General features: G+C 40.8%; 1 protein-coding gene across 1 annotated transcript; it reads right to left on the bottom strand.

Moving 5' to 3' along the window:
* Positions 1–16172: 16172 nt before the first annotated feature.
* On the bottom strand, positions 16173–29393 carry LOC103710569 (probable LRR receptor-like serine/threonine-protein kinase At5g48740). Its single transcript, XM_026806002.2, is given in 15 exon segments — positions 16173–16452; positions 16550–16676; positions 19184–19383; positions 19473–19711; positions 19790–19858; positions 19962–20033; positions 27182–27250; positions 27359–27427; positions 27518–27586; positions 27675–27792; positions 27883–28284; positions 28287–28333; positions 28426–28625; positions 28627–28970; positions 29154–29393. Coding segments are annotated over 15 exon segments (2304 nt in total). The 5' UTR covers positions 29242–29393; the 3' UTR covers positions 16173–16261.
* Between the last annotated feature and the right edge of the window lie 42696 nt (positions 29394–72089).

Genomic DNA, 72089 nt, shown 5'->3' with positions numbered 1-72089 from the left:
CTAGTTTAATACTTAGAGACTGCTATTATGTACCTGTTGCTAGCAGAAATTTGATTTCTGTTTCATGTCTAGCACAGGAAGGTCATGTTTTTACATTTGACAAAGACTGCTGTTCTATTCATTTGAGAAATAAAATAGTCGCACGTGGTTTCATGATTGACAGTCTCTATCATTTACATATGGATGTATCTGTGAATGTTACCGAGCAAGATGTGAGTGCCAAAGGATCCAAAAGATCCAGAGATGAGATAAACCAAAGATATTTGTGGCACCTCAGGCTTGGCCATATTGGAGAGGACAGAATGAACAAAATGGATAAAGATGGGCTTTTAGGCTCATTGACTTCCGAGTCATACCCAGTTTGCGAGTCCTGTCTTCAAGGAAAAATGGCTAGACTGCCCTTTGTAGGACATGGGGAGAGGACCACTGAAATACTTACCCTAGTACATACAGATGTATGTGGCCCATTCGATGTGCTAGCCAGGGGACGTTATTCTTACTTCATTACCTTTACCGATGATTATTCACGGTATGGGTATGTGTATCTTATGAGACACAAGTCTGAATCTTGAAAAGTTCAAAGAGTTCAAGAATGAAGTAGAAAAACAAACTGGAAAACCTCTTAAGGCTCTTCGATCAGATCGAGAAGGAGAATACCTTAGTGGGGAATTCCGGGACTATCTCAAAGAAAACGGCATAGTCTCACAATGGACACCTCCGGGTACACCTCAACTCAACGGGGTGTCAGAGAGGAGGAATCGGACCCTGTTGGACATGGTCAGGTCCATGATGAGCTTCACTGATTTACCTATGTTCCTTTGGGGAGATGCCTTACTCACAGCGATTTATTTATTGAATAGAGTTCCCTCTAAATCCGTTCCTACCACACCGTATGAGATATGGCATGGTAAGAAACCAAGTCTGGGTCATCTCAAGATTTGGGGATGTCCGGCCCACGTCAAGAGACTACAGGCGGACAAGTTAGAGGCTAGGACCATAAGTGCTCGTTTTATAGGATATCCTAAAGAGTCATTAGGATACAATTTTTACGTCTCAGAGGATCACAATGTGTTTGTGAGCCGTCATGCCATCTTCTTGGAAAATCAGTTTATCCTTGATAGAGGCAGTGGGAGGAAAATTGAGCTTGAAGAGAAAGTCTCTGAAAAGCAACGAGTCATGGATCCTATTGAACCCATTCATACAGAGCCAGTACACGATGTCCCTCGACCACCTCGTAGATCTAGTAGGGTCTCCCATCCTCCCGATAGATACTTAGGTATACTAGAAGAGGATACCAAGGAAATGTTCCTAGTGGGAGATAGGGATCACATACAGGATCCCAAAACCTACAACGAGGCGATATCTGATATCGATTCCGAGAAATGGCTGGAAGCAATGAAGTCAGAGTTAGACTCCATGCGTTCCAACCAAGTCTGGACCTTAGTAGACCCACCAGAAGGTATTGTACCTATTGGATGCAAATGGATCTACAAAAGGAAGATAGGTTCGGATGGAGAGGTAGAGACCTATAAGGCAAGGCTTGTGGCGAAAGGGTATAGTCAGCGCGAAGGCATTGACTATCAGGAGACCTTTCACCTGTAGCCATGCTAAAATCCATCCGAACATTGCTTGCCATTGCAGCATTTCATGATTATGAAATTTGGCAGATGGATGTGAAAACTGCTTTCCTGAATGGATATCTTGATGAAGATATCTATATGGAACAGCCTTTGGGTTTCACTTCCAGTGATGGAGATCACAAGGTCTGCAAGCTGCAAAGGTCCATCTATGGACTAAAGCAAGCATCTCGGAGTTGGAACACTCGTTTCGATGACGCAATCAAAACGTTTGATTTCATCAAAAACGAAGAGGAACCGTGTGTTTACAAAAAGGTTAGTGGGAGTGCTGTCGTTTTCCTCGTACTGTACGTAGATGACATTCTCCTGATAGGGAATGATATTCCCATGCTAACCTCGGTTAAGGTCTGGTTGTCAAAAGAATTCTCCATGAAAGACCTTGGGGAAGCATCCTATATTTTGGGAATAAAGGTCTATAGAGATAGATCCAAAAGGATGCTTGGCCTGTCACAGAAAATGTACATAGAGGAGGTGCTGAAGAGGTTCAGCATGGAAAACTCCAAGAGGGGTCTCTTACCCGTTAGGCATGGAATTCATCTCTCCAAGAAGATGTGCCCCAACACATCTGAAGAGATTCAACGCATGAGCAAGATTCCCTATGCATCGGCAATAGGAAGCCTCATGTATGCCATGCTGTGTACACGACCTGATATAGCTCTTGCTGTGAGTGTCACAAGCAGATATCAGTCGAATCCAGGTGAAGAACACTAGACAGCTGTGAAAGAACAGTCTTAAGTACTTGAGAAGAACTAAGGACATGTTCTTGGTCTTTGGGAGAAGATCAGAGTTGAAGGTAGAAGGATGCACACATATTGATGATAGAAAGTCTACATCAGAATATGTGCAATTGTGGTTCAGTAAATTGGAAGAGTTCCAAACAACCGATTATTATAGATTCTACCTTAGAAGCTGAATGTTAAGCCGTATCTAAGGGTGCAGTGGAAACCTTCTGACTAAAAGTTAATTGCAGAGTTAGGTGTAATGTCATTAGATGCCATAACACTTTACTGCGATAACATTGGCACCATAGCACAAGCTATGGAGCCATGGTCTCATCAAAAATCCAAGCACATAGAGCGGCGCTTCCATTTCATACGCGACTATGATGTAGAGGTGCAGAGAGTAGACTCCGTGGATAACGTGGCAGACCCGTTCACTAAGCAGCTGAGTCAGCAAAAGACTGAAGCCCACCTTGAGAAGATGGGCCTAAGATATATGACCAATTGGCTTTAGTGCAAGTGGGAGATTGTTAGATGTATGCCCTAGAAGCCAATTTGGCTGACACATTGTTGATTCTAGGGACATAATTTTGTACTTGACTATTTATTATTGAATAAATAAAAGGCATCTTTTTCATTCATATTGTTTATGTGTCTATGAATCGTCCAAGAAATTAATAAGATGATGATACATATTCTCAAGAGTTGAGAATTTGAGCCATGTATCATTAGTGATTAATTTCTAAATGCTCCTGATCAATGGATCATCACGAGGACGGTGATCGATCCGATCAGTGCACAGATCACTTTCCTTCTGGATGGACGAGACTTGAGTCCACAGTGTAGGGACACTGAAGTGATAGTGCAGGTGCTTGTTAGAGAACAAGGGTACTGAGCGTGACCAAGACAAGAAGTCACTTGGATGTCTATCCACTCGTCAGTGACTTGCTTGATGTTGCAGTAGTGTGACTGGTCCTTTGACCTGCGGTGCTTCGGCTACTCACAGTGAGGTTACTGTAGTTTGACTGCACACATACATGGTCTCTAGCCATATGGGTCCATACAGTGTAGATTGGCTGCAGTAGGTTCACTGTAGGAGTAGGGTATGCACCTACAAGGAATCTATCGACCTTGATAGAAGAGGAGTGATCCTATGTGATTTGTTAGACTGAGTTATAAGACCTTGGCCAGGGCAGTAATATAAAGTGGAGAAAGAGTTTTCCACTATCGAACTCGAGTCGAATAAATCTTGACATATGACAGACGATGGGGTTTGACGAGTTGTCCATGACCTCCGTCCTGTAGGGATCCACGATAGTAGGACTGTATCACATGTTAACTGCACCTAGAGGTTCATCATTCCATTCTGCTGGGTAGCCACTACATGCTGCTAGGTGTCACTGGTGGATGGTGGGACTCATAGGGATTATCTTGATGATCGATAAACCCTAATGAGTTGAGTTGGAATCGTTCCAACCCATTGAAAGGAGTTTTCAATGATATTGAGATAGAGATCACAATATATCTCACTACCAGTCAGAATAGAACCTATGGGGTTACACACACTAGAAGTATTGACCGATCCGATGGTTGAAATCGTGATTAAGAATCACAAGTAATCAATTTGATTGATAAGAAGTTGAAGAAGGAACCAAGGGAATTAATTAATTGGACTTGAAACAAGAGTCCTACTTCGGGTAGGATTCCTAGAGTCCTAATTGGATTAGGACTGGAAATCCTAGTTGGAGTAGGACTGGAATTCCTACTTGGAATAGGATTCCTACAATCCTAATGAGATTAGGAATTTTGAATTAAAATTGGATTCCTACTTGGAGTAGGATTCCTAGAAATCCTAATTGGATTAGGACTTCGGATTCAAATAGAGTCCTAATTGGATTAGGACTAAAATTAAACAAATCCTAATTGGATTAGGATTCCTTAAGTCTAAATTAATTATTAATCTAATGAGTCGACATGACTCCTAATTGGATTAGGATTGAAGAGTTCAATTGAGTCATGGTTCATTCAAGTCCTAATTGGATTAGGACTAGCATAGATTGAACCCAAAATTGGCTAATCCTAATCTAATTAGGATTAAACCATGAGAGAGGCACCTAATCCTCTTTGGAAGAGGATTAGGCTAACCAAGTAAGAGGGGCATCAGCCCCTCTCCAATTGGTTAGGGCGACAAGAAGAGAGAAGGGGCCGGCGCTCCAAAGAAAGAAGGTTGTCAAGGGCTCCTAACTTGTAGGAGCCCTTGATGCTTATAAAAAAGGGACCAAGGGCCGGCGCCCTAGGTGTGCTCTCTTCCCCCTCTTGCTGCCGCCACCAGCCCCTCTCCTCTCTTAGTTCAGCCGCAAGCAAGGGAAAAGGATCTCCAAGTGTTGGCGGCCTCCTCCCCTTCCCTTCCTTCATCCAACGCAAGGAACAAAAGAAGGCTGCGTGGGGTTCTTTCTTCTTCCTCATCTTCATCCTTCTTCTTCCTCCTCTCAAGCACAATCAAGGGTTGATTGAAAGAGAGGAGATCAGCCATCAAAAGAAGTCTTTGTAAGGGAGCTAGCACCCCGGGAAGACAAGAAAGATTTGATCGGTCCTCTACTTCGTGTGGATACCCGTAGAGGCCGGACGTTTGAACGGCTTCAAGCGAACCCTCTTCCAAAAACCACGAATTCAGATTTGCGGTGATCATCTACCCGCGCAAGGTGAAGATTTGATCTTCCTAATAGTTTTAAAAGTTTTAATTCTTACCTAATTACGAAAGGTCTCGAAACAACGTTCATGCGATGAACGTTGATCCCGCACATGCCCCCCTTTCCGCTGCCATCTGATTTTTGTTTGAAATATCAGCGGCATGGGCGGGTTCCCAACAGATATCAGTCGAATCCAGGCGAAGAGCACTGGACAGCTGTGAAGAACATTCTTAAGTACTTAAAAAGAACTAAAGATTTGTTCTTGGTCTTTGGGGGAGCATCAGAGTTAAAGGTAGAAGGATACACAAATTCAGACTTTATGACTGATATTGATGATAGAAAGTCTACATCTGAATATGTGTTCTTGTGCAATAGTGGTACGGTAAATTGGAAGAGTTCCAAACAACCGATCATTGCTGATTCTACCATGGAAGCTGAGTATATCGCCGCCTCTGAAGCTGTAAAGAGTTGAGAATTTGAGCCATGTATCATTAGTGATTAATTTCTAAACGCTCCTGATCGATGGATCATCACGAGGACGATGATCGATCCGATGAGATCAGTGCACACATTACTTTTCCTATGGATGGACGAGACTCGAGTCCACGGTGTGGAGACACTGAAGTAATAGTGCAGGTGCTTGTTAGAGAACAAGGGTACTGAGCGTGACCAAGACAAGAAGTCATTTGGATGTCTATCCACTCGTCAGTGACTTGCTTGATGTTGCAGTAGTGTGATTGGTCCTTTGACCTGCGGTGCTTCGGCTATTCACAGTGAGGCTATTGTAGTTTGACTGCTGATAAGTGCTAAATAATGCATAAATTAATATCTTATTCATAACACTTATCATTATTTTAATTCACATATTTTGTAAATTCAACTAAAAAATGTGTTACCTTCATCATTGCATTTTAATAAATTATTAAAGATAATTCGAGTTTTACTTATTTATTTACTAATTAAGCTTAATGTATGCAGGTCGAGTCACGCTTAATTAGGTAAAGCCTAAACTACACTGCATCATTTCACAATTTCACATCCTCCAGAGTCGACTCCAAGAACTCTTCTCCAAAACCCAGTGCTTCCCATTAATTCCTGACTCTTCACATGTTCACCTAAATTTCTTTCCACTCGTTCCAACTCTTTTTCCACATGATCCAATTTTAATCTCAAAAACAATAAAATCCCTTCAATTATTTGTTTCTCGGATCTCAAAGCATACTATCTTAGTTGCACGGATCCCAAAGCCTCATCCCATCTCAGCCATTCATCTTGCATCACCCAACTCCTCTCAAACCCATTGTTTTTTCCATGAGTTGGAACAAAGAACACCATCTTCCTCCACGTCATTCCTTCCCTCCCATTTCCAAAGACTAGAACCGCTTCCACCTGTGATGAATCCCAGCCTTCATCCCGTTAATCCATATCCCAAAACCGGATCCCATGTGATCTCCACGTCCAAATACAACCCGGATAAACTCCAATCCCCTGCATCCGCCACGGAAGAATAGAGATCCCAACTATCCAACCATTCCCTTTCTTCACAGACAGCTCCCATGCGCTCCCAGCCGTATCCCATTCCGAATCACGCTCATCCCGAGTTCCTTCCTCCCAACTTCCGGATCGACTCCATCTCTTCTCATCCTTATCCCTTCCCACATCCATGGATAAAGATCAAAGCCCCAGCTCATCTCCTCTGTTCACGCTCCCAGCCGATTATAGATTCAGCCTCATCTTCTTCGCCGAATCTCCCATCTGCAACTAGCCCGTTCCCAACTGAATGCTTCCACCCAGCAGGCCGAGATCCTCTCACGTCTCCATCTCTAGCGTTTCCATCTCCACGGATAAGCTCTCAACAACGTTCAAGCTTATTCCCTGTTCCGTGTTCATCTCCCAAGCCCCATCTCAACCAAATCCAGACCCCATCCGGATTTCCTCCCAGCCGCATCCAACCATCGGCAGCATCCCAAAGATCGGATCTCAGCCTTCCTTCAATCTTAACTTGCATCCTTATCCCACATTCTTAGCTTCTGCATCCCCTGTTTTAGCTTCAAAAACAAAGCCATTGATCCCAAATTTCGTCTACATCATCCAAAAATCTCCTCCCAGCCGGATGAGCATCCCATCTTCCGCTAGTTCCCAAGCTTATCCCGACTTCTTCTCAGCTCACGAATCCAGCCTCGCATCAAATCCCCTATTTCGGAACAAAGCCAAGTTCCTTATCTTCCCGATTCTTCTGGCATCACCTCTCAGCCGTAGCCACAACCACTTCCATTCCCACAGATAAGTGCCAAGCTCCTCCCAAGCACCTAGTTCCAGCAGACAGGGCTCTGTTAAGAAACAGAACCAAATCCTCCGCATGATCTTCCGAGATCTTCCCTCAGCGAAATAAATCCAGGAGTTCATCTTCATCACCCACCGAACTCATCCTCATCCTCCCGAACTCACGGACTAGAAGCTCCCATCCGCGATTCATGGAAATCTCCCAGCGGCATCATCCACTTCTCCCAGCCGCATTCAAGGAACCTCCCACATGTTGAAGAAGCTCGGCTCCTTCATTCCTTGGATTCACATCAACAGGATTTACTCCAACAACCAGATCAGATGCGGCAACATCTCCCATCATTCACGGAAGAGATAAGGTCTCCACGAGCTTATCCTCCATTCGGATCAGCCATAGAAGAAAGAAGGAGAGAGGAGGAGGAGAGGGGGCTGGTGAAAGCTATAAAAGGAAGAGTTCTTCTCTTCCTTGGAACCATCTCTCTTTTGGGAGGGAGTTCCCACAGAAGTGAAAGGAAAGAGAGTTTTTTTGGATATAGTGGGAAGAACTTCCCACGGGAAGGAAAATAAAAAAATAAAATGCTAGAGAAGGAAGGAGAGATTCAGGGAAGGGAGGAAGAGAAGGAAGAAATGGGAGCCCGCTGCTGTGCCACTGCTGCTGTCGCCCATGACTCCATGGAAGGCTGATCTCTAGGGCCAGATGCAACCCTAACAAAGGGACATGGGTTTTATATTTTATTTTATATTCTTGGGGTTGTATGAACTTATTGTTTTCAATGGATATCTTATTTCATCTCATATTTAATTTCTGTGATTTTAAATATGACGTTTATACAACTGTTCTTCATGATCACTAAGTAAATATAAGATAGTCCTTGCTTAGGGAAGATGCAGTGTCCTGCCACATTAGTTTAGGATAGACATTTCATACTAACTGAAGATGGATTATTCCCAAATTACTTTTGTGAATTTCTATTTAAATGCTTATTAGGCTTGTAGCCAATTTGCATATTAATCCAAGAATAAGTTAAAATACAAATAACCCTTGTTCCGATGTTAGTGGTGAATTTCTTGCCCTAGGTTCCCTCAAACTAATATCATTTTAATTGCATTTTTTTATTAAATTCCTTAGTTTAATTTTCTTCACAAACTCTTCCTTTTAAATATTTTTATTTTTAAGAAAACAACTATACCCCAATCCCTGTGGATCGATACCCGTAATCACTATCCTACTAGATACGTGCTATTGCATGGTCTTTAAAGTTGACTATCAATTGCACATATACATGGTCTCTAGTCATATGGATCCTTGTTGTGTAGATTGGCTGTAGTAGGTTCACTGTAGGAGTAGGGTATGCACTTACATGGAATCTATCGACCTTGATAGAAGAGGAGTGATCCAATGTGATTTATTAGATTGAGTTCTAAGACCTTGGCCAGGGCAGTAATATAAAGTAGAGAAAGAGTTTTCCACTCTCGAACTCAAGTCGAATAAATCTAGACATATGACAGACGACGGGGTTTGACGGATTATCCATGACCTCCGGTCTATAGGGATCCACGATAGAAGGACTGTATCATACGATAACTGCACGTAGAGGTTCATCATTCTATTCTGCTGGGTGGCCACTACATACTGCTAGGTGTCACTGGTGGATGGTGAGACTCACAGGGATCATCTTGATGGTCGATAATCCCTGATGAGTTGAGTTGAAATTGTTTCAACCCATTGAAAGAAGTTTTCAATGATATTGTGATAGAGACCGCAATATATCTTACTACCAATCAGAATAGAACCTATGGGGTCACACACATTAGAGGTATTAACCGATCCGATGGTTGAATGTGATTAGGAATCACAAATAATCAATTAGATTGATAAATGGATAACCCGCTAAGAGTTAGTGGTTGGAAGAAGGAACAATTGCAATCGGATTGCAATTTAATTTAATTAATTGAATTTAATTAATTGAACTTGATTATAAATCCTACTTGGAGTGGGATTCATGAAGTCCTAATTGGATTAGGATTTCAAATTAAATTAGAGTCCTACTTGGAATAGGATTTCTAAAGTCCTAATTGTCTTAGGGCTGAAATTTGAACAAGTCCTGATTAAATTAAGATTTTCTCAAGTCCTAATTAATTTTAATTTTAATCTAATTAATTAAATGACTCCTAATTGGATTAGGATCGAAGAGTTCAATAGAGTCATGGTTTAATTAAATCCTAATTGGATTAGAATTTGGAGGAATTGAATTGGGTTCATCTAATCCTTTTTAGAAAAGGATTGAGTCCCTATGAATGTGGCTAAACCCACCCCACTTAATATGATTAAGTGGGGTGTGAGAATAGAAGGGAGAAGAGGAAGGGGCCCACGCCCCTCCCTTGCTTGCATGAGATGAAAAGGAGGGGCTACGCCCCTCCTCTCTTGGAAAATAAAATGATAATGATGAGCTCCTAAAAAGTAGGAGCTCATCCTTATCTATTATGGCATTAAAAGGAGAGGGGTTTTGGCCCTTCTATTCATGCCATTTTCTGGTGCTTCACGGCAGCAAGACTCCCCTCCTATTCCTCCTTTCATCCACAAGAGAGAAGGGAAGAAAAAGATTGTGGCGTGGCCCTCATTCATCTCTTTCCTTGGTTCCTACGCGGAGAAAAAGAAAAGGCTGCGAAGAGCCTTGTTTTCTTCTTCCTAGATCCCTCTTTCTTCTACCTCCTCTCAAGCCAATCAAAGGTTGATTCAAAGGAGAGGACTTCAGCCATCAATAGCCTTCTCTGCAAGGGAGCTAGCACCCCGGGGAGATCCAAAGGCTTCGATCGACTCATTACTTCGTGTGGATACCCGTAGAGGCCGGACATGTGTGCGGCTTCCACTGAACCTTGATCAAATACCACGTAAATCAGATTTGCGGAGACCATCTACCCGCATAAGGTGAAGATTTGATCTTCTTAATGATTTTAAAATGGTTTAAAATAATTTAATTCTAATCTATCTATAAACGAAAGGTTTTAAAACACGTTCATGCGATGAACGGATCCCGCATATGTTTTTCCGCTGCAATCTGAAAATTATTTCGAAATTTTCATGGCATATGAGGGATGCTAACAAGAGAGGTGAGGAGAGAAAGGAGGGTTTGGGAGAAAGGTGGAATGGAAGAAACATCAGAAGATTAGATCGGGAGAGAAGGGAGGGTGGATCAAGGGTTATGTTCGTTGAACTAGGTAGAATTGGTGAAAAATACCCTGAACATAGCGAAACCAGGAGGTTCTGCTCAATTTTGACTAGTTTTGTATCCAACCTAAAATGAAACCAGGAACCGTCTCTGTTCAACTCTAGTTTAGTTTGGCACTACCCAAAATAGATGGTTTGGGATGGTTTGGTGAAGCTTGTTACACACATTTGGTTGTTGCCCCTAAAATTAGAAAATTTGGTAGAAACTTTGCAACAATCTAACAAATACTCATCAAAATCTATGCATTGGAGCAACCGTACACCCTCATATATAACTTTGAATAGCAATCTTCATGGTCCAGCCGTTAGCTGATCTTTTGCCATTGTCGACTATGATAGTTGCATCTTCCCCTAAGAAGGAATACTCCAATGGTCGCTAACACGAGCCTATCACCTACACTGTTCATACTTCATTGGATTGCCATTAATGCTCCCACACGTCTTGAAGTTGTTGAGATCTGGGTTCATTTACCTTCTTATACAAGAGTCTTTTCCATTGGTTCAGCTGATTGTCATCATGTTATGAACAAATTTCACTCACTGGAAGGCTACAAAAGTGCACAACTTTGCTTCTGATCTTGCTTCTTTCCCAACCATCTAATACTATCAAAATAGGTTGACATACAGATTCGCTAGATCCTAACTTTCACTCTGTTCCCATGGTTGAACACTCAACAGATGGTAAGAGTTAGGAGCTTTCTACCATGATGAAAATAGCAATGGAGTTACGAAATTGAAGATTTTGAACATTAATATCATTATGACCATTGCTATTTGATTGTGCTGGCCTATCTCTTTTTTTTATCAACGAGGGCTAATTTCCATTTTTGCTGGTCTATAGAAGTCATAATTTATATTTCCACCAAAGTTTGCCATACTGGTCGATACTGATGCATATTGACTGTACCATACCATGCCAGTACGCTGAACTGGGCATACCAACACTGTAATAGGTTGGTACAGGTATGGGGTCTAGTACCGAGATGGCAAACCTTGATTCCCACTATTAGGCATTAATTGACCTCAATGTGTTAGAGGTTCTCTCTCTCTCCCACACACACACATAGAGCTTGATTGAACCTATTAATATCTTCCTAAGCTCATAAGTGTTCTTCACTGACTTTATGGGGCTTTTAATTCATTGTATGGTTGGTTTACAGCCTTGTTGAATCTTCAACTTTTCTCTGTGCTCCAATCTTCTTAGTTCTTGCTGTTATTTTGGACTCATTTATTTACTTCCCATGGTCCACATTTTGAACTTCATTTCCCCTTGTCCTTTTCTTAATAAATTTGTGTGTGCAGGGGGTGATGTGGAGTTTTAGATCATTATTTAATCGTAGAAATCTTTTCTTTAATCTTTAGTAGGCCCACTTAGATATGCAGTCAAATCTAGCGAGCATCTTCTTGCTAATTTTGTGGCCAATTAGTCTTATGGTCACCTACATAGCATGTGTAAATATATATCCCATAGATGAATGTCCTCTATATCATCCTGTTAATGGGTTAATATGGTTTGTCATCTTACATCCTTGTTTTATAAGAAGTATTCTAGCTATCTAGATGACTTCTGTTATATTGACGTTCGGAAACCTCCAAGTCTATCAATGCCTCTTCTTTGCTTTAAGTAGCACCAAGCTAAGCAAAGAATTCTCCTGTCAACTTCTATGGAGCACCTCTCATCCCTATATTGCTGGCTCCTGGACAAGCAATATATATAGGAAGACCTGTCTAGCCTCTAGGCATCATAAAGCAGACATATAAGAATACTTATGATGCAACTATTAGTCTGTTTGCTAAGGTTGTTAGTCCATCTAAGATTCTCTAATGACTGGAAAACTTTGCATCAATTAATTACATGCTCAATTCTACTAGTCTTCCCTAAATTATTTACAGATCTTGAGGTATTCTGTAAACTTCTAATTACCCTCGTGAGGTTAGGCCTCTGATGCAATAATTGTCTTATCATCATTCCTTTACTTCACTTGGAACCAGTTACCATCAGGCCAATTGTTAAGGAGTCTCACCTTCATCCTTTACCAGTCCAACAAACACCTTGCACGAATGGTTCCATACTAGGAGTGGCACTGACTCTCACCCTTGTGGTTCTCAGGCTTCATTGTAATTTGGCATTTAGTGGCCTATTTATGAAAACCTCGAAGCGAATTTGAGAGAGTATACCAACAAAGAAGGCTTCCACTAATTTTCTTGTTTCTAAAGTAACCTCATTCCCTCCCACAGATAATATTCCAGAGCCCTTTAATTCTTAGTATTGTACTGAGAAAATTAGTTTTCTGTATTTTTATCATATTTTAGATTCTTGTGATATACATCAGAGAGATGTAAGTTCTCAAATTAGTTGTTCAATGGCCCTTCCAACAAGTTCCAGGTTATGTCATGTTAGAAAAGTTAATAACGGTCAAAGTCTTGATTTAATTTGAAGTCCTTTCTAGAGTCGAATTGTTATGGAAGTGATTTTGGGCCATTATTGGTAAGCAAGATCCTTCGAGCACTTCAGTAGTTGCCCTAGTAATTTTAGTCTCTTTAAATATGGACTCATATTGAGAAACAAATTTTAAGAATTTTATTCAGATATTCCCTTCTGGTGGACTTCACATATCACTTCTCTTGCTCTAATGCAAAATATTTTGCGAATTATTTAATGATTTACATTAGTTTGGTACTAGCATGAGTTAGATGTCCAAGCTTTATAACGAATTTATTCCAAAAGTTTATTGAATTGCAAAGTGGATTTAATTTGCTATTTCTCGCATCGAGAAATCAGTTGAAACTGTCAAAGAAAAGGTTGTCAAGAGTGAAATAACAAGGGTACATTACATGGAAGTATAGTTTTATTCACTAATTTTTCTATGTTAAAAGGTCAAATATGCACTGTCCGTCTCTTGTGAATTCTTCATAATCAACCCCTTCAAACTAAGTGAAGGTAATGATGGTGCAAAGCAATGTTGCATAAACATGTATTTTAAGCATTTCAAGATAGTGCTAATAGAATAACAAAGGAAAACTAGTCTGAGAGCATATGACTATTATAGATTTTCAACTATGTAGTGAAACGACCAACTGAAATGGCTTAGAAGTTCTCATTTAAGAGTAAACTATATGTAAGATTACCAAAAGACCCTACAAGAGTAAACACCCTAAGATTTTGCTCTTAGAACTCAAAATTCTTGATCCAAGTCAGCACCTATGATCCTCAAGGGTGATTGGAGTGTCATCTGAAATCCACAGCAGGTTCTTCACTTGCAACTATAAAGTTGGCAATATAAGATATAGCATGGAGTTGGCATCATATAAATGCATTCACCCTTGATGTCACTAAATTCAATGCATAAAAGGAAGTACAAGAGTATAATTACAAGGTTTGAAGTCTAGGTAACTAGTTCCCACACTAATACCTTACCATCACATCCAAATTGGTGCAGTACAAACTAGACAATATCATACCATAACAATGCACAATATGGTTGTTGGTGCTAGCATTGCAAAAGCTAGATGTATTACCATGTGTAACTACAATACAACACCAAGAAACGTATCCATATCATTTATTCCCTATACAACTAGTACACACTAGCATGGTACAGTACTTCAAACCAAAGTCAGCAGTACCATCCCAAACCGCTTGGTTCGGGGCGTACCAAGGTATATTGGGGGTGGACTGGCATAGTTCTGCCCCTAAGTTTGAGAAACTAGTGAGGGAGGGGGAGAGAGAGAGAGAGAAGAGAAGAAAAAAGAGAGAAGAGAGAGGAAGAGGGAGGAAAGGAGGGAGAGAGAGGGCGGTGGGGAGAGAGAGAGAGGTGGAGGGAGAGAGAGAGGGTTTTTTAAAGCCCTCTTTGCTTTGCAGTGCCGGAACAAGGAAGGAGCCTCTACTTTGAAACAAAATAGGGGATTCGGACTCTTTTTTTGAATTTTTTTTAGTGAAATCAGCAACTTCCGGCATCGCAGAGGAGAGGGCTTCGAAAGCCCTCTCTCTCTTCCTCCGGTCACCTCTATCTCTCTCCACCACCCTTTCCTCTCTCTCCCTCCCTCCCTCCCTCTCCCTCTCCATTTCCCCTCTCTTTTCCTCTCTCTCCTCCCTCTCCCCCTCCCTCACCGATTTGGTTTTTATTAGTATGTGTTGGAATGGCACAACATGGTACTGTCCCATACAGCCGGCCTACCGGCATATGTATTGATTCTGATGCTATCGATCTTGCTTCAAACCATGCTACACTTGTAACAACCTAGGACCTCACCTAAAAGGGCTAGCTAGAAGGTATTATTTAGGTTCTTTGGCTCTATATAAATGCCTAGGATCTACCAATTGCTTAGCCGATGTGGGACCGCCTACATAGGTCCTCACATATTCCATCCATTTAAGCTCTGACATCCTCACCAACCTAAGAATCCAAATCCATTCAAATCCAATCCCAGGTACCATAAATCTAATCCAAACACTACGATTAACCCATGGTCAATTCAAATGGACCTTGCTGCAGTGTCTCTTGGTTCATATGGCCATGAGCTAGGTCCACTCTAATATCATTCATAATAACCCAGGATCTGATCAAAGAAAGATTAGCCGGAAGGTATTATTTAGGTTCCTTGGCTCTAACTAACGCCTTTGAATTGATCAAGACTAGCAATTGGTGCTACTAAACTAGATGTATGATCATTCGATATTGCAATAGAGGAAATTAGTAATTTGACACTACTATAGTCGACATTTGACATTCAAGATCACTATTCGCAAATCAAAAAATCCATTACGAATGGTCAAAGCATCACAAGCTAATTCTACCCAAGGTCCATCATTTTGGGCATTTCTTGGATTTTTGGACCTTCTTTAAAATCAATTTCCTCGGCTATATAGATGCATGGAAAAAGGGGAAAACATTCATGAAATTCCTCTTACTTGAATGGTTTAACTCCTAACAAATTTCTCGAGACCTTGATAAATCATTCCGTTAAACTTGTAGACCTCAACTTCTTCTTTAATATCAATTTGATCCTTTAAAGATCCTTGAGAATTTATGCAGTTGTATCTACCAAGATAATCTTATTGATACTTATTTTGGAGTTTGTCATCCAGAGATTAGCCTTCAAGATGATCACTTTCGACATGTAGCTTGTCCTCTTTCATTGGCCTTCAAAATAGTTGAGTATTTTCATTGGATAATTACAATATATTGCTCTCTTCCTTCACATTTGAAGCTGTCAATGATCTTCAAAAGTTCTTTTTTCAGAAAATTTTTCTTTTCAACAGCCAATTTCTGGTGGTACAAGGTTAAATCATTATGCACCATTTTCTTCATTACAATATTCTGTAATATCACTTTGTAGGCATATAGTATGCAAATGATGATGTTCATTGTACATCATTTTGCTCTTCTATGTAGGATTAACAAGGCAAGCAAAGTTTTAGTTAGCATATCACATGGTTAGAATTCTTTCCAATACATATAAAATGGGAATATATATTTGTGTTGGAGATCATATCTATTAGCTTTAAATTAAATTGTATCAGTATGGTTTCTTGGCCTTGACAAGAATATTTGGTTCACAAATCTAACCCAAGATAGCTGGAACAAGGTCCGATTGTTTGCAATACAGTATATACTATATAGTCTGATTTATGTACTTAATCTTTCAAAAAGCATAGACCAAAAGCAATATGATGTTATTGTGTAAAATATCATCAGCCACTCATTTTAAACATGACAAGCTAAAGGATGCTGTGTGAGGAAAAGTTACAATATCATGAATTTGAAGGAAGTTAATTAATCTCTTTGTAATATTTGAATAGACTGATAGAGGAGGATGTGAACCTTTCGCAGCATCAACAGCAATCTTCAGCCTACGAGCCCAATTTAGTGTTGCCCTTTTACTGTTCGAACCTAAAATTAATACTTTATCTAAATCAAATGAAGTTACAAAGGAATACATCACTGATATAATATGTGGAACTTGAAAAAATTGACCATTACTGCATACCATATAAATTATCAGCCAAGGATCCACCAGGTAGGTATTCATATACTAGGATTTGCTGCTTTGATTCCTGGCAAAATCCCTCCAAAGAGACAAGATTCTGATGCCGAACTTGGGACAAAAGATGCACCTGCAGAACCAGATCATGACTGATCACTAATAGCAACCCTAAGTTAATTTAGTGAGATGCATAAAAAATATTATATGAAAGACTAGTATTCCATGTTGTTCATTCCAAGCATAAAAGAAATTATGAGTTTAGAACTGATTACAGAAAGCACATAAGAAGATGCTTGTCCAGAAGTTTTAGGACAGGAACAGAACAAGGTTTCCTACAAAATGTACCGGAACATGCAAATACACAAAAAAAATCTGGGTTAGAGACATCTTAAATTCAACATGCATTTTTGTTTCTCAGGAAATAACTGAGCAAGTGTTGACATGACAAAGCAGGACTTGTAAATACAGTGTCAAACAATTCGAAAGGGAAAAAAAAGGCAGGGAGAGCACTGTGTTGGGAGAGGGGGGGGGGGGGGGGGGGGGGTGGAGGAGTATGACAATTTGATGGCATTTGAAAATAGAATGTATATTTGACCACCTTGAGAGAATTTGGAGATCCTTGACAGGAAAGTTCCACGAGTAGAAAGGAAGACTATGAAGCCGCGGTTGCTGTTTTCTCAAACAAGTGATCAGGGCTCAGCTCAAAGGCATCAAGGAGGGGCTCAGTTTCAAGGGATGGCTTGCTGAGACATTCAGAAAAAGATCTCATGGGCAAGATAGAATATACATTTGGAGGTCTCCACATAGGATTTTTTTTTTCTTAACGAAATACATGGTATTAGAGGTTGTCATTGATGTCTTTTTGTCCAATTCCTACTTTATGCAACTTTTAGGTTGGTTCCTTTGAGGATTTTGTTGGAGTGAAATTCGGAGTCATGATACCTGGCCATGTACCGGTTCCATGCTATCACTGTGTCGGTACAGTATGGTACGAGGCCCGTTCGGCGTACCAAGTGTTGGTACATCCCCGTACCGTATACCGGTACCGAACCAGTACGGTACGCCCCATACCGCCCGGTTCGGTATGGTACGGCAGACCATGATTTGGAAACTTATTTTTAAGTAGACTAATTACCCATAATTTCTTAAGAAAGTCTTAGTGTCATGACAATTGTTATTTAATGTAGTTTTTGTGTATATACATATATGTGGTCACATAGAAACCCAAATTGAGTAATTTTAAGAAATAATATTATCTTTCATTATGGAAGAATATTAACGTTTCCAAAAGGATAGGAATAGGACAAAATCTGTAAATGAATATTTGGATTTGATTCTTGCCAAATATTGACAGAATTTTAATAAAACTATTGGATTTCTCACTCATCAAAAAACAAGAACATAACAATGAGATATCTAACATTGATAGGATACGTAAGATCCCTTATCATTTGCAAAATGACAACCTACAATGATAGTTGTATTTATTACTTGATGGATGCCCATGAAACACTGCACTTTGGTTAAGTAGTTCTTGTTAAGTCTGATATATATTTTCTCCATTTTATTATTAGTTTAAGCTTTTGGAGTTGGTTAGTTAACATGGAATCAGAGCATAGGTTTGTTGGTGGTCATGCTTAGAGTTTGCTTAGATACTACTTACAGCATTAAGTGAGGTTTTAAGTTCCATGAATGGTTTATGGTGTTGGTACTGGCACTTATGCCACTTATTAATTTTTTCCTAGATGTTTTTGTTTATTAGAGTTTCAACTTTAGGAAAGCTCCTGTCTATCTTTCATCATTCCTCTTTCCTCCTCTCCCCACAAAAATGCCACCACCACAAAAAAGGCCCTTTAGATCGCATCAGGCCTGGTATTGGGTGTTGTGTCCTTCTTCCAAGAAGAAGGAGGGTCCTATATGCATCCAAGGACTCAGACACGTCCAACTGGGGATAGAAGGTACAGCCAAGACCAATCAAAACCTCAGTCCTTGATGCAAACAATAACCTAATTTTTGCAATCTCATTTCAATCTACCAAATTGATAATCAGTTTCTAAATTAAAGTCTTGATTCAAATCAATCAGATAAAGAGCACTGACTAATTTCCTAGTTAGATATCAGTTTTGCATCAAAATTCCCTCTCTCTCTCTCTATCCATCTATAACTTACACGCACAAAATAATATTTTGTAATTATATAATATCTTTGGTATAATAGGGCTGTTAGCACTTGATTTAGAAAATAATCTATCAAGCAATGTTAATATTCTGAGTAAGCCTTATGTCTTGCATTATGCATCGGCATAAGGTAATCAAGTCTTCTGATTATCTTATTGTGACTAGAGGCCTATAATAAATGAGACATACGTGAAACAATTTAAAAAATAGAGAACGAACAAATTTAAGCTAAATGAAGGAAGAAGATAGAATATAAAGGTACAAGGGCGATGCATGGCCTGGGTACTAGGCCACTATATCCCATTATCCCCTTTCTCTTATTACATCATGGCATCTATTTGAGCAAACAAAAGACAATATTGATCATTGGTGGAGGGAAATTACTTATTAAGGGTTTAGTTAAACATGATCATTAATGATAGGATATGCACATTATATTTTTACTTTTGTAAGTACAAACCTCATTGATAAATGAATCAGCACCAAGTTGTGTTTTGTCAGAGCGTACTTTAACAGCTACTAACTTGCCGTCAAGAAGCTTTCCAAGGTAGATAGAGCCAAAGCCCCCGCTGCCTATAACATCTTTAAAATTGTTTGTTGCAACCTTAATCTCTTTATATGTGAATACACTGGCTGCATTCCATTTCTGTATCTCTCTTGCTGTGCATTACAATCAAGATTGGCAAAATTGAATCAGATGCATTGTTAATTTCATGCAGATTACCTACTGCAAATAGGATTATGCATACATGTTTGTAATGTCACATCATTTCCTTGTTTACGCCTCCTGTAAATGACCATAGCAACTGCAATAAGTAGGAGTGCACAAAAAATGCCTCCCACAGCACCTATTATTATTGCTTTGTGGTTGCGACCATAAGTTTTCTTCACGTTAACAACCGTGAATTGTGGAGTCTGAATTGAAGGGCGGTCTGAAAGGCCATTGCATGTAGAAGGCGAGAAGGAAAGGCACAAATTCCCTGATGTTCTGAAGGGAAGAAAGATTGTATAAAGATGGCTAACATCTTATACCAAACAGCAAGGTGTGAAATATAAATAATCAAACCTGACTTCCAAAGTTTGCTTGTTCAAGGACTGAGTCAACACACCATGAAGTCTATTGTTTTCCAGATTTCTGCATAATATCAAACCTTAATCATCCTTAGGCAACAAAAACAAATTCTAATGCAATGAAAAGAATGACACAGTTTCAGTTATTAAAAAAAAAGAACACTTACAATAAGTGGAGGTCCTTCAAACTTCCCAAACTGTCTGGAACTGTTCCCTCTAAACTATTGTTTTGCAAGTCCCTTCATGGATTGCAAAACACAATATCTAAGATTGAATAAACTACTTACAAAGAAAAGCTAAAAAGATTTGCATAATGACTAGGGATGGAAATGGGACAAAATTATGAAATATAGTTCCATGCAAAAATAATGAAAAATATTTGCACATAGAATGAGACAAATTATATGGTTTGTTCATATTGTTATAATGTGTGTTTTATAATGTGTGTCAAAATATATGTATTTTGTATTTTTATTTTTTTTTAAAAAAAATACAAATTCCGACGCTTTTAAACGTCGGTAAAAAACATCGTGGCATATGCCCAGCAAGCCTACGCCGACGCTTTAAAGCGTCGGTGAAAGTTCTTTCTTGTAGCGTTGGCAAAAACAGGTTCGCCGACGCTTTATAAGTGTCGGCAAATTCCTATTTTTGCTGACGCTTTCATGTAGCGTCGGCAAAAATTTTTGCCACTCCGGTATTGCCGACGCTTTTGCGATGCTTTTAGTAGCATCGTCGGAACTTTAGCCGACGCTTATAAGTGTCGGCAAAGGTTGTAAAAAGCGCTGGAAAAGATGAATTTTTCTGTAGTGTAATGAAAGACAAGTCAGGACAACCAGTCTAATAATGTATAGAAAAATTAATTTCATAAGACAAGCATTAAGACAATCAAAATGGGCTGGATTCGGATGGGTCTAGAAAGGAAAGGTAATCTTAAATTTGATAACAATCAAAAACAGTGACCAACTTTCAGATTTCTTGCAGATTCCCTCTCTAAAACAGTGAGTTTAGCAAGTGAAATTTGAACTTGCTGCAATTGGTTTGATTTTAAAAAATTTGATTCAACTCAAATATTAATCAAACTCAGATCCACACCAAAAGGAGTTCTTGACATTGTCAAAACACTAACCAAACTCTTGCTGTTCTCAAGCACCTTTCCCTCTCTAGGTTGAATTTTAAGCCTTTAATTTTGAAAGACGATAAACACATTCTAGGGAAAACAAATTTGACTAATCTCACCTCAAATTTGATGAAACTCCAGTTTTTTGCTGAGTTTCTAACTCAAAACTGCAAATGCTCCAGACTTTTGGATTATTAAAGGTTTCCAAACAATTGTATCGTCATTAGAAAAGGAAAATCCAGGATTTTACGAAGGTGTTGTATGTGATCTGATTACAAGAGAAAATATGATTCCATACAGAATATGACCCTTCTTTGATGTGTTCAATCCTGTTGACAGCAACTGAATAAATTGGATCTTTAAATCCACAAGGGCATGGAAGAATAGCACATACCCAGATTTCGGACCCATACAGGACAAAGAAGACTAGAAATGTCCATCTCCTTCATATTCAAGCATATAATAACTCAGAAGCTTGCCAAAAGTTAACAAGGACCCAAAGCATGGGCAATTGTGACAGCTGCCAGCATTCCAATTTCACATTTTTAAGTTGACCATTACTTGCAATTTCACCACACTTTTATTAAGCTATTTACCAGCTGTAACCAATAACATGCCTGAATTAAGAACATGAGCAAACCATTGTCAAAAATAATGTCGGTCTCCACCTCTTAGTTTTAATGTTGCTCAAAGATATGGAAGCGGACATAGATCATATAATTACAGCTTTAGATGCGCTGTCATATTGATAGAATTTTCAAGTATTTCTAATTATAATGCAGTTAAGTTTTTCCTATATCCAATCCTAGAGGAAGATATGATATCTATAGGTGGAAAGTTAAGTGGAAATGAGGGTTAAAGCAGTGGATAATATGATTTTCGCGGCAAAATATGAGTATTCAACTATTTTCAGTACTAAATCAATCATGCCAGAAGTATTCGATTATTTTGAATACTGGATCAAATGTGTCAGAAGCATATTGTTCATCAGCCAAGGAATAAGTGATCGGAATGCATATCTCGTAAGCTCATGCCAGGAGAAAGCCTGACTGACTAGCTTAGCCCTCTTCTATATAAAAATAAGAGTATAAATTAAATGGATGAAGGTAAAGGATATCGAAAATAAGGTGGTGAAATATAAACAGGGTAAATTTTCAGGGGAAATTTGAAACTTCATGACTAATAAAAGACTCGCTACAAAAGTTCTTGAGTAACCAAGAGGAAAGACAAAATATATTAATAAACTATGTTATTTGAAAAGTGATCAAGGACCACAAACTGGACTATAGCCCAGTGGTTCCAACCCTCCACATGGGAGGAGGTTCCGGATTCAAATCTTGGTGTCGTTTTCCAAGTAAACCTAGATCTTTCTAATAGGTTGTGCTACCAATTCCCATCATAATTCTATCCAAGACAGAGAGAGAGAAAGAGAGAATGGAAAAGAAAAGAAATGAAACAAATGATAAAGGATCTACTGATTTCCAAAGAATGAAGGACATAGCAGGCGTTTGAACATCTTTTTAGAAAATAATAAATAAGTTAAGGAGCGGATATAGAAAGAAAGGCTGATTATGCAACTCACAAGAACTTGTATCACAGGATCTGCTAAAAAAAGTGGTAAAAAGGAAGTATCCAAGTTGAGGTAGAAGGAGCTAGAGGTAGGTCAGAAGCATCAATTATAAGGGTAAATTTTAATAAATGGTACAAGAATAATGACTTTAGAAAACTTTGGCTAGAGTATAATGATACCTAGAATAACATTCAAAAAATGGTGGTCCAAAATGTCCCTCTACTACAACAACACAGACTTTTAGCAGCAAAAGAAATAGCCACACTAAAAGTAATAAAATTGCCACTTAAATACTTATTGCGATGGATTTGTGGCAAAAAAAAAAGAGAATAGCCTTTATAGCCAGTAGCCACAATTGCTAAAACTTCAGCATGAATTTTTTAATGTTTTGACACAAAAAATTGCAGTGGAAAATAGTGCCACTATAAATAGAAAATTTTTAAGAGAAAATTTATGGTACCACTATAGGTATACATAATTTTTTAGAGGCAATTTTCTTTTTCCACCATATAAACATTATTTTGCTGCTATAAAACTTGACAATAAAATCCTATATTCTTGTAGTGCACCTTTCCTAATCTTGCAGCAAACCTCATCTATAAGATGAATACCTCCCTGGCAAAAGGATTCCACTATCTCAATGTGATTAAGGGTCTGTCTCTTCCTAAGCCTGCTAAAATTTTCCCCCTGAAGGTACAGCTTGAAGACCATTAGGAAGGAAGAAATTCTCTCAAATCAACAATCCAAATAAATTTGCTTAAAGGGGACAATAAGACAAGCTACTTCATAGAAGGTGAACTAATCTATCTCCATAGTCCATACAACTGATTTTTTATGGGATTGGTCTTTAATGAACCTTATATGGCATGGTAGAGGAATTCAAAACATTTTTATGGATATTCTAATACCCCTTTTAATGCACATTTTCCATTAAAAGGTCTGTTCTTTATCCTTCAAACTACTTGGATCTCTCTCCTTTAGACCACATTTTCATGGAGGAAGAAGTCGAAGTGGATATTTTTTATCTTGGCAGTGAAAAGGTTCTTCGCCTTTGTGAGTTTCTAATTCTTTTCTTGGGGAAGATATACGAGAATATCATGAAGCTCTTTCAACATGATGTAACAAAACAGTGTTAATCTTAGTACATTAAAATAATCCTTTGTCAACATAATCCAAATAAGGAAGGGGTTTTTCGTATATGAAAGACTTCCACCATATTAGCCTCATTCATGAGGTCTTCAAATCATTATCAAAGTCTTGGCTACCAGAACAAAGCACTTCTTTCCCAAGCTCATTAGCCATCTCAGCAAATCTTACTTTAGGGTTATTTTGTGCTTGATAGCCCTACACAAGTTCACTCCACTATAAAGCATCACAGAGAGAAGGCATCATACTCAAACTTGAATTTTAAAAAGCTTTTCACTGAAATGCATTTATATTTTCTCATGATCTTTTGAGGTATAGATAGTTTGGAAGAAATGAAGATCATGGACAAACACTGCCTCACTATTAGCAAATCAGTTGTACTCTTGACTGGATCTCTGCATAAATCTTTCACCATTCCTAGATGACTCAAACAAGGTAATACACTCTCTCCCTTCCTCTTCATCCAGTGGCTAATGCATTGGATAAAACAGTCTCAGCAGGGTAGATTTTGGGCTTATTTTTGGATTTGGTCCAATTCTGGCAACCAATAAAATCATTGTCCTTCAATTCATGGATGATACTTTTTTGTTTTTTTAAAACCCAAGGAAGAGCAATTGGTTATGAGAAAATTGTGTCTCCACATTTCAAGTTGGCTTCAAGATTAAAAATTAACTCTTGCAAAAACCTACTTATCCACCATGGAAATAGCCTGCTATCTTACTTCAAAGCAAGGTATGCCGTACCGGCACCGGTAGGCGTACAAGTCGCCTACCAGACCGGTACGGTATCAGTTCGGACCGATTTGAACCGGTACCGAACCGGCCAACAGCGCAGAAAAGTGCAGCGCGCATGCGGCGTGTTATATGCCATAGAGTGGCATTTCTGTGGCATTTAATACCACAGGACTCCAGTTCGCACTGACCGAACAGGATAAAACCGGTCCGATTCCATCAGGTTAACCCTTGTACTAGTCCACCCTCGTACCGGTCAGTTCAGGCCTATACAGAACTATTTTTCACTGCGAAACCGAACCGGTCAAGCACCGGACCGGTCCGGTACTGGCTGAACCAGCCAATACGGGCTGGTTCAACATACCATGCTTCAGAGCATGCCTTTTAAACTAAACTTGATTCGTTACCTATCAAAATCTAGCCATCCAGATCTAAGGTCTTATTAGGGCATCAAATTGGATGTTCCTCACAACAAAATAATAGACAACAAACTACAAAAAATATCTATCTATGGGAGAACATTTGATCTTAATGAACTCCATTCCCTCCTTGCTCCCTTAATACTTGCACATTGGAATTGAACTTGCCCTAATGGTTTTTTCGCCAAATTTGCAAAACATGCATGTCTTTTTGAAAGTCAAGGCTGACATCGCAAGTGATTTCTGCCTGATCAACTAGAGAAAATACTTCTTGGAAAGGAAGGAGTTTGGCTATGTATTAAAGGCCTGCAACTTGCTTTACTTAGAAGGTAGAGGATCCTTGGATTTTTTTCAACAATAGAAAATAAAGATCATATTGAACTATTATCAAAGAAATGACTGACTGAACACTTTTGAAGCCCCCCCCCTTTAGTCACCCCTCCATCTAGAAAGTTGCATCACACTATGAGGAAAGTTTCTTCCATGGACGTATCTTCCTTCTTAGCAAAAGGGAAAGCATCTAATTTCAAAAGGTCAGAAGACCAGCCCCTCTTGTCTCTTAACCCAAACCTCTCTAACACTTATGAAGATGAAAATGGAATAATCATGAATGTCCTCAAAATAGAGAGTGGATTCACATATTAAAATCCCATTTTCTATTCAGAAATCAAGAATTAGCTAATAGGAGAATTTGCACAACCGATGAGTCCTCTCCAACCTAAAAGACCATCTCAAAATAGAGATCTTTCACCATTCTCTCATCACCCAACCCACCAGTACCAGAAAGATCTGGGCTGAGAACAAACTTCTAGTGTTGCTGATCAGACTGAGGTTAGAGCCAAGCACTTATGTCCCTTGAACAAATCTGGCAAGGCAGCTTTTCTTCTTCATTACCTAGCCAAATCTAAGGTGGGGGAGGGGAGAAGAGCATCATCTTCACCTAGATTTAATAGCCAAGCATCACATATGACATCATAACTATAGCTGCTATTCTTTTTTTAATTTTTTTGTTTCTTCTTACATGCCAGCATGATTTGCAGGACAGGTTTGGGAACCCATACCAGTGCCATGCTGGTATTGTGTCAGTATAGGTTGGTTTGTGATACCAACACTTGGTACACTCCCATACCGAGTATCGGCTCACTACCTATATAGTATGGTAAGCCCAGGACAGGGTGGTATGTTCTAGCAAACCATGCATGGCCCTGACAAATATGAGCAGGAAAGGAGATGTTTTTCTGCTTATCTTTCTCCTGTTTTCTTGGTAAGCAAACCTAGGCTTTGGAATCAACATACTAAAAGAGTGTAGAGACGGTTAGACTATGGTTGACTCAAGGTTGAGCTACCAACATATGACCAGTCACCAAAGTGATAGATATTCGAATAGTAATTATGATATGAACTTATTAAAAAACCACAATTGCAAAAGATTCTTGTGTGAAAACTTTCAATTATAAAAACTGAACTAAAGCTAGCTCTAGAAAGGATGCAAAAAGATATAACACTAATGTCAAGTTATATAACAATTTATTTGTAAAATCATGGTTAAAAAAAATGCATAGGATTACCTACCATATTAATTGAGCTTTGTAAAATAAAGAATGTCCCCCCTTTAATAAAATAATAAAGAAAATTGCACAATTATCACGTAATTAAACATACTGAAAATACAATAAAATCTTTAAGCAGCAAAAGATGATAACTCAAAAAATGAACAGATATGATACCCAAATTTTTGTGTAGAAACCAGTCCATAGAGGCTCCCATCTTCCTCAAACAGTTGAAAAAATATTTAGAAATAAGAAAAACAAAAAAATCTACCGCAGTTTAGCAAGATAAGTAGATTTCTCGAGTGACCTCTCAAGGCACCTTGTGTTTGATGTGATCTAGAGGTATATTTCTAGGGTAAGGACCTGGCTGCGACATTGCAACAAAGCTCTGTTGTTTCTAAGTAGGAGCTCATCTCAGAGATTATACGAGACGAAACTGATCAACTTGAGTCAGGCTAGGCTCAATCTTGAGCCAAACTTGAACAACCCTAGTACATAATGAGGCAAGCCCAAGCAAGGTGATAATTAGCTCACATTGACTCATTGCACCCCTAATAGCTCATGTTCACATCAAATCAAATTACCAGCTTTCAATATATAAATCTCTAACATAAACTGTAAAAAGGAAAGAAAAATAAAATCATTTGATAATGAATAAAGTATATCTACAAGAAAAAAATATTGATTAGAACTCTTCAGATTATGTATTATCCTACAGGATCAAAAACAGAGTATTGTTAGGACATGAATGTTGTTTTAGTTCAGTGCAAAAAAGGGATCAGCATTTGAAAATGATAGAACCAACCCATTTCTATAGTCAACTTCTCCAATTGTATTTGGTAGCTCAAACTTACAGAATCTGAAGACTGATCATAGTATCAAAATCAGACCCAAATGATGTAAGCTTATTGAAACTCAGGTTCCTGCAGTATGTGTCCCACATCATATGCATTCATAAGTGAAGAAGAAGTTTAAAGAAAAAAAAATACTAAACATAAAAGACATATCTGAAACTGAAGAGTAAATATTACAAGGTCTCCAGTAGCTGAAGACTGGCCAAATTCATTATTTCTCCAGCAAGGGATGTGTTATGCAAATCTCTGAAACATATTCCACACTATCATACAAAACTGTGAAGATTGAACAGGAATACCGAAACCGAATGCAGAACTGTATAGCAAATGACATACAATGTTTTAAGGTCTAGAAGATCTCCAAATGTAGGAGTTATTGCTCCCAAGTCCACATCAGAAAGCTCCCTAAGGATATTAGCAACAACATTATTATTGGACTGCCAAAATTATCAAGAAGCCTAATATTTGAATCTAAAGAAATTTCAAAGCTCACAGTGATGTAACAAGGCTTCCATCACAACCAACATGCTTCCATTGTGTTGGAGAGCATGGATCATCTTCCCATCCAAAGTCAAATCCAGTTGATTGCTGAATAACCTGAAGTGCGGAAACTGCATCATGTAAAAGAGTAGAATGGCTAAGAATCAATGCAGTTGCACAGACTTAGAAAACGCATAAATTAATTAAGCACTTATTGAAACCTGTGGTTCCTGAGCATTCCAGGGGTATATCAAGAATTTCATATATTTCAATGGCATTCACTAGTGGGTAGAAGCTGGCATTCCGGAATGTGATATTCAAGTAATCAACGCTCTCCGCCGAAAAGAAAATTGAACTAGCCTCTGCATGCTTCACACTATAATCTGAACTGACAACATTGTCATTAATCAGAACATCAAATGAGGAAGAGACAGGCATAATGCCCGCAAAATACAGGACCACATAATAGTCTCCAAGATTATCAAGTGGGAAGTTGTAAGTCAACATATTTCTTCTTGCCAGAACCCTTGCTGTCTGAAGAATGGCAATAGGAGGGCTCTCCCTGATCCCTGAAAGTCTCAGAGGAATTGGAATTTGGAACCCTGCTGTCAAATGTGACGGTGAAAATTCTGATCCACATCCCACACACGATCATAATAATCAAATGGATACCTGCCTTGCACATCAAGCAGTCAAACATAACAAGTACAATATAGTAGATCAAAAACAGTGCAAGAGATTAACATGAAGTGCGATATCATTACCTTAGTGAACCATTGCCAGAATAACCACAATTTATCCTGAAACGTTTCTTTAGTGACTTATTTGCAAATTCATCCAAACTAGTCCCATAAGCTCCATCAGGAAGAGGGCGAACTTCCAGAGATGAGATAACAGGGAAGCCACCACCTTGGGTCGAGAGCAAGCAGAATGATAGGCTTTCCTTCTTAACCTTCCACACAAAACTCCTCCACCCATGGATCGAGTCGGCTGAGATTCACAAAAGCCGAGGTCGCCGTCCCTACAGACACCGCAAAGGCCGGAGGCTGGTCCCTTCCATCATAGTTCTTGTAAACGAAGCGAGGCCTAACTAGAACCAGAGACAAATTTCCTGTTGGCAACCTATAACAATGGCGACCCTGTCCGGAATCCGGGAAGAAACGCAAGGGGAGCCGAGACACCGAACTCCCTTCAGCGAATTCAGCAGCAGTTGAATTGCCGGTAGTAACGTAGGAGCTATCCGGGATCCATGAGATATTGGAAGAGTCAGTGTAACTCGTCGATCCACCGCAGGAGAGGCTCAGAAAACCTGGTTGGCAAGCAGGGTGAGCTACATTCTCTGATAGCGAGTTCTCTTCCCAAGTGCCACCCTGTTTCTAAAATTGTAATTCTACTCTCGATGCTAGTTTTGCGAATTGTAGCAGCATGTTCTTTCAGCTGGATGAGTTCAAGAAACAAATATGAAATAGATGACGGGCTGGGTGCGACTTACCAGGGGGATCGGCAGAGGCAAGTCTAGTGGCGACGAGGCCGTGGAAAAGGAGGAAAACAACGGGGTAGAAGCAGCAGATTCTTGTCATCCCGTCCTTTGTCTCCTATCTTGGGAGGGGCGAGAGAGGGAGGGGAAAGACGAGAAGGCATAGAAATGAGCGTGGGAGAAGTCTTGGGTCATTTTGTAAGACTTGGTCTTGTTTACTTTTCTTGAAGAGGAAGAGTTCATGAGAGGAGGGAGGAGGGGGAGAGGAAAAAGTGGCCCTCGTCGTCATGATGTTGAAAATAAAGAAAGAAAGTAATCGATGCATGGGGAGGTGAAGGAAGACAGGCGTGCTTGGAGGTTATGATTTTGGGGTTCGGTTGGTGGGTGATGGAAGAGAGGTTGGGCATTCTGAGGACTAGTCGCCGCGAAGGCGGTACGTTCTACTGTTCGACCGGGAGACCCGAGCTGCCTTTGCATCGCACGAGCGAGTCCACCCGGGCACCAACCGTGAATGCTCCATGCAGGGGCGGCTCAATAGGCCACGAATTCAATGGATGAGAACTTTTTTTTATTTAATAATAATTTTTTTAATAAATATAAAATATTTAAAAAATATATAAAAATAGATAGCTATTAAGTACACTATTTCAATAAAGATACATGAATCTAACAAAGATAGGCAAAAAGCCTTTTCAATTTAATATAATTCTTAAATAGAAGTACATAAAAGTACTTACTCTAAATGAAGGACCATGAAACCGATTAAATAACTGAGATAATGCTTGGCAAACTATTTACCATGTCAAGCAAGAGCCAAATAGAAAAAGGGAATCCCACGGCACTTCAAGGTCAAGGTAAAGAAAAGAATTTGTCCATAATGGAAACCTCTCTATAAGAAAAGTAGGGTTATTATGGGAAATTCACTTCATCTAATTAATAAAAGTCCCATCCCACCATCTCCCCTTCAAGTGAGTACCCAAGCGGCAACTGCAACATCACAGCACAGCAGCCATTCAACCCCTCCCTTCTTTTCTCTCTCTACCACCCAAGAGGGGAGAAGAAACCGAGAGGAGAAAACTAAAAGAATCTCCACCCTCCAAGAAGTCCATCTCCAATCCCCCTATCTTTCTTCCGGATGGCCCAGCTGGATCAGGAGTAATGTGAGGGAAGGAAAACCAAGACCAAAACCAAAAAGAGAAGGGATGAAAGATAAGAGTGGCCTCAGGCGTCTATCAAGCCAACCAAATCCCTCCTCTCTCTCTCCCTCTCCCCCCACCCAAAACAAAACTACTGTCCCCAACTTCCCAAATTGCCCCTCTGCAGGCCAGGAAACTCTCCACCTTCCTTCCATCAAGGGGGAAGACTCATAGCCAGCTCCAGATCCCATTTTATATGGAGCCTTTGCTTCCTTTTGGTCAGCCTCCCGGGGGCCTTTCATTGGCCCGGGGCCTTAGGCGACCGCCTCGGTCGGGCGGTCGCCTAGGGCTTGGACCGGCCCTGGCTCCATGGTGTGTGTACTGTTTCGTCCAGCAAGGGCTGACATGACGGAATCCAGTTGAGCATGTCTAGGTTTATTGATTTTGTAACGTCAAATTGAGTCCATAGAAGTTCAATATTAAACTAAAGTTTAAAATGGTTTTATAAGATTAAATAATCCAAAAAACAAGGCATTCACTACGAACTGTAAATTCGGAAGAAACATAGAATATTACGTATTAATGCTCTAATATAATATTTTAACTAAGCAATCAATTAACTATAAAAATTCAGATAAAAAAATAAGAACATATGCTATGGTGCCACCAAAAATAATAAATAAGACCACAAAATGAATTCTAGTAATACGCTATCATTCTGTTGAACATAATAAGTGACGTGGAATCAAATAAGCGTGGTGGCATAGCGCAACCATATTTGTCCGGCTCACAAATGACATAACAATTTCAATGACTCATCAACATGATCAAACCGAAACAACTCCCGCCAACCAGAAGATCAAGCCAAGCAGAGTAGACGTAGTTGACCTTCGAGATCGAGTTGTTCAGCTTGGCCTGACAACCATTTAGCTCAGCACCAAGCCGAACGAGTACAACATATTCCACTATAATTATGGCACGATTCTAGGTCATTATAGCCTGATTCTAGGATATTATAGTCGGATCACATGTAGTTCAAATGGAATTTCTGACAATTACAGCACACCTCTTGGTTGTTAGACACACGATCTCCAGGGATACCATATCCTTCAGTTATAAATAGACCTAAAGATCCTTCCTGAAAGATAATTAGAAAAATCCTAGTTGAACAACACTTTTTCTCTCTAATCCCTTTTTCATTTTCATATCAAAATATTTTTACTAACTTAAGCATCGGAGGGCCTGATTGGTGCAAAGCTCGGGCGGGTTCTCTAATCTCTTCGTTATCTTATATAGATCAACAAAAGTAGCCCATGTTAGCGATCTGAAGATAGGCAGTTACAATCAGGGTCGGCCCGAGCCCTAGGCGACCGAGGCGGTCGCCTAAGGCCCCGGGCCAATGGAAGGCCCCGGGAGGCTGACCAAAAGGAAGCAAAGGCCCCCTCTAAAACGGGATCAAGAGCTGGCTACGAGTCTTCCCCTTGATGGAAGGGAGGTGGAGAGTTTCCTGGCCTGCAGAGGGGCAATTTGGGATGTTGGGGACTGTAGTTTTGTTTTGGGTGGGGAGAGAGAGAGAGAGAGAGAGGAGGGATTTGGTTGGCTTGAAAGACGCTTGAAGCCACTCTCATCTTTCATCCCTTCTCTTTTTTGGTTTTGGTCTTGGTTTTCCTTCCCTCACATTACTCCTGATCCAGCTGGGCCATCCGGAAGAAAGATAGGGGGATTGGAGATGGACTTCTTGGAGGGTGGAGATTCTTTTTAGTTTTCTCCTCTCGGTTTCTTCTCCCCTCTTGGGTGGTAGAGAGAGAAAAGGAGGGGGGGGGTTGAATGGCTGCTGTGCTGTGATGTTGCAGTTGCTGCTTGGGTACTCACTTGAAGGGGAGATGGTGGGACGGGACTTTTATTAATTAGATGGAGTGAATTTCCCATAATGACCCTACTTTCTCTTTTAGAGAGGTTCCTTTATGGACAAATTCTTTTCTTTACCTTGACCATGAAGTGCCATGGGATGACCTTTTCCTATTCGGCTCTTGCTTGACATGGTAAACAGTATTGCCAAGCATTATCTCAGTTACTTAATCAGTTTCATGGCCCTTTATTTAGAGTAATTACTTTTATGTGCTTTCATTCAAGAATTATATTAAATTAAAAAGACTTCTTATCTATCTTTATTAGATTTATGTATCTTTGTTGAAATAGTGTACTTGATACCTATCTATTTTCATATATTTTTTTAAGTATTTTATATTTATTAAAAAAATTTATTAAAAAAAAGGCCTCGTTCATTGGATTCGCCTTAGGCCCCGAAATGTATTGAGCCGCCCCTGGTTACAATAAGCTAACTAAATCATCAACCTAAGCTAGGCCCTGAAGATGATTAAGCATAACATGAGGTCTGGCTTGATACTAGAAGTGGCAAATAGGAGAGTCTTAGAGAATAAAGAGAGAAGAGGAAAGGGGTAGGGGTGTCAATGGGGTTGATGATTCACTAACCAAATCTCAGATATAAAGTTTGGGCAAATTGAAAAATAGACCCAATAATGGTACAACGAGAAAAGGAAGAAGGGACGATTTGATCAATGAAGTTATGCTTCAAAGATCAATATGCAAATAGAAAAGAACTAGATTGAAGAATTTTTTACTTGATAAAAAAAAACTCTCGAAATTTTTTTTATTAATATTCCAAAGGCTGCCCCTTACAATATATTACTGCATATTTATAAATCATGATAGACGAACCCTAATTTGGGCATTAAACCTGATGTAGAATCATACTGAAAATAGAACTGGATAACAAAAAAATATACTAGAATTATTCTATTACAAATTTGGTAACTTGGCTAAAATTTGATCCCTAATAAAAAATGTATAAGAAAATTTATGTCCATTTTTGCTTACAAATCTACTAGCAACTTCTATATTTGGAATGATCTAGTTGGTCATAGTTTCCATTAGCTACACCTTGTGTTATATGAAATAAACTATGGTTGGATTTGGGTCCCAAAATTAGTCATGAGGTCTTATTGAATTAGGTTTCAATTTATGTGGATCCATAGTGTTGCCCAGATATACAGCCCAAGAGGAGGGTGAATTGGGTTTTTAAAAAATCTTTAACTAGAATGCAGCGGATAAACTATAATTTCAATATGAAAGATATAATGTGCTTTAAGCAACGAATGAATAATAGCGGAGATTAAAGTGCAATAGTGTAAAGAGAAAAACACACACAGATACAGAGAATTTATAGTAGTTTGGTGTAACCCACACCTACATCCACTCCCCAAGACTCTTGAAAATTTTACTATAATCACCCAGATTACAGTATGGTTGTTTTACAAGCTCACAACTCGTTGTTTTTTCGGAATCACAACGAACCCGTTTGTTTTCCGAATTCACAAACAACCCAGTAAGTTCTTACAGGCTCACTAACCAAAATTTTACACGAATGTTTTTCGATTTCACAAACAACCCAGTCGATTTTCACAGGCTCACCAACCAAAACCTTAACCCTTGTTGAATCCCCTGATTCAACAACTTCCAATTAAGGTTTGGAAGAACCTTTATCAATTTTAGAGCAGATAAAACTGTTACAGCAGAGTTTAAGAAATATGTAATAAAGCTGTAACTATTTAAACAAAGTTTCAAGGTAAACGAAATAATAAATATGGATAAGAAGCTTTGAAGATGGTTGTTGGCTGCAGTCGAAGATCTTGATAGCATAGCAACAATTTCTCTGTTGAATATTTCAATTGATTTCCTCGTAATATGGTTTTTCTAGAAGGCTCTTTTGTGAGGATTTTATATTTTGAAGCTTGAATTTTGGGTGATATAATTTTCTCACTTGATCCGCTCCCTCTTCTTCTTTTTTTCTTGGCGTTCCTTTAAATTTATAGACTGTAAGCTTTTCAGAAAGTACTAGATAGCCGTCACACCAATAAACTATCCATTGTCACCCAGAACAAGTACTGTGGAAAGTAGCCGTTGGAGCTATCAGGATGCCAGGGGTCGACTCACCTGGTTCGGGGGTCGTCCCATTTACCAAGGGAGATGGCTCACTAAGCATAGAAGTCGGCTCTTTTCTTCAATCCATACAAACTTCCTCCGCTTGCCTCAAGATTCGACTCGTCAATGTCGGGAGTCGACTCATGTAGATATTGGGTTGGCTCTTCAATCACCAGAGTCGCCTCATTCCTTTAGCGCACATAAGTTTCCTATGCTCCCCCAAGGGTCGACTCATTAAAGTCAGGGGTCGGCTCATGTAGCAATTGAGTCGCCTCCTTAAACACAAGAATCGGCTCATGTAGTTGGTCTCAGGCGGTGATTTTTCTCTATTTTTCTTGAACTATACAGGGGTCGACTCAGTTTCTGTATGGGTCGACTCATTAAGTTTTTCATAGATTTTTCAGAGATCTTTGATTTTATCCTTCTTGATTCTTGGAGGTTGTAAGTGCAACTTTTGTCTAGGGGTCTAACCCTTCACATTTAAGCCAACATCATTAGAGTACATATTTAACTCAATTATTTTTGTGATCATTAAAATCCATCCTTGAGGATTAACACATAGCCAAAAATCCAAAATCCTATACATACATACATACACACACTTACATACATGACTACATATATATATATATATATATATATATACATATATATATATATGTATGTATATATACATATATATATATATGTATGTATGTATGTATATATACATATATATATATATGTATGTATGTATGTATGTATACATATATATATACATATATATATATATATATATATATGTATGTATGTATGTATGTATGTATGTATGTATACCAACTCTTTCCACTTCAACTTTAGAATGTCTAGCCCCAGCCTTTTAGATTTAAGGTTCTACTAGTGAAGTGTTTAATGCAAACATCCCAGTCAAGATCCTTGCAAGCAACTTTAGCCTCGATTTCAGTAAAATGACTAGCTATATGTCTTATATGAAGGCCTTTCGCTATTGAGAAGAACCTATCTTAAGGTAAAAGTGTGTTACATTCTTTCTCATTTGAATCTGTGGGTGTTTTCTCTATTGTCGATCAGTGAAAATAATAAAGGCTCCTTTGACTGGCTCCTTCCCTAACCGAATATCAACCTGTATCTTTAGCACGCATTGTCTTAGGCTATTTTTATCAAAGCTTACAAAACTTTACTTTAGGCACTTGGAGCTAGATAAAATTTGGCTTTATGCCTATTTTGAAGAGATCCGCCTTTCAACTGAGATCCCTAAAGTTCCTCTCCTCGGTCTCTGTTATGTTTGCCTGAGAGACCTACTCTTTCCTTTGCCTAATAGTTCAAAAAGTTCCATGAAGGTTCCGCTCTTCATACCAACTCCTTCCTTTGTCCTTTCCTTTGTGCGTTAAAGCCTTCCTAGCTTCTCTTGCCCTACGCCAACATGTCTCAAGAGGAGGCCGAAGCTATGGGAGAACATGTTGGGATTTGTATCCTAAATGTCAATCGTCAGCATATTGATGATTGAATTTTGTAAATGAATTGACAAATTTATAAAGTGTTATTTGGCATTATTCATTATTTCATCTTCAAATGAACTCTTATATGATGAAGTCCTTAGGACTTATGTTATGATAAAGGAGGATTTATCTTTGAGTCCTTAAACTTGTTCGCGACCAAATGATATGTTGTTACTGGGACGACAACATTATCGAGATTAGGTCGTTGTGTGACATATACGTTGGTTGTCCTCTTAACTAAGGAGTGTGGAGACATTGGTGTGCTACATAGGTTAAGTGTAGGAGTACATTTTTTCACTGAACGTGACTAATTCCGGAATGCTCTACTATCAAGAAATGTTCCGAGTGGATATGGGTATAAGTTTGGCCCTCTGACCTAAGATCGCAACCTGTGATTAGCAAGCAACTCACTGTACTTTGGTACCGGACTTCCTGAATTTCTAATTCAGTGATGGAAGGTCACTGGGTGCAGTCAAATACTTGCGTAGTCAGTTGTGAGTCGAGATGGAATTGACCCCTTCTGGAAACAGAAAATAATGTCTTGTGATTAATTTAGCAAAACCTTGTGTGGAGTGATTGATTAAAACCCCATTTGATTTTGATGAGCTCAAAGCATTTGAGTATAATTCTTGTTTACTAATGAATTCAATTAAGTGTTTCAGTGAAAATCCTGTCTACGTGTCTCTAGACTTGTTTCATAGTATTTTTGGATAAGTTAAGAAATCAGCCTGAACCAAAGTCTGAGACTCGAGTCGACTCCAGAGTATCACGAGTCGACTCCAAGCGTATCAAGTTCACTGGCACGAGCTCGAGTCGACTCCAGATCAGTACGAGTCGACTCCGACTGAGAACAGACAGAAGAACAGAAAGCTTCAACTCAGAACCTGTCAACGAGTCGACTCCCAAAGTGCGCGAGTCGACTCCGATGTTCACCGAGTCGACTCCAGGGTAGTAAGAGTCGACTCCAAGAGGAACACAAAGAAAAAGTCAGAGAGCAGTTTTTGGGTCTGAGATTCGAGTCGACTCCAGTGGAACGTGAGTCGACTCCGATGGTTGGCAGGTCGACTCCAAAGAAAGCAAGAGTCGACTCTCAGCGGTACACAAAGAAAAAGTCAGAGAGCATTTTATTGACTCTGAGATTCGAGTCGACTCCCGCAATACGCGAATCGACTCCAAGACTCCGCGACCATCAACAGACAGAAGACCAAGTTACTGCCTCTGAGATTCGAGTCGACTCCCAGACAGCTCGAGTCGACTCCAAGACAGCTTCACATCAAAAAGGCAGAAGACCAAGTTTCGGAAACTGAGAGCCGAGTCGACTCCGAGGAAGCTCGAGTCGACTCCAAGACTGGACGAGCCAAAAGACAGAGGATCGGGAGTTCGGGCTCTGAGATTCGAGTCGACTCCCAGGACAGTCGAGTCGACTCGAGTGGATCAAATTCAAAATTGGATCCACGGACTTCAGTGGATGAGCCGACTCCGAAATTGCCAAGTCAGCTCCAGAAGTTGGCGAGTCGACTCCAGGTCAAGACGAGTCGACTCCCAGTCGTGAAGGCAACTTTAATTCAAATTTGGAACAGTTGCCGAGTGTTGGGGTATGTGGAGACCTTTGGTGATGAAGAGAATTGAAGAAAAATCAATTCTGCATAGTTTTCTGTCTGGCGGACTGTCGGAGTCGACTCGAGCTTCAGTCGAGTCGACTCGGGAACAGTCGAGTCGACTCGAGGTCCATCGAGTCGACCCGGGAGAAGAAAGGCCGAAAAACCATGTTTCTGTCTGGACTGTCAGAGTCGACTCGAGCTACAGTCGAGTCGACTCGAAGCATCGTCGAGTCGACTCGAGCCACAGTCGAGTCGACTCGAGATCGTGCCAGTCATACTGGAAGTTGTCCAGACGTGCCCGAGTCGACTCGAACTAAAGCCGAGTCGACTCGAGCTCGCGGAAATCATACGGATGAGTTTTCTTTTGGTGTTTTGTTGGCGTTTCGACGGCTATGATCATCTGAAGGTCTTGAGACTATATATAGGACTCATGAGAGCCCTAGGGTATAGCGATTGGCCGTATATTTGAGAGAGACTCTTGTTTGTGAGGCTAGGGTTCTAGAGAAGAAGAGGATTGGGATCCTACTTCTTGTGCAAAGGGAATTCTGTGTGAATCTCTTGTAGAGCGATCTCGTGTGATCGTTCGGGTGTGTGCCATCTCTGTAATCTATTCATCCTAGTTGAGATTTGGAGCGGTGGAGGACGTAGGCTATTTGTAGCCGAACCTCGTTACATCTTTGTGTTTGCTTTGCTATCTTCTTCCTATTTCTTCTTCCTTTGGTTTGATAATCCGCTGCGGTGCTCAAGTGTTTTACCCTATTGATATCACGGGGTAATCTTTTGCCCTTCGTAGGGATAAGCGAAGCGGTGATCCTTGAGTCCGGTGTCGAGGGAGCGAGAGAGTTATTCTCTCTTTGTTTTCCAATGTTGGTGGGCAGTGCCGGTGTGAGTGGGTTCCGGTGCGGTCGGACGCCAACAATTGGTATCAGAGCTATTGGTTTTCTGCAATGGCGGATGAAGGGAAGTTGCGAATTGAGAAGTTCAATGGAACGAACTTCGGGTTTTGGAAGATGCAAATAGAGGATTACCTTTACCAGAAGGATCTCTATTTACCTCTTGGAGGTAGAGCGAAGAAACCAGAGAAGAAGTCCGATGAAGACTGGGAGGTCCTCGATCGGAAGACGCTCGGCACCATAAGATTGTCACTTGCATCCCAAGTGGCATTCAACATCAAAACGAGAAGACGACGATGGAGTTGATGGCAACATTGTCGCGGATGTACGAGAAACCCTCAGCATCAAACAAGGTATTTCTCATGAAGAGGTTGTTTAATCTTCGTATGAAAAATGGCGGCAGCGTAGCAGAATACCTCAACGAGTTCAATGGACTCACGGCCCAGTTGGAGTCAGTGGAGATTAGTTTTGACGATGAGATTCGGGCATTGCTAATTCTCTCCGGATTACCTGATAACTGGGAGGGCCTGGTGATGGCGGTGAGCAACTCTTCGGCAACGGGGAAGTTGATCTTTGATGACGTTGTGGGAGTGCTTCTGAGTGAAGAAGCAAGAAGAAAATCTTCTGGAGCTGCGGAGTCGTCTGGAAGTGCACTAAACACCTCTGACCGGGGAAGACAAAAGAAGGACGGTCGATTTCGAAGCGACTCGAAGTCGAGATCCAGCAGGTCTCGAGCACCTCAGAACAAGGGAGCGAAGTGCTGGAACTGCGGGAAGATGGGGCACTTTAGGAGGGACTGCAAATCTCCTAAAGGGAAGCAAGGCGACCACACCGAAGGAGTCAGCAAGGATCTGGCAAATCTTGCTGAAGACGGTGACATGGATGCCCTCGTTCTATCTTTATCTACCGGTGACGAGTCTTGGGTGATAGACTCGGGCGCGTCCTTCCATGCTACATCCCAACGGAAGCTTCTTGGAGGATATGAGAAGGGAGACTTCGGCAAAGTCTACCTAGGGGATGGAGAGCCTTGCACTATACAAGGAAGGGGAAGCGCGGAAGTGAAGTTGATTTCTGGATCTTCACTTGAGCTTGAGGACGTACGGCACGTGCCTCAACTGCAGAGGAATCTGATCTCTGTTGGACAGTTGGCGAGCAAAGGGTACAAGACTACTTTCACAGCTGATCAGTGGAAGGTATCCAGAGGTTCGTTGACGGTGGCTAGTGGCAAGAAGATTGGGACACTTTATGTCGCCAATGGCACAGAAAACTCTATTGGAGTTGCTGCAGCAGATGTGGACGCCAAGTTATGGCATTGCAGACTTGGGCACATGAGTTATCAGGGACTGGAGGTGATGCACCAGTTGGGAAAGCTGCAGGATCTCAGGAGTGTTGAGATGGACTTCTGTGAGGATTGTATTCTCGGAAAGCAGAAGCGTGTTTCATTCAACAAAGAAGGTAAACCTCGGAAGCAAGAAAAGCTAGATCTCGTGCACACGGACGTGTGGGGGCCTGCACCGGTTTCTTCCATTGGTGGATCTCAGTACTATGTTACTTTTATTGATGATGCTACCAGGAAGCTTTGGGTGTTCTTCTTGAAGCACAAGTCAGAGGTATTTGGGGTCTTCAGGAGATGGCAGGCAATGGTAGAACTCGAGACAGGAAGGAGGTTAAAATGCCTGAGATCAGACAACGGTGGTGAGTATTGTAGCAGGGAGTTTGAGGACTACTGTGCAGAGGCTGGGATCGTCAGGCAGAGGACAGTTCCAGGGACACCACAACAAAATGGAGTTGCTGAAAGGATGAACAGAACAATTAATGAGCGTGCCAGGAGTATGAGGATACATGCTGGATTGCCACAGCAGTTTTGGGCGGAAGCAGTTAACACTGCTGCCTATTTGATCAACAGAGGGCCATCAAAGAAACTTGAATTTGGGATTTCTGAGGAAGCATGGACAGCAAAGAAGATTGATTTGGCGCACTTACGAGTATTCGGTTGTACCAGTTATGTCCATGTTGATTCCAGTCAAAGAAGCAAACTAGACGCCAAATCAAAGAAGTGCATTTTCGTTGGATACGGAGGTCAACAGTTTGGGTATCGGTTTTGGGATCCCGAACACAGGAAGATCATTCGTAGTAATGATGTGGTATTCAATGAGAAAATGCAGCAGAGCACTGAATCAGAAACAAAACCTGTTGAGCCGTGTTTTGTGGATCCTGAAGAGGAGTCTACAAATTCTGGTCAGAAGACTCAGTCAGAGCAAGAACCTGAAGTATTGGCACCCCCTCCACAACTAAGAAGGTCCACTCGTAGTACTCATGGGAAGCCTCCTCAAAGGTATGATGGGACTCTTAGTTATTTGCTGCTCACAGATAATGGCGAACCTGAATGCTTCACGGAGGCATTGGAGGTTGATACCAGGAAGGAGTGGGAGTTGGCCATGGATGATGAGATGAAGTCATTGGAGCAGAATCAAACGTGGGATTTGGTGGATCTGCCCAAGGGGAAGAAAGCACTGTCAAACAAATGGGTTTACAGGCTGAAGGAAGAGCAGAATGGGAAGAAGCGATACAAGGCCAGGCTGGTTGTAAAAGGGTTTCAGCAAAGAGCAGGTATCGACTTCACGGAGATCTTTTCTCCTGTAGTCAAGATGAGTTCTATTCGGGCGGTGCTGAGCATGGTGGCAGAAGAGGATCTTCACTTAGAACAGCTTGATGTGAAGACGGCTTTTCTCCACGGAGATCTCGATGAGGAGATATATATGCAGCAGCCGGAGGGATACATTGCAGCTGGCACGGGTGACTTGGTTTGCAAATTAAAGAAAAGCCTCTATGGTTTGAAACAAGCACCCAGGCAATGGTATCTCAAGTTCGATAGCTACATGCTTAAGATAGGATACAGAAGATGTCAGGAGGATCATTGTTGCTACTTCTGGGACTTCGGTACATCTTACATTATCTTGCTATTGTATGCTGATGACATGTTAGTTGCAGGAGCTAGCATGCATGAGATTGCAAAATTGAAGCTGAAGCTATCAAGAAAATTTGCAATGAAGGATCTAGGAGCAGCGAAACAGATCCTTGGAATGCGGATCAGCAGAGATAGGTCTAAACATATCCTCAGACTATCTCAGGCGGAGTACATCAGCCGAGTACTCAGGAGATTCTGCATGGAGGGTGCCAAACCTGTTGGCACACCGTTGGGTGCCCACTTAAAGCTTTCCAAAGGGCAAAGTCCGAAGACGCGGATGGAGGAGCTCAATATGTCAAAAATCCCGTATGCATCGGCGGTGGGGAGCTTGATGTACGCTATGGTGTGTACAAGACCAGACATTGCTCAAGCAGTGGGAGTTGTGAGTCGCTTTATGAGCTGCCCAGGCTTGGAGCATTGGCGCGCGGTCAAATGGATACTGAGGTATCTGAAGGGCACGGAGCACATGTCATTGTGCTATGGAGGTTCTGAGATCCAGTTACAGGGCTTTGTGGACTCAGACATGGCAGGGGACTTGGACGGCAGGAGAAGCACGACAGGGTACTTGTTCACCTTGGGCAGTGGAGCCGTCAGTTGGATTTTCAGGTTGCAACCAGTTGTTGCATTGTCGACTACGGAGGCGGAGTATGTGGCAGCCACAGAGGCGTGCAAGGAACTAATATGGCTTCAAGGCTTGATGAAGGAGCTTGGGAAGGAGCAGAAGGATTGCATGTTATATTCAGATAGTCAAAGTGCAATTCATCTGGCGAAGAATTCAGCTTTCCATTCGAGGACGAAGCATATTGACATACGGTACCACTTCGTGAGGTCATTGCTCGAGCAGGGACTCGTCAAGTTGGAGAAGATTCATACAAGTCAGAATCCTGCAGATATGCTGACGAAGGTCGTCACGGTGGAGAAGCTGAGGAGTTGTTCAGCTTCTGCTGGTCTTCATGCTTGAAGACGTTGAGGAGGCATCGTACCTATTTCACTAGGATGATTCAGTTTCAGTGGGAGCACAGAGGAGAGCGAAGTAACAAGAGGATATACCCAAGGTCTCCAAGTGGGAGATTGTTGGGGTATGTGGAGACCTTTGGTGATGAAGAGAATTGAAGAAAAATCAATTCTGCATAGTTTTCTATCTGGCGGACTGTCGGAGTCGACTCGAGCTTCAGTCGAGTCGACTCGGGAACAGTCGAGTCGACTCGAGGTCCATCGAGTCGACCCGGGAGAAGAAAGGCCGAAAAACTATGTTTCTGTCTGGACTGTCAGAGTCGACTCGAGCTACAGTCGAGTCGACTCGAAGCATCGTCGAGTCGACTCGAGCCACAGTCGAGTCGACTCGAGATCGTGCCAGTCATACTGAAAGTTGTCCAGACGTGCCCGAGTCGACTCGAACTAAAGCCGAGTCGACTCGAGCTCGCGGAAATCATACGGATGAGTTTTCTTTTGATGTTTTGTTGGCGTTTCGACGGCTATGATCATCTGAAGGTCTTGAGACTATATATAGGACTCATGAGAGCCCTAGGGTATAGCGATTGGCCGTATATTTGAGAGAGACTCTTGTTTGTGAGGCTAGGGTTCTAGAGAAGAAGAGGATTGGGATCCTACTTCTTGTGCAAAGGGAATTCTGTGTGAATCTCTTGTAGAGCGATCTCGTGTGATCGTTCGGGTGTGTGCCATCTCTGTAATCTATTCATCCTAGTTGAGATTTGGAGCGGTGGAGGACGTAGGCTATTTGTAGCCGAACCTCGTTACATCTTTGTGTTTGCTTTGCTATCTTCTTCCTATTTCTTCTTCCTTTGGTTTGATAATCCGCTGCGGTGCTCAAGTGTTTTACCCTATTGATATCACGGGGTAATCTTTTGCCCTTCGTAGGGATAAGCGAAGCGGTGATCCTTGAGTCCGGTGTCGAGGGAGCGAGAGAGTTATTCTCTCTTTGTTTTCCGACGTTGGTGGGCAGTGCCGGTGTGAGTGGGTTCCGGTGCGGTCGGACGCCAACACCGAGTCGACTCCGAAAAAGCTTGAGTCGACTCCCGCTACAGCCGAGTCGACTCCTGATCGCGCGAGTCGACTCTAACCCACCAACGGACACATTGTCAGGCTGCGCAGAGTGTGCAGAACGGGCAGAAAAAGCTCTCTAACGGCTAGTTTCCGTGGGGGTTGGTTTAAATAGCCACAGAAGACTGTAGCAAGGCAGAGAAGAACTATTCCACTCCAACTAATCAAGCATTCAAGCTCTGCAACGTGTTCTTCAACGAAAAAGAGGAAGATCTGCATTTACTGCATCCACCTACATCTTCCCAGCAATTAAAGCCTTCTCCTCCTGCATTCAAGTCGACTACTCACTCAAGAGGAGACCAGAAGTTTAAGAAGCCATTTCTCTTCTCCAACCTAAAAGCGTTTGAGGCTTCTTAACTTCATTTATTGTTCATATTGTCTTTTATCTGCTTTTGAGAAGCTGTATTTTTCTGTTTCTTCTTTTTATTTACACATTGTATTTGCTTGGTTCAATCGGAGGACTGAATCAAGGGGTTTGAGGTTGGTTGGTGAGCCGAGTGTAAAACCAACGTGTGTAAGGGTTCGATTGTGATCCCGAGAAAACAATCGGGGTGGTTCTAGTCGGTGAGCCTGGGAAAACCGACCGAGTTCGTTGTGAGCTCGTAAAACAACAAGTTTGGTTGTGAGCTTGGAAAACAACCGGCTGTAATCCAAGGGGGTTATAGTGAATTCCCAAGTGAGACTTGGGGAGTGGACGTAGGAGCAAGGGTTAGCTCCGAACCACTATAAAACTTGGTGTTTGTGATTGCGTGTCTCTATTCTTCTTCCTTTCATATCACTCACAGCACATAGTAATTAATTAAATAACTTACACTAGTTTTAATTACTTATCCACATCGTTTTAAATACCCAAATTATTTTAAAACCCAATTCACCCCCCCTCTTGGGTTGTCTATCTAGGCAACAAGTGGTATCAGAGCCTAAACTCTTCCACCCAAGAGTTAAAAGATCAAAATGACAACCCCATTTGGATCTTCCCACATTGAGGGTCAGTCCACCCAAAGATCCCCTTTCTTTAATGGATCCGACTACTCATACTGGAAGGCTAGGATGAGAATATTCATCCAAGCCCAAGACTATGAGATGTGGACCATTGTAGTAAATGGCCCATACATCCCATCCACATATGTAGAGGGTATCACGGTACCCAAATTAGAAAAGGATTGGGATGAACATGACATGAGAAAGGCACAACTAAATTCTAAAGCTATGAATGTGTTTTATTGTGCCTTAGACAGAAATGAATTCAATAGGGTCTCTACTTGCAACTCTGCAAAAGAGATCTGGGATAGACTTGAAGTGACCCATGAGGGCACAAATCAAGTTAAAGAATCCAAAATTAATATATTGGTTCATAAGTATGAACTATTTAAAATGGATTCTAATGAGACAATCACTAGCATGTTCACTAGGTTTACTGACATTGTCAATGGCCTAAAAAGCCTTGGCAAGAACTATACTAACAGTGAGCTTGTCAGGAAAATCCTTCGGTGTCTACCAAGGTCGTGGGAAGCTAAAGTGACGGCAATCCAAGAAGCCAAGAACTTGAACAAATTACCACTCGAGGAGCTTCTTGGATCCTTAATGACGCACGAGCTAACCATGAAGCAACACAACGAGGAAGAGTCCTCCCACAAGAAAAAGGTAATAGCTCTAAAATCTACTTCATCTAACAAGGAATTATCTTGCAGTAGCAGCAGTGAAGGAGAAGAACATGAGGAAGATGATGGTGAGGCACTTCTTGTGCGCAAGTTCAAAAAATTCATCAACCACAAGAAGGCTTATCATCAAAGGAGAGGCCCCTCAAATTCCTACCGCAAGGACAAAGGTAAGGAAAGGAAAAATGAGGGGATTGGGTGCTATGAGTGCAAAAAGCCGGGACACATCAGAGCTGAGTGTCCCTTACTAAAGAAGGGCAGCAAGTACAAGAAGAAGAAAGCCCTTGTCACCACCCTATCGGACTCCGACACATCATCTTCATCATCGGATGAAGAACAAGAAGAGAAGGCCAATTTCTGCTTCATGGCCAATGAAAATGAGGTAACTTCCGAAACACAGCTTGATTTTACATTTGATGAACTTTATGATGCTTTTAATGAATTAATGATAGAATATAAGGCAATAAATCTTAAGAATAAAGAACTAAAAATAACTAATCAATCATACCTACATAAATACGATAAATTAGTTAAGAATAAGGATTTAATCACCAAAGAAAATATAGAACTTAAGACAAGCAACCAACTTTTAACTCAAAAGACTAATACCTTAACTAAAGATAATGAAAAACTAACTAAAAAATTTTCAGAATTTAAAAACCATAAACAAATCTTAAACAAGGATCTAACAAACAAACTAAATGATCTAAAAACAAAAAATCAAACACTAACTAAAGAACTTAACAAATACAAACCCTTAGTTGAAAAATTTACATATAGTTCTGAAAAGTTAAATATGATACTCAATAGTCAACGAGTAGTATTTAATAAAGCGGGTTTAGGATATAAACCAAGAAATAAACAAAAACTTCTTAGTAACTTCTTTGTTAAAGCTGGGGAAACTAAAACTAAGAAAATAACCTGCTTTTGTTGTGGAACTATAGGTCATAAAGCAAATGTGTGTAATTTTAGGAAAGGTAAATCAAGAAGAAAAATTAAAAGGGTATGGGTTCCAAAAGGAACCAACTTGACTAACCATGAAGGACCCAAGAAAACTTGGGTACCTAAGTTGACATGATTTGCTTGTGTAGGAGTGTCTTGCAGCCAAGGTCAACAAAAACTGCTGGTATTTGGATAGTGGCTGCTCAAGGCACATGACGGGTGATAAGGATCAATTTTTCACCCTTGAAGCTAAGAAGGGAGGTGCTGTGACTTTTGGAGACAACAACCAAGGTCACATCATTGGTATTGGTAAAGTTCAAATCACCCCTTCAACTTTTATAGATAATGTTAGATATGTTGATGGTCTTAAGCATAACTTGTTAAGCATTAGTCAATTATGTGATAAAGGATATGATGTTATGTTTAAACCATCACTATGCATTATAACAAACCCTAATGACAATAGTTTAGTTTTTAAAGGGATTAGACGTGGAAATGTATATGTTGTTGACCTAGAAGATCTTGCAAAACATAACCAATGTTTAGTTGTTAATGAAACTAAAGATAATGATGCTAGTTGGTTATGGCACCGTAAGTTAGGTCATGCAAGCATGGACATAATAACTAAACTAGTTAAAAGAGATTCCGTGATAGGTTTGCCAAAATTAAAATTTGAAAAGAACAAAATATGTGAAGCATGTCAATTTGGCAAACAATCTAGGAACTCATTTAAATCCATAAAATGTGTCTCTATCTCTAGGCCTCTAGAATTATTACACATGGACCTATTCGGACCAACTAGAACAACAAGCCTAGGTGGAAATAAATATGGTCTAGTTATTGTAGATGATTACTCTAGGTACACATGGGTCATGTTCCTAGCACATAAGGATCAAGCATTTTCTGTTTTTAAGAAGTTCCATAAGGAACTAACAAATGCTAGAGAGTCTTCAGTCATAGCCATTAGAAGTGACCATCGAACTGAATTCGAAAATCAGTCATTTGAGGAATTTTGTAGTAAAAAGGGGATAACCCATAATTTTTCTGCACCTAGGACACCACAACAAAATGGAGTTGTGGAAAGGAAAAATAGGACTCTAGAGGAAATGGCTAGAACTATGTTATGTGAAAGTAACCTCCCTAAGTACTTTTGGGAAGAAGCCATTAATACTTCTTGCCATATATTAAATAGAGTTTTATTAAGACCCATCATAAAGAAAACACCTTATGAACTGTGGAAAAACAGAAAACCAAAAGTTAATTACTTTCATGTTTTTGGATGTAGGTGTTTTGTTCATAATAATGGGAAAGATAATCTAGGTAAATTTGACTCTAAATCGGATGAAGGAATATTCTTAGATTACTCTACAACTAGTAAAGCCTATAGAGTCTTTAATAAAAGAACCTTAGTTATAGAAGAATCTATACATGTTGTATTTGATGACTCTAGTGACATCTCCTCTAGTAAGAAAGTTAATTTTGATGATGATGTTGAAATTCTTGAAGAAAAGATAGATGAGATGGCATTACAAGATGATAATCAAAAGTTGAGTGAAGGAGCACCATCAAGCCAAGAGGCTATTGTGGATCATGGGCTAACTAAAGCTTGGAGGTATGCTCACGGGCATCCTAAGGAACTAATTCTAGATGATCCATCTCAACCGGTTAGGACTAGAGCATCCCTTAGAAATTTAAATAACCATCTAGCTTTTGTCTCACACTTTGAGCCCAAACACATAGAAGAGGCCGAAAATGGTGTAAATTGGATAAATGCAATGCAAGAAGAATTAAACCAATTTACTAGAAATAAGGTATGGAATCTAATAGAGAGACCTTCTGAATATCCTATTATAGGCACGAAATGGATTTATAAAAATAAACTTGATGAAAATGGAATTGTTATAAGGAATAAGGCTAGACTAGTAGCAAAGGGTTATAATCAAGAAGAAGGTATAGATTTTGATGAAACTTTTGCTCCTGTAGCTAGACTTGAGGCTATTAGACTATTATTAGCATATGCATGCTCTAAGGACTTCAAACTTTTTCAAATGGATGTAAAAAGTGCATTTTTAAATGGGTATATTAATGAGGAGGTATATGTAGAACAACCTCCTGGTTTTGAAAATCATCAATACCCTAATCATGTATATAAACTGAACAAAGCACTTTATGGTTTAAGACAAGCACCTAGAGCATGGTATGAGAGACTTAGCAAATTCCTATTAGAACATGAATTCTCTAGGGGAAATGTAGATACAACCCTATTTCTGAAAAAGCAAAACAAAGATATGTTATTAGTACAGATTTATGTTGATGATATCATTTTCGGTGCTACTAACAATCGCCTCTGCGAAGAATTTGCTGATTTGATGCAGAGTGAGTTTGAGATGAGCATGATGGGAGAGCTGAACTACTTTCTTGGGCTTCAAATCAAACAGTCTGAAGGAGGCATCTTCATCAATCAAGCCAAGTATATCAAGGAGATGCTCAAGAAGTTTGATATGGAGGGAAACAAGTTAATCAGCACCCCCATGAGCTCATCATGCAAATTAGATCAAGATGAATCAGGTAAATCTGTAGATCAAAAACTTTATAGAGGTATGATAGGATCCTTATTGTATCTTACTGCAAGTAGACCTGATATTATGTTTAGTGTTTGCATGTGTGCTAGATATCAGGCTAATCCTAAAGAATCACATCTAGCTGCAGTTAAGAGAATTTTTAAATACTTAATAGGAACTAAGAACATAGGTCTATGGTACTCTAAAGAATCTAGCCTAAACTTAATAGGATACACAGATTCAGACTTCGCTGGATGTAAGCTTGATAGAAAAAGTACCAGTGGGTCGTGTCAATTTCTAGGAGAAAATCTTATCTCATGGTTTAACAAGAAACAAAACTCGGTTGCATTATCTACTGCTGAAGCTGAATATGTTGCAGCCGGGAGTTGTTGTGCTCAAATCTTGTGGATTAAACAACAATTAGAAGATTATGGCATTAAACAAGATAAAATTTCCATTAATTGTGATAATACAAGTGCCATTAATCTAACTAAAAATCCAATTCAACATTCAAGAACTAAACACATTGAGATAAGACATCACTTCATAAGAGATCATGTATTGAATGGTGATGTGACACTCCAATTTGTTTGTACTGATAATCAATTAGCAGACATTTTTACAAAACCCCTAAGTGAAGAGAGGTTTAGTGTGCTTAGGAGGGGATTAGGAGTGATTGATCCATCCTAGTGGTGGTTTCCACTAGATTCATTGATTTTGATGACTAGATTGTGGTTAAAATAGAGTTTCTTTTCAATAATCATCAAATCAGATCATACTTTAGTGTTTTTCCCTCATTTGGCACGATTATAGCATGATTTTTAGGTGCGTGCCAAGGTTAGAGACGACTCGAGTAAGTTTCAGAGTCGGCTCCTAAGGGGGAGTCGACTCGCGCATTTGCGGGAGTCGACTCGCAAAGATGGCAGCAGAGGGGGAGTCGACTCGCATATAGTCGGGAGTCGACTCGAAGTCTACAGGCGCATAAGGAGAGTCGACTCGCGCATATTCTGGAGTCGACTCGAGGTCGAGTCGACTCGCGACTCAGTGGAGTCGACTCGCAGTCGGGATCCGACTTTTTAACCCTAGATTTGTCGTTTCGAAAACACTTTTCTCTCAAGCCGCCACTATTCAAAAGTTCTAGAGCCGACTCCTAGGTCGTCCCCGATCGTCTCCAACCCCTTTTTCCGTCGATCTTTCACCGGTTCTTCGGTTTTTCATCCCTTCCTAGGTCGCCCCCGGTCGGTCCCAAGCCTCCTCCGTCGACCTTTCTCCGTCCTTTAGGTTTTTCATTCCGTCTAGGTCATAATGCCGCGTAAGACCGTTGTCCGGAAGAGGTCCCGACCCGAGGCCGGTCCCGAGCGGCGCTTTAAGGCGCGGCACGATCCCGCGAGGCAACCACCTCCGGCTCGTTCCCCGCCTAGGGCGGTTCCCGCGAGGCCATTGGCCGGGAAGGCCGTCACCACCGGGAGATATGTCGACTTCGACTATCTCTCCCGGGAAGGGTTCACCATAGGTGATAGGCTTAGGACACAGGGATTAGAGTACTTCCTCACTTTAGATCTCCCCACTTACCCTGGCCTTGTTAGAGAGTTCTATGGTACCGTCCATCGGAGAGATGGGGGTATCGAGGGCATAATAGCCGGTGTCCCTCTGTTTGTTACGGAGGATCTTATTGCCCACATCCTCCACCTTCCATTAGTAGGGGTGGCTCCCACACACCCTGAGGACAGGGTTGAGGCCCTTACGGCCGTTCTAGGGCATCCACCCCAGTCACCTCTAGACGAGGTTTCTGCTAGCTCACTTCCGATTGAGGTGAGAATCCTTTTGAGTATACTGTCTAGGTCCATCTTCCCTAAGACAGGGAGATTTGATTTTGTAAATGAGAGAGACCTAGCTCTTATGTTTTATATTCTTCAGGACACCCCGATCAACTTCCCCAAACTCATCTATAGGTATATGTGTGAGCCCCTAGATAGACCTAGGCTCACCCTCCCATACGGCATGATATTCACCCTTCTGTTTAGGGAGTACGAGATTCCCATTCCTGAGGGGGAGCCCTTTCGCGCATTGCGATGGACTGATCGCACGCGTGCAGGGACCCTACACAGGATGGGGTTTCGGAAGAGAGAGGGGATCTGGGTTAGGAAGTCGTCCCTCACCTCACAGACCACCAGACCTTCCCCCAGTCCTGAGCCCGATTCAGACTACCCAGACCTTCCAGACCATCCAGACCTTCCATCCACTCCTCCTGCTCCTACCACCTCCGTCGGACCCTCCTCCTCAGCTCCACCCACTCAGCCTATGGAGGTCCGGATCTCGTCTGAGCAGCTCCAGGAGCTGCGACAGGAGATAGTCCGAGATCTGCTCTAGGAGCTCCGAGGTTCGGTGCCTGCTCCCACTCCTGCACCCGTATCTTCTCAGTTGGTCCCTTCCTTGACAGCCGTGACTGACATGACGGCTCATGTACGGGAAGAGATCTACAACGTCCGGAGTTTGGTCCAGGGTCAGTCCTCCAGTATGAGTGAGGTCACGGGCATCACTCGGAAGATGCGCGATGACATCCGGAAGGACATGAGCACCACCACCCAGGGGGCCGAGCGCTTGTCGAATGTGCTCATCGACAAGCTGGATACACTTCAGACGTCGGTGACTGAGCTCTCCACTACACACAGCAGGGCCACCTCATCCATCATCACTCAGCTCGGGCATCTTACAGATGCGGTCACCCTCCTCATGGAGGAGAACAGATTGAGAGGAGGAGCCACATCCTCGAGAGGAGGAGCCACATCCTCGAGAGGAGGAGATACATCCTCGAGAGGAGGAGCTACATCCTCGAGGAGACCGTAGCTACTTTTTGTATTTTGCTTTGACATGTATTGCTTTACGTTACTTATTGTATTATGAAATGTACTTACATACAAATTAATACAATGAGTACCCGCATTTTTCTTCAATACTGTGCCTTTTGATTTATGTTTGATTGTGTGTTTTGATTACCTCCTTTTTGATATGATGACAAAAAGGGGGAGAAATATGTATAAAATATGTAAAAGGGGGAGAAATATGCATAAAATATGTAAAAGGAATCAATGGAAATCAATAAAAAGATAAACTCTTAAAACACACAAATTTGTTCTTAGTGGATTCGGTACCTCGAGGCTCATTATCTCTCTTTTGGGGCTCCTAATGGAGTAATCTCCAGAATCTATTCAAGGGATATTCGGAGATTAGCTGAATCCTACTCAAGAACAAATTGACAGATTTTCCCTCTAAAAACTAAAAATTTCAGTTCATAAACTTCAAAGCATTAAAAGAAAATTCAGAGAATCAAAACATAGTAGAATGCATATGTTGAGGGGGAGAATCTGAATTTTAAGCAAGCTAAATTATTAAACATATATAAGCCAAACAATTGATTGCATGATATGAAGGCTTATATAATTCCAAATGAAAGGGAGAGCTTTGACTCCGAAATTTATTGTTTCACTCCTTTCAAGCTTGGATAAATTGAATTACCAAACATTTGAATTCATTTATGGATTTTATTTCATTGTTTATTGTGCAATTCACTTTACATATACTCAATGTTTTGTCATCATCAAAAAGGGGGAGATTGTGGAGTGATTGATTAAAACCCCATTTGATTTTGATGAGCTCAAAGCATTTGAGTATAATTCTTGTTTACTAATGAATTCAATTAAGTGTTTCAGTGAAAATCCTGTCTACGTGTCTCTAGACTTGGTTCATAGTATTTTGGATAAGTTAAGAAATCAGCCTGAACCAAAGTCTGAGACTCGAGTCGACTCCAGAGTATCACGAGTCGACTCCAAGCGTATCAAGTTCACTGGCACGAGCTCGAGTCGACTCCAGATCAGTACGAGTCGACTCCGACTGAGAACAGACAGAAGAACAGAAAGCTTCAACTCAGAACCTGTCAACGAGTCGACTCCCAAAGTGCGCGAGTCGACTCCGATGTTCACCGAGTCGACTCCAGGGTAGTAAGAGTCGACTCCAAGAGGAACACAAAGAAAAAGTCAGAGAGCAGTTTTTGGGTCTGAGATTCGAGTCGACTCCAGTGGAACGCGAGTCGACTCCGATGGTTGGCAGGTCGACTCCAAAGAAAGCAAGAGTCGACTCTCAGCGGTACACAAAGAAAAAGTCAGAGAGTATTTTATTGACTCTGAGATTCGAGTCGACTCCCGCAATACGCGAGTCGACTCCAAAACTCCGCGACCATCAACAGACAGAAGACCAAGTTACTGCCTCTGAGATTCGAGTCGACTCCCAGACAGCTCGAGTCGACTCCAAGACAGCTTCACATCAAAAAGGCAGAAGACCAAGTTTCGGAAACTGAGAGCCGAGTCGACTTCGAGGAAGCTCGAGTCGACTCCAAGACTGGACGAGCCAAAAGACAGAGGATCGGGAGTTCGGGCTCTGAGATTCGAGTCGACTCCCAGGACAGTCGAGTCGACTCGAGTGGATCAAATTCAAAATTGGATCCACGGACTTCAGTGGATGAGCCGACTCCGAAATTGCCAAGTCAGCTCCAGAAGTTGGCGAGTCGACTCCAGGTCAAGACGAGTCGACTCCCAGTCGTGAAGGCAACTTTAATTCAAATTTGGAACAGTTGCCGAGTCGACTCCGGAAAAGCTTGAGTCGACTCCCGCTACAGCCGAGTCGACTCCTGATCGCGCGAGTCGACTCTAACCCACCAACGGACACATTGTCAGGCTGCGCAGAGTGTGCAGAACGGGCAGAAAAAGCTCTCTAACGGCTAGTTTCCGTGGGGGTTGGTTTAAATAGCCACAGAAGACTGTAGCAAGGCAGAGAAGAACTATTCCACTCCAACTAATCAAGCATTCAAGCTCTGCAACGTGTTCTTCAACGAAAAAGAGGAAGATCTGCATTTACTGCATCCACCTACATCTTCCCAGCAATTAAAGCCTTCTCCTCCTGCATTCAAGTCGACTACTCACTCAAGAGGAGACCAGAAGTTTAAGAAGCCATTCCTCTTCTCCAACCTAAAAGCATTTGAGGCTTCTTAACTTCATTTATTGTTCATATTATCTTTTATCTGCTTTTGAGAAGCTGTATTTTTCTGTTTCTTCTTTTTATTTACACATTGTATTTGCTTGGTTCAATCGGGGGACTGAATCAAGGGGTTTGAGGTTGGTTGGTGAGCCGAGTGTAAAACCAACGTGTGTAAGGGTTCGATTGTGATCCCGAGAAAACAATCGGGGTGGTTCTAGTCAGTGAGCCTGGAAAAACTGACCGAGTTCGTTGTGAGCTCGTAAAACAACAAGTTTGGTTGTGAGCTTGGAAAACAACCGGCTGTAATCCAAGGGGGTTATAGTGAATTCCCAAGTGAGACTTGGAGAGTGGACGTAGGAGCAAGGGTTAGCTCCGAACCACTATAAAACTTGGTGTTTGTGATTGCGTGTCTCTATTCTTCTTCCTTTCATATCACTCACAGCACATAGTAATTAATTAAATAACTTACACTAGTTTTAATTACTTATCCACATCGTTTTAAATATCCAAATTATTTTAAAACCCAATTCACCCCCCCTCTTGGGTTGTCTATCTGGGCAACACCTTGGCCATGGTAATTCCAGTGAGGAGTCACGGGATATCTAAAGTTAATCACATAATGGATGTACTAATTATAGGGTTGACAGTGAGCTCTAAGCCATCCTGGCATTAGGAGTAAAAGGGATTGAATTATACAGTAACCATAGTAGAATATTTGCTTCGCATATATTCGGCCTATCCGGACGTCGTGTACCATTGCTAGATGGTCACATCGATTAGTATAGGAAGACGTTCCTATACTACCGGCTTAGGTTCGAACCTATGAGGTCACACGCATAGAAGTTTCTAGGTTGATCAAATGGCTGATTGATGATTAAGAATCATTCAGAGATAATTTGGTCAATTCGATTGACAAATTATCCTAAGCAAAAGTTGTACTAAAATAATTATTGAATTATTGAAAGATTAATTAGCAATTAGATTGCTAATGAACTCAATTTGATTGAGTAATTGGGCTTAGGTTGAGCCAAATTGAATAGGATTCAATTTGGGCTGCATCAGGATTTGACCTAATTGGATTGTGTTCAACCCAATTGGATTGAGCTTGATCCAATTGGATTGGGCTTGATCCAAATCAATTAGACGACCTTATTTGATGAGGATTATGAGTCCAAATAATCAGAATTGGATAAGGAGAAGAATCCCTAAATTTTAGGAACCCATCTTTATCTTCTTGGAGAAGAATGACACCTTGATTTATCCCCAATATTTTCCATGCCTATCCTCCTTATTTTTGGCCAAAAATTGGCATGAGAAGAGAGGAGGCGTGGGGCTATATTTTCAATAAAAATGGTGCCTTAAATCTTTCTAGAAAGATTTATATGAATTTCCTAATTTGTAGGGATTGCATGGTGCATGAAATAGGGTGGTCTGTGGCTGAACTTTGGACGCATGAATTCCTATCTTTTAGGGATCCAAAATGCACGAAATTTGGATATCTTTATCTCCTCTTAGCTGCCAAACCATCAAAATTTTTTGGAAATTTTATCAGCCAAATTAGTTGGCTAAATTAGGTGTGAGGCGTGGGGTGGTCTTTTGGCTATAAAAGACCCCCATGCCTTGGGTTCAATATATACCATTTTTTAGAGGTTTCAAAAAATTCTAAAAAAATTCTTTGAGGGCCTCCATCCCTTCTTCTCCTTCTTCCTCACGTCTATCCTCCATCTCCTTGAAGAACAATCAAAGGTTGAGTGTTTAGAAGGAGAAAGCTTCAGCCATTGCAGTGTTCCTGCGCGAGCTAGCACTCCCGCGGAAGACGATCTACCTAGGGCTTCGCGTGTACTTCTCGTAGGGGCCATTCATGTGCGTGGCTACGAAGTCAAGGGTCAGATCCACAAGTTTCTTCCATCATAAAAGGTATTAATTCTATATTAATCTTTTTATTTTGGAGTCAGGGTCTAGGTCCGATTTCCTGAGGTTTTACCCTCCTTTGGGGCTCCTCACGGAGTTATCTCTAGAATCCATTCGATGGATATTCAGAGATTAATCGGAATAGAGTGTTTACCTTTCAGATCTGATAGTTAATCATGCATAAAAGTTTTAGCATAATTGTTTAAACGATTCTGCATAATCCTATGTGTTCTTAATGTGCTGATTTCTAGATTTGATATTGTAAGCATGCATGAATTAAATTGTTTGATTCATTTTTTTGCTGCATTTTTGAAACTTAAAAAGAACTACGTGTGGCTTGATCCCCCTTGTGAAGGGATACGTAGGCAACCCGATCTGGTTCAGCCATGATTTTCAAAAAAAAAAAAAAATCATCATGCTAAACACCGAAGAACCTAGGATTCACTTTCAGTGGTATCAGAGCCAGGTTCATATTTAAACTTTTATGTTTTAATTTTTGTAATTAAATCTGAAATCATGAGCATGCTTAGATTAGATCTAAAGTATTTTTATAATTGATTTAATTGCTGATTATGCATGATTAACTAGATCTGAAATTTTGGATGTATATGATGCATGTTTGTGTTAAGATTTGTAACATAAATAAATCTAAAATCATAATATTGTTTAGATTAGATCTAAATAAAATTTATAATTCATATGATCTCTGATTTTAATGAACAAATTAGATATGAAAATAAAAGTGAAAAAACAAATACATAAGATGTATGTTGTTTGTATTAATTCATGTTGTTATGTATATGTGATGCATGAACATTAAATATAATGACTTAAACATGAATTAAATCTGATTACATGTGATTAATTACAAAAACTCAGAACTGAAAATATGTTTTAAGAACTGAAAGATTGTAATTAATATATAATTAAAAAGAAATATGAAATGATCAAAACTTTCATAAGTTTAAACTTAATTGAGAATTAAGTGTTATGAAATAGAATTGTAACTCAATTAATTGACATTGCATAATTCTTTGAGCATATGGGTTAGCTTGAATCAAGTTCCTAGGATTGGGTTAGACCTAAGGTTAGAATCATACATGGACAAATAGAATTAATTGATCAAATCTAATTAAGTAGTAACTAGATTAGGTTAAGAAAATTCTAGGTCAATTTACAATAGTTGTAGATGGATCAAGTCCATGTCTTTGATTAGACCAAGATGGAACTTGATTTAGGCTCAGAGGTGTAGCCCGAGTCATTTGAGTAATCAAATCAAAATTGATTAACCAGTCGGTGTCTAAGGTAAGTTTGGCAGTTTTGACCGATGATTTTTAATTGGAAGCTACTCGCACTAATTCGTCTTTGTCGAGTTAATGGCATATCCCTTCTACCGATCTCACTTACCTGGCCGACATGGTCAATCACATTTTGATTGGATCACTTAATGATTCGAGTTAGCCCATGCCTATAAGAAAAATCAGTTTGACTGATTTAGGTGCCTCCTTAACCGGTTTGAGTCTAATCTGATTTGGTGAAGTCAGTGGGAGTTAGACTAACCGGATCTTCTTATCTATCCTAATTAAAAAATCCTCTAAAATTATTAGGTCCTTAAAATGAAATGGTTATGGGGATAACTAGGTCATAGCCTCCCATTAAGTTGGGTGATAATGGGTCCAATGTTTTGATAATTATTGGAGGCGCGACACGCCTGATACTTATCAAGCATTGGAATTGTCATTCAATATATGATGAGTTAAGTGTACCTTCAATAGGCGGTCAGGTGAGCCGAGCCACACTCGGGCTTGGTCGTCTATTAGTTGATTAGACTTAACCCTATCATTTAATGGTTGGACCTGACTAGAATATTCAGTGGAGGCGCCACACACCTGCCGAAGAACCTAGGGCAAAATTGTCGCTAGAAGTTGCTTGGTGAAGCAACTGGTTTAGAACCTACCAATAGGTGCATATGGGTTGGCCGAGCCACACTCGGGCCTATATGCGATCCATTGGGTTCTAGTGCCCACTAAAGAATTAAGAGTAATTTTTCGAATTGGAGGTAGAGGCTACCAATTTGTATAAAATAGTGGGAGTACCTTTAGACTAAAGTCCAAATCTAATGTGTTTAGTCAATTCATATACTAATAGCCAAATTTTCTTTTATACAGAAATGGCTACTAATTTGTCACTTCGCTCATTGTTGGACAATGACAAGTTGACTGGTCGAAATTTTAATAATTGGCATAGGAAACTGAAAATAGTGCTAGAGCATGAAAGGATCCTATATGTGATAACGGATCCAGCACCTGAGCAGCCCGCTGCTAATGCATCAAGATCGGCCAGAGACACTTATCAGAAGTGGCTTAGTGACCGGATCACTGTTTGATGCATCATGTTGGCAGCAATGACTGATGAGTTTAGTAGGCGTTTTGAGAATACGCAACCGGAAGATATCATTCAAGTGTTGAATGAATCATTCGGTGTTCCTGACAACGTTGAGAGGCATAAAACTAGTTGTGCCATCTTCAGCGCTCGAATGAAAGATGGGACCTCGGTAACTGATCATGTACTGTACATGATTGAGTTGATCGAGCGTCTAAGCTCTCTTGGTTTTTTCCTTCATGATCAATTGGGGAAGGATGCCATACTGTTGCCCAGATAGACAACCCAAGAGGGGGGGTGAATTGGGTTTTAAAATAATTTAGCTATTTAAAACGTTGTGAAGGACTAATTAAAACTATTGCAAGTTGTTTAATTAAATGCTATGTGCTGTGAGTGATATGAGAGGAAGAAGAAGAGAGACAATCAATCACAAACACCAAGTTTTATAGTGGTTCGGAGCTAACCCTTGCTCCTACGTCCACTCCCCAAGTCTCACTTGGGAATTCACTATAACCCCCTTGGATTACAGCCGGTTGTTTTCCAAGCTCACAACCAAACTTGTTGTTTTACGAGCTCACAACGAACTCGGTCGGTTTTCCCAGGCTCACCGACTAGAACCACCCCGATTGTTTTTCCGGGATCACAATCGAACCCTTACACACGTTGATTTTACACTCGGCTCACCAACCAACCTCAATACCCTTGATTCAATCCCCCAATTGAACCAAGCAGATACAAGTTGTAAATAAAATAGACAAACAGAAAACTACGCTTCTCAAAAGCAGATGGAAAATAATATAATCTGAAAAGAGTTTAGAAGCCCTCAAACGCTTTTAAGTTGGAGAAGAGGAATGGCTTCTTAAACTTCGGGTCTCCTCTTGAATGTGTAGTCGACTTGAATGCAGGAGGAGGATTCTTTAATTGCTGGGAAGATGTAGGTGGATGCAGTTAATGCAGCTCTTCCCTCTTTTTTCGTTGAAGAACAGGTTGCAGAGATTGAATGCTTGAATACTTGGAGTGGAATGGTTGTTCTCTACTTTGCTACAGTCTTCTGTGGCTATTTAAACCAACCCCCACGGAAACTAGCCGTTAGACACCTTTTTCTGCCCGTTCTGCACACTCTGCACAGCCTGACAATGTGTCCGTTGGTGGGTTGGAGTCGACTCGCGCGATCAGGAGTCGACTCGTCTGTAGCGGGAGTCGACTCATACTTTTCCGGAGTCGACTCGGCAACTGTTCCAGATTTGAATTAAAGTTGCCTTCGCGACTGGGAGTCGACTCGTCTTGACCCAGAGTCGACTCGCCAACTTCTGAAGCTGACTTGGCTTTCTCGGAGTCGGCTCATCCCATGGAGTCCGTGGATTTATTTTTGAATTTGGTCCACTCGAGTCGACTCGTTAATCCTGGGAGTCGACTCGGCGCTCAGAGCCCGAACTCCCTATCTTCTGTCTTTTTGGCTCGTCCAGTCTTGGAGTCGACTCGAACTTCCTCGGAGTCGACTCGGCTCTCAGTTTCCGAAACTTGGTCTTCTGCCTTTTTGATGTGAAGCTGCCTTGGAGTCGACTCTAGCTGTCTGGGAGTCGACTCGAATCTCAGAGGCAGTAACTTGGTCTTCTGTCTTCTTTGTGGTCGCGGAGTCTCGGAGTCGACTCGCGTATTGCGGGAGTCGACTCGAATCTCAGAGTCCGAAAAATGCTTTCTGTCTTTTTTCTTGTGTTCCTCTGAGAGTCGACTCTCACTTTCTTTGGAGTCGACTTGCCAACCATCGGAGTCGACTCGCGTTCCACTGGAGTCGACTCGAATCTCAGACCCAAAAACTGCTCTCTGACTTTTCTGCCTGTGACTCCTTGGAGTCGACTCATACTTCTCCGGAGTCGACTCGGTAAACATTGGAGTCGACTCGCGCACTTCGGAAGTCGACTCGCTGACAGGTTTTGAATTGAAGCTTTCTGTTCGTCTGTCTGTTCTCAGTCGGAGTCGACTCGTACCGATCCGGAGTCGACTCGAGCCCGTGCCAGTGAACTTGATACGCTTGGAGTCGACTCGTGATACTCTGGAGTCGACTCGAGTCTCAGACTTTGGTTCAAGCTGACTTCTTAACTTATCCAAAATACTATGAACCAAGTCTAGAGACACTTAGAGAAGATTTTCACTGAAAACACTTAATTGAATTCATTAGTAAACAAGAAATATACTCAAATGCTTTGAGCTCATCAAAATCAAATAGGGTTTTAATCAATCACTCCACAATCTCCCCCTTTTTGATGATGATAAAACATTGAGTATATGTAAAGTGAATTGCACAATAAACAACGAAATAAAATCCATAAATGAATTCAAATGTCTGGTAATTCAATTTATCCAAGCTTGAAAGGAGTGAAACAGTAAATTTCGGAGTTAAAGCTTCCCCTTTCATTTGGAATTATATAAGCCTTCATATTATGCAATCAATTATTTGGCTTATATATCTTTAATGATTTAGCTTTGTTAAAATCTCAGATTCTCCCCCTCAACATATGCATTCTACTTTGTTTTGATTCTTTGAATTTCCTTTTAATGCTTTGAAGTTTTTGAACTGAAATTTTGGTTTTTAGAGGAAAAATCTGTCAATTTGTTCTTGAGTAGGATTCAGCTAATCTCCGAATATCCCTTGAATAGATTCTGGAGATTACTCCATTAGGAGCCCCAAAAGAGAGATAATGAGCCTCGAGGTACCGAATCCACTTAGAACAAATTTGTGTGTTTTAAGAGTTTATCTTTTTATTGATTTCCATTGATTCCTTTTACATATTTTATGCATATTTCTCCCCCTTTTACATATTTTATACATATTTCTCCCCCTTTTTGTCATCATATCAAAAAGGAGGTAATTAGAACACACAATCAAACATAGATCAAAAGGCACAGTATTGAAGAAAAATGCAGCTACTCATTGTATTAATTTGTATGTAAGTACATTTCAGAATACAATAAGTAAAGCAAAACAATACATGTCAAAACAAAACACAACAAGTAGCTATGGTCTCCTCGAGGATGTAGCTCCTCCTCTCGAGGATGTATCTCCTCCTCTCGAGGATGTGGCTCCTCCTCTCGAGGATGTGTCTCCTCGAGGCATGCGCTCCACGAGTGATTGGACCGCATTGGTGACGTTCTCGAGCTGGCGAATGATGGCCTGGATGGCCCTGCTCTGTGTCGTATCCAGCTCAAGCACCGACTTCTGCAGTCCGTCCAGCTTGTCGATGAGCACATTCGACAAGCGCTCGGCCCCCGCGGTAGTGGTGGACATGTCACGGCCGATGTCATCCCGCATCTGTCGAGTGGTGCTCGTGACCTCACCCATGCTATGGAACTGGGCCTGCATCAAGGTCCTCATGTTGTATATCTCTTGCCGCACCTCAGCCGTCATGTCAGTCACGGCTGTCAGGGAAGGAACCAACGCGGAAGATGTGGGCGCAGGAGAGGGAGTAGACATCGAACCTCGGAGCTCCCGAAGCAACTCATCCCTCAGATCTCGGACTATCTCCTGCCGCAGCTCCCGGAGCTGCTCAGGATCAATGCGGACCTCCATGGGTGGTGGAGCCGAGGAGGAGGGTCCGGCGGAAGTGGTAGGAGCAGAAGTGGGTGGAAAGTCTGGTACGTCAGGAAAGTCAGAATCGGGCTCAGGACTGGGGGAAGGTCTGGTGGTCTGTGTGGTGATGGATGACTTCCTAACCCAAATCCCCTCTCTCTTCCGAAACCCCATCCTGTGTAGGGTCCCTGCACGCGTGCGATCAGTCCATCGCAATACGCAAAAGGGTTCCCCCTCAGGGATAGGAATCTCGTACTTCCTAAATAATAATGTGAAGACCATGCCGTAGGGTAGGGTGAGCCTAGGTCTGTCTAGTGGCTCACACATGTATCGATATATGAGTTTGGGGAAGTTGATTGGGGTGTCATGAAGCATATAGAACATGAGAGCTAGGTCTCTCTCAGATACAAAGTCAAATCTCCCGGTCTTAGGAAAGATGGACCTAGACAATATACTCAAGAGGATCCGCATCTCAATCGGTAGTGAGCTAACGGATACCTCGTCTATGGGTGACTGGGGTGGATGCCCTAGAACGGCCGTAAGGGCCTCAACCCTGTCCTCAGGGTGTGTGGGAGCCACCCCTACTAGTGGAAGGTGGAGGATGTGGGCAATAAGATCCTCCGTAACGAACAGAGGGACACCGGCTACTGTGCCCTCGATACCCCCATCTCCCCGATGGACGGTACCGTAGAACTCTCTAATGAGTCCTGGATATGTGGGGAGATCTAAGGTGAGGAAGTACTCTAAGCCCTGGGCCCTGAGTCTATCACCTATAGTGAACCCTTCCCGGAAGAGATAGTCGAAGTCGACATATCTCCCGGTGGTGACGGCCTTCCCGGCTAATGGCCTCGCGGGAACCGCCCTAGGCGGGGAACGAGCCGGAGGTTGTGGCCTCGCAGGATCGTGCCGAGCCTTGGAGCGCCGCTCGGGACCGGCCTCGGGTCGGGACCTCTTCCGGACTACAGTCTTACGCGGCATAATGACCTAAAATGGGAGGAAAACCTAATGAACGGTGAAGAACCGACGGGAAAGTCTTGGGGACGACCGGGGACGACCTAGAAAGGGAGGAAAACCCTAGGGGACGGTGAAGGGTCGACGGAAAAAGCCTTGGGGACGACCTAGGAGTCGGCTCTAGGGCTTGTGAACAGTGGCGGCTTGAGAAAGAAGTGTTTTTGAAACGACAAAGTTATGGTTAAAAAGTCGGATCCCAACTGCGAGTCGACTCCACTGAGTCGCGAGTCGACTCGACTTCGAATCGACTCCAGAATATGCGCGAGTCGACTCTCCTTATGCGCCTGTAGACCTCGAGTCGACTCCCGACTATATGTGAGTCGACTCCCCCTCAGCTGCCATCTCTGCGAGTCGACTCCCGCAAATGCGCGAGTCGACTCTCCCTCAGGAGCCGACTCTGAAACTTACTCGAGTCGTCTCTAACTTTGGCACACACCTAAAAATCATGCTACATTCGTGCCAAATGAGGGAAAAACACTAAAATATGATCTGATTTGATGATCAGTGAAAAGAAACTCTATTTTAACCACAATCTAATCATCAAAATCAATGAATCTAGTGGAAGCTACCACTAGGATGGATCAATCACTCCTAATCCCCTCCTAAGCACACTAAACCTCTCTTCACTTAGGGGTTTTGTAAAAATATCTGCTAATTGATCATCAGTACAAACAAATTAGAGTGTCACATCACCATTCAATACATGATCTCTTATGAAGTGATGTCTTATCTCAATGTGTTTAGTTCTTGAATGCTGAATTGGATTTTTAGTTAGATTAATGGCACTTGTATTATCACAATTAATGAGAATTTTATCTTGTTTAATGCCATAATCTTCTAGTTGTTGTTTAATCCACAAGATTTGAGCACAACAACTCCCGGCTGCAACATATTCAGCTTCAGCAGTAGACAATGCAACCGAGTTTTGTTTCTTGCTAAACCATGAGATAAGATTTTCTCTTAGAAATTGACAAGACCCGCTGGTACTTTTTCTATCAAGCTTACATCCAGCGAAGTCTGAATCTGTGTATCCTATTAAGTTTAAGCTAGATTCTTTAGAGTACCATAATCCTATATTCTTAGTTCCTATTAAGTATTTAAAAATTCTCTTAACTGCAACTAGATGTGATTCTTTAGGATTAGCCTGATATCTAGCACACATGCAAACGCTAAACATAATATCAGGTCTACTTGCAGTAAGATACAATAAGGATCCTATCATACCTCTATACAGTTTCTGATCTACAGATTTACCTGATTCATCTTGGTCTAATTTGCATGATGAGCTCATGGGGGTGCTGATTGACTTGTTTTCCTCCATATCAAACTTCTTGAGCATCTCCTTGATATATTTGGCTTGATTGATGAAGATGCCTCCTTCAGACTGTTTGATTTGAAGCCCAAGGAAGTAGTTCAGCTCTCCCATCATGCTCATCTCAAATTCACTCTGCATTAAATCAGCAAAGTCTTCGCAGAGGCGATTGTTAGTAGCACCGAAAATGATATCATCAACATAAATCTGTACTAATAACATATCTTTGTTTTGCTTTTTCAGAAACAGTGTTGTATCTACATTTCCCCTAGAGAATTTATGTTCTAATAGGAATTTGCTAAGCCTCTCATACCATGCTCTAGGTGCTTGTTTTAAACCATAAAGTGCTTTGTTCAGTTTATATACATGATTAGGGTATTGATGATTTTCAAAACCAGGAGGTTGTTCTACATATACCTCCTCATTAATATACCCATTTAAAAATGCACTTTTTACATCCATTTGAAATAGTTTGAAGTCCTTAGAGCATGCATACGCTAATAATAATCTAATGGCCTCAAGTCTAGCTACTGGAGCAAAGGTTTCATCCAAATCTATACCTTCTTCTTGATTATAACCCTTTGCTACTAGTCTAGCCTTATTCCTTATAACAATTCCATTTTCATCAAGTTTATTTTTATAAATCCATTTAGTACCTATAATTGGATATTCAGAAGGTCTCTCTACTAGATTCCATACCTTATTTCTAGTAAATTGGTTTAATTCTTCTTGCATTGCATTTATTCAATTTACATCATTTTCGGCTTCTTCTCTATGTTTGGGCTCAAAGTGTGAGACAAAAGCTAGATGGTTATTTAAATTTCTAAGGGATGCTCTAGTCCTAACCGGTTGAGATGGATCATCTAGAATTAGTTCCTTAGGATGCCCGTGAGCATACCTCCAAGCTTTAGTTAGCCCATGATCCACAATAGCCTCTTGGCTTGATGATGCTCCTTCACTCCACTTTTGATTATCATCTTGTAATGCCATTTCATCTATCTTTTCTTCAAGAATTTCAACATCATCATCAAAATTAACTTTCTTACTAGAGGAAAAATCACTAGAGTCATCAAATACAACATGTATAGATTCTTCTATAACTAACGTTCTTTTATTAAAGACTCTATAGGCTTTACTAGTTGTAGAGTAACCTAAGAATATTCCCTCATCAGATTTAGAGTCAAATTTACCTAGATTATCTTTTCCATTATTATGAACAAAATACCTACATCCAAAAACATGAAAGTAATTGACTTTTGGTTTTCTGTTTTTCCAAAGTTCATAAGGTGTTTTCTTTATGATGGGTCTCAATAGAACTCTATTTAATATATGACAAGAGGTATTAATGGCTTCTCCCCAAAAGTACTTAGGGAGGTTACTTTCACATAACATAGTTCTAGCCATTTCCTCTAGAGTTCTATTTTTTCTCTCCACAACTCCATTTTGTTGTGGTGTCCTAGGTGCAGAAAAATTATGGGTTATCCCCTTTTCACTACAAAACTCATCAAATGACAGATTTTCGAATTCGGTACCATGGTCACTTCTAATAGCTATTACAGAGGTATCTCTAGCATTGGTTACTTCTTTATGGAATTTCTTAAAAACAGAAAATGCTTGATCCTTATGTGCTAGGAACATGACCCATGTGTACCTAGAATAATCATCTACAATAACTAGACCATATTTATTTCCACCTAGGCTTGTTGTTCTAGTTGGTCCGAATAGGTCCATGTGTAATAATTCTAGAGGCCTAGAGGTAGAGACACATTTTATGGATTTAAATGAGTTCCTAGATTGTTTGCCAAATTGACATGCTTCACATATTTTGTTCTTTTCAAATTTTAATTTTGGCAAACCTATCACGGAATCTCTTTTAACTAGTTTAGTTATTGTGTCCATGCTTGCATGACCTAACTTGCGGTGCCATAACCAACTAGCATCATTATCTTTAGTTTCATTAACAACTAAACATTGGTTATGTTTTGCAAGATCTTCAAGGTCTACAACATATACATTTCCACGTCTAATTCCTTTAAAAACTAAACTATTGTCATTAGGGTTTGTTATAATGCATAGTGATGGTTTAAACATAACATCATACCCTTTATCACATAGTTGACTAATGCTTAATAAGTTATGCTTTAGACCATCAACATATCTAACATTATCAATAAAAGTAGAAGGGGTGATTTGAACTTTACCAATACTAATGATGTGACCTTGGTTGTTGTCTCCAAAAGTCACAGCACCTCCCTTCTTAGCTTCAAGGGTGAAAAATTGATCCTTGTCACCCGTCATATGCCTTGAGCAGCCACTATCCAAATACCAGCAGTTTTTGTTGACCTTGGCTGCAAGACACTCCTACACAAGCAGATTATATAATTTTAGGTACCCAAGTTTTCTTGGGTCCTTCATGGTTAGTCATGTTGGTTCCTTTTGGAACCCATACCCTTTTAATTTTTCTTTTTGTTTTACCTTTCCTAAAATTACACACATTTGCTTTATGACCTATAGTTCCACAACAAAAGCAGGTTATTTTCTTAGTTTTACTTTTCCCAGCTTTAACAAAGAAGTTACTAAGAAGTTTTTGTTTATTTCTTGGTTTATACCCTAAACCCGCTTTATTAAATGCTGCTCGTTGACTATTGAGTATCATATTTAACTTTTCAGAACTACATGTAAATTTTTCAACCAAAGGTTTGTATTTGTTAAGTTCTTTGGTTAGTGTTTGATTTTCTGCCTTTAGATCATTTAGTTCTTTTGTGAGATCCTTGTTTAAGATTTGTTTATGGTTTTTAAGTTCTGAAAGTTCCTTAGTTAGTTTTTCATTATCCTTAGTTAAGGTATTAGTCTTTTGAGTTAAAAGTTGGTTGCTTGTCTTAAGGTCTATATTTTCTTTGGTGATTAAATCCTTATCCTTAACTAATGAATCATACTTACGGATATAAGTTTGGTTAGTTACTTTTAATTCTCTGTTTTTAACATTTATAGCCTTATATTCAATCATTAGTTCATTAAAAGCATCATAAAGCTCATCAAAAGTAAAATCTAAAGGCGATTCGAGCGTTACCTCATTTCCATTGGCCATGAAGCAGAAATTGGCCTTTTCCTCTTGTTCCTCATCCGATGAAGAGGATGATGAGTCCGAGTCGGATAGTGTCGTGACAAGAGCCTTCTTCTTCTTGTACTTGCTCCTCTTCTTCAGTAAAGGGCACTCAGCTCTTATGTGACCCGACTTCTTGCATTCGTAACACCCAATCCCCTCATTTTCCCTTTTCTTACCTTTGTCCTTGCGGTAGGAATTTGAGGGGCCTCTCCTTTGATGATAGGACTTCTTGTGGTTGATGAATTTTCTGAATTTGCGCACAAGAAGTGCCTCACCATCATCTTCCTCATGTTCTTCTTCTTCACTGCTGCTACTGCAAGATAAGTCCTTGTTAGATGAAGTAGATTTTAGAGCTATTACCTTTTTCTTATGGGAGGACTCTTCCTCGTTGTGTTGTTTCATGGTTAGCTCGTGCGTCATTAGGGATCCAAGAAGCTCCTCAAGTGGTAACTTGTTCAAGTCCTTGGCTTCTTGGATTGCCGTCACTTTAGCTTCCCATGACCTTGGTAGACACCGAAGGATTTTCCTGACAAGCTCACTGTTAGTATAGTTCTTGCCAAGGCATTTTAGGCCATTGACAATATCAGTAAACCTAGTGAACATGCATGTGATTGTTTCATTAGAATCCATTTTAAATAGTTCATATTTATGAACCAAAATATTTATTTTGGATTCTTTGACTTGATTCGTGCCCTCATGGGTCACTTCAAGTCTGTCCCAAATCTCTTTTGCAGAATTGCAAGTTGAGACCCTATTGAATTCATTTCTATCTAAGGCACAATAAAGCACATTCATAGCTTTAGAATTTAGTTGTGCCTTTCTCATGTCATGTTCATCCCAATCCTTTTCTAGTTTGGGTACCGTGACACCTTCTACATATATGGATGGGATGTATGGGCCATTTACTATAATGGTCCACATCTCATAGTCTTGGGCTTGGATGAATATTCTCATCCTAGCCTTCCAATATGAGTAGTCGGATCCATTAAAGAATGGGGGTCTTTGGGTGGACTGACCCTCAATGTGAGAAGATCCAAATGGAGTTGTCATTTCGATCTTTTACTCTTGGGTGGAAGAGTTTAGGCTCTGATACCACTTGTTGCCCAGATAGACAACCCAAGAGGGGGGGTGAATTGGGTTTTAAAATAATTTAGCTATTTAAAACGTTGTGAAGGACTAATTAAAACTATTGCAAGTTGTTTAATTAAATGCTATGTGCTGTGAGTGATATGAGAGGAAGAAGAAGAGAGACAATCAATCACAAACACCAAGTTTTATAGTGGTTCGGAGCTAACCCTTGCTCCTACGTCCACTCCCCAAGTCTCACTTGGGAATTCACTATAACCCCCTTGGATTACAGCCGGTTGTTTTCCAAGCTCACAACCAAACTTGTTGTTTTACGAGCTCACAACGAACTCGGTCGATTTTTCCAGGCTCACCGACTAGAACCACCCCGATTGTTTTTTCGGGATCACAATCGAACCCTTACACACGTTGGTTTTACACTCGGCTCACCAACCAACCTCAATACCCTTGATTCAATCCCCCGATTGAACCAAGCAGATACAAGTTGTAAATAAAATAGACAAACAGAAAACTACGCTTATCAAAAGCAGATGGAAAACAATATAATCTGAAAAGAGTTTAGAAGCCCTCAAACGCTTTTAAGTTGGAGAAGAGGAATGGCTTCTTAAACTTCGGGTCTCCTCTTAAATGTGTAGTCGACTTGAATGCAGGAGGAGGATTCTTTAATTGCTGGGAAGATGTAGGTGGATGTAGTTAATGCAGCTCTTCTCTCTTTTTTCGTTGAAGAACAGGTTGCAGAGATTGAATGCTTGAATACTTGGAGTGGAATGGTTGTTCTCTACTTTGCTACAGTCTTCTGTGGCTATTTAAACCAACCCCCACGGAAACTAGCCGTTAGACACCTTTTTCTGCCCGTTCTGCACACTCTGCACAGCCTGACAATGTGTCCGTTGGTGGGTTGGAGTCGACTCGCGCGATCAGGAGTCGACTCGTCTGTAGCGGGAGTCGACTCATACTTTTCCGGAGTCGACTCGGCAACTGTTCCAGATTTGAATTAAAGTTGCCTTCGCGACTGGGAGTCGACTCGTCTTGACCCAGAGTCGACTCGCCAACTTCTGGAGCTGACTTGGCTTTCTCGGAGTCGGCTCATCCCATGGAGTCCGTGGATTTATTTTTGAATTTGGTCCACTCGAGTCGACTCGTCAATCCTGGGAGTCGACTCGGCGCTCAGAGCCCGAACTCCCTATCTTCTATCTTTTTGGCTCGTCTAGTCTTGGAGTCGACTCGAACTTCCTCGGAGTCGACTCGGCTCTCAGTTTCCGAAACTTGGTCTTCTGCCTTTTTGATGTGAAGTTGCCTTGGAGTCGACTCTAGCTGTCTGGGAGTCGACTCGAATCTCAGAGGCAGTAACTTGGTCTTCTGTCTTCTTTGTGGTCGCGGAGTCTCGGAGTCGACTCGCGTATTGCGGGAGTCGACTCGAATCTCAGAGTCCGAAAAATGCTTTCTGTCTTTTTCCTTGTGTTCCTCTGAGTGTCGACTCTCACTTTCTTTGGAGTCGACTTGCCAACCATCGGAGTCGACTCGCGTTCCACTGGAGTCGACTCGAATCTCAGACCCGAAAACTGCTCTCTGACTTTTCTGCCTGTGACTCCTTGGAGTCGACTCATACTTCTCCGGAGTCGACTCGGTAAACATTGGAGTCGACTCGCGCACTTCGGGAGTCGACTCGCTGACAGGTTTTGAATTGAAGCTTTCTGTTCGTCTGTCTGTTCTCAGTCGGAGTCGACTCGTACCGATCCGGAGTCGACTCGAGCCCGTGCCAGTGAACTTGATACGCTTGGAGTCGACTCGTGATACTCTGGAATCGACTCGAGTCTCAGACTTTGGTTCAAGCTGACTTCTTAACTTATCCAAAATACTATGAACCAAGTCTAGAGACACTTAGAGAAGATTTTCACTGAAAACACTTAATTGAATTCATTAGTAAACAAGAAATATACTCAAATGCTTTGAGCTCATCAAAATCAATTAGGGTTTTAATCAATCACTCCACACATACTAAACTCATTGCCTGGATCATACCGTCCTTTTCTCACTCATTTTCGTATGACGAAATCTGTAGTGAATTATCACCAATTGTTGGGGTTACTACAGACGTTTGAGAATGATCACCAACTTCTTAAGAAGACGGTGAACTTTGTGGGAGGTTCACCAAGGGTCGCCCCTTTAAGAAAGGGAAAAAGAAAAATAAGAATCAAAAGAAAAAGGTGCAACGTGCTAAGCCAAGTCAGACCAAAAAGATTAAGGCTGACCACAATCTGGCAGAATGCTTCTATTGTAAGAAGCAGGGGCATTGAAAGAGGAATTGTCCTCAGTATCTTGCCTCACTTGACCCGAACAGGCCAAGCAAGAGAAAAGGGCAATTAGTTGCTGATCAAGGTATTTATATGATAATACCTTGTAATTTCTCTATATGTGATAATTCGACCTGGGTATTAGATACTGGAAGTCCATTTAATATATGCAATTCGTTGCAAGAACTTCAGGTCAATGAGAGATTTGAAAACTGCAAGAGATTCCTGAATGTTGGAGATGGAAGATCTGTTCCAGCTCTAGCTTTAGAAAATCTCAAACTTGTTTTCAATTCTCATGTAGTTGTCTTGAGTGATTGTCACTATTGTCCTACGTTCTTATTGAATATAATTTCCGTAGGCCTTTTGGCCATGAACGGTTATGAAATTTCAATAAAGAAATGTTCTTGTGATATCATTATGAATGGTGTTACTGTAATGAATGGACGATTGAGCAATGGCATCTACTTGTTATCACAACCTGTTAATGTAATGTACACGTCAAGTAAGCACCCTAGAATAGATAATGTCACGGATGTCTACCTTTGGCATCATAAGCTAGGTCATATTAACAAGAACAGGATGAACAGGTTAAGTAAAGAGGGAATCCTCGATGTTAATGATTGTGAATCATTGACAACCTGTGAATCATGCCTTCTTGGTAAAATGACCAAATCACCTTTTACCGGAAAAGGTGAACGAGCCATTGACTTATTGACCCTTGTACATTCTAATGTATGTGGGCCAATGAGCACAAATGCTAGAGGTGGGTATTCATATTTCGTTACGTTTGCAGACGACCTTTCTAGGTATGGTTATGTCTATTTAATGAGACATAAATCTGAATCATTTGAAATATTCAAATTATATCGTAATGAAGTAGAAAAACAAACTAGAAAGAGTATTAAAACTCTTCAATCAGATCGAGGAGGTGAATACCTTTCCAGTGAATTTTTGACATATCTAGGAGAACATGAGATTCTCTCTCAATGGACTCCTCCTGGTACACCACAGTATAACGGTGTATCAGAAAGGAGAAATCGAACTCTGTTAGACATGGTTCGATCCATGATGGAATTTGCTGATCTGCCCATATCCTTTTGGGGATATGCTCTTGAGTCAGCCTGCTACATTCTAAATAAGGTTCCAAGTAAGTCTGTAAATAAAACACCACATGAGATGTGGACTGAACGTAAGCCGATGCTCTCTCACCTTAGGGTTTGGGGGTGTCCAGCGTACGTCAAACGTTTGAAGATAGACAAACTTGAACCCAAGTCTGACAAATGTTTCTTTGTTGGTTATCCTAAAGAAACTAAAGGATATTACTTCTACTTTGCTGAAGAACAAAAGTTGTTCATAAGCAATAGAGCTGTTTTTCTGGAGAAAAAATTTCTTAGTGAAGGAACTAAAAGCTCTAATGTTGAGCTTAGGAAAATTCAACATGTAGAAGATCCGACACCATCTACTGAACTAGTTGAGTCGGATTTGATTAGATCAGATCCAGAACCCATATTAGATGCACCATTAAGACGATCGGATAGAGTACCACGTCAGCCGGACAGATACTATGGTTTCTTGGTCCGGGACGGGGATCCTATCGAACTTGATGAAAACGATGAGGATCCGATCACATATATGGATGCAATGCAGAGATATGACTCTGATAAATGGCTTGGAGCCATGCAATCCGAAATGGAATCCATGAAGGTCAATGATGTATGGACATTAGTTGACCCACCCGAAGGCATTAAACCCATAGGGTGTAAGTGGATATTCAAAAGAAAACGGGGTGCAGACGGAAAGGTAGAGACCTATAAAGTCCATCTGGTTGCCAAAGGATATCGTCAACGTTATGGTATTGACTATGACGAGACGTTTTCTCCTATGACAATGCTCAAATCCATTCGGATTATGCTTGCGATAGCAGCATACTTA

This window comes from Phoenix dactylifera, chromosome 14 (assembly GCF_009389715.1).
Source record: "Phoenix dactylifera cultivar Barhee BC4 chromosome 14, palm_55x_up_171113_PBpolish2nd_filt_p, whole genome shotgun sequence".
In the NCBI taxonomy this organism is placed as follows: Eukaryota; Viridiplantae; Streptophyta; class Magnoliopsida; order Arecales; family Arecaceae; genus Phoenix; species Phoenix dactylifera.
Note: the sequence above shows the minus strand (reverse complement) of the source record. Positions and strands in the feature narration are given on the sequence as shown.